The sequence below is a fragment of the Phyllostomus hastatus genome, unplaced genomic scaffold, assembly GCF_019186645.2.
Source record: "Phyllostomus hastatus isolate PE091 unplaced genomic scaffold, TTU_PhHast_1.1 phas_contig_40, whole genome shotgun sequence".
Classification (NCBI taxonomy): domain Eukaryota; kingdom Metazoa; phylum Chordata; class Mammalia; order Chiroptera; family Phyllostomidae; genus Phyllostomus; species Phyllostomus hastatus.
This window is the reverse complement of record NW_025333872.1, coordinates 54058657-54119604: the sequence shown is the minus strand read 5'-3', so window position 1 is coordinate 54119604 and position 60948 is coordinate 54058657. Positions and strand designations below refer to the sequence as shown.

The 60948-nt window shown below is 40.1% G+C and overlaps 1 pseudogene; it reads right to left on the bottom strand.

The window, feature by feature from the left end:
* Positions 1 to 4761: 4761 nt before the first annotated feature.
* LOC123821834 lies at positions 4762 to 45975 on the bottom strand (annotated as a pseudogene).
* Between the last annotated feature and the right edge of the window lie 14973 nt (positions 45976 to 60948).

Here is a 60948-nt window from a genome sequence, read left to right as displayed (position 1 = left end):
TATTTTTCTATGTGTTCATCTTTTACAATTTAGGACTTTCTGAATTTGAAGATTTAAATCATTTAACCTAGAAAATTCAACCATTATTTCTTTGAATATTGTCTTTCCAAATTTTCCCTATTTCGTCCTTAGGAATTCCAACTTGATTTTTTTAGATATTTCCAGTTTACAATCTCTTCCATATTTTCCTTAATCTTGTGTCTTTGTTCTGCATTATGCAAAATACTCTGATATACTTTCTAGTTTATTCTTTCTTATGCTGTATCTTCTGTTTTATCATCTTTTAAATTTTAAATTAAAATTACTTTTTTTTCTTCCTAGAAGTTCTAGGAAGTTCTTGGTTCCTTTGTCCAAATATTTCTTTTCATGTTTTAATCTTTTATTCCTTATTTATATTTTAAATTCCCTGGCAAGCAGCTTACTGTGGGAACTGGACCCAGTGAACAGGAGTGGAAGATTGCAGAAAGTAGAATAAGGAAAGAGGGAGGGACAACGCAAGGGTGCCCTATGGGTGGATCTCCACTGTGGGCAACTGGGACTCAGTTCCATCAGGAACTTTAAAAGAGGTGGTATCTCAGAACTGTCCACCAAAAGAGAGAAAGATGAGGGCATTTATTATTACACTATCAGTCAAAGGTGTAGTTGCCCCAGGGATGGCAACTTCTCTGTACTTCCAGGTACGCATGCTGAGTGCCTACTTGGTTTCTGAAGGCATCCTGACATCAGAGAAGCCCTGGTCCAGAGAGCAAGAAATAAGTGGTACAGCTGAAGAAAACACTACCAGATTACACCCGTCACTCTCTATTGCATAATTGCACTGTCTGGTGTCTGATTCTTATGATTCTGGTCTGATTCTTATGACTGTAGTTTCTACTGGTTCTATATTCTATACTGAAGCACAAATGGTGATTTGCTTACGTGTTTTGTTACATTTTACACAGAGCTTTTATTCCTTGGTAGTTTATCTGTGGGAATTCTTGGAGAATTGATTTTAAGCTTTTAGCCCCTGTAGGGTGGGGTTGCTTCTGATTCTGCCAGGCATCTAAGCGTACTACCAATGCGGAATCATTTACCATGTTCTTAACCTAAAGTTTCTTTGGTACCATCCTAGTGCTGTGAATTTGTACTAGAAACTCAAATGAAGGTCTCTTTTGTGGTTTTGAATTCTTAGGTGAGATTGTTTTTCTTCTCCACTAACACTAGGGATTGAGAAATTAGTTTTTCTTATTTCTGATGTACAAAGTGGGTCTATGGGTCATGAGGTCTCCCGTTAGACTCTCAGCTCGGTCAAGCCCTCGACTTTGGGTCCACTTTTTCATGTAATTTTAAGTACATCAGCTTTCCTTTCCTACTTGTCAGCTTATTAGCCTGTTTTAAAAAGGTTTCTTCCATTTAATTTTAGGCATCAATTTGGGGAGTTTTCAATGGGAGGGTCAATCAGACTATCTAGGCTGCAATACTGCTTGGAATGGACATATTTGTTGTTTTTAAGTCAGAAAGAGCTAATAAAATTCCTAGTAATTCAGGAGGTCTCCAAATTTATCATCACTGCCACCCAGTAGTCAGAGCACATCAGTTTGCCGAGGTTGGAATCTGGGCTCTATATTCATTAGCTCTAAGGTCACAGGTGAGCTCATCAAACCTCCTGTTGCCTCAGTTCTCTCATCAGAACAACGGTACCTGTTTCCAGGGTTGTGATGAGACTTTCATAAATGAATACACATAAAGCACTTAGAATGGTGGAAATATTAAGTGCTTAATATACATTAGCTATCATTATTACTGTTATTATTGTTTTTTCACACTTACCTTCTCCTTACAATCTACTCTTTCCATTGCCCATTGATGGAATTGTGTGTGTTATTATTTCTCTTCCAGCGGTTAATAGGAGGAAGTCTTTCTCAAAGAACACTTGTTCCATCACTTAGGGAGAATTTTCAGCCCTGCATTCCACCATACCCTGCCCATTGTTGCTGACTTCCTATGTGATCTCTGTTTCCTTACCTAAAGGGTTGAAGTGTGGCAGGGATTCTCTGACGGTGCTGCCTCACTCAGGGGCAGGACTCTCAACACTGCTATCACATGCTACTGCACTAACCCGTGGAATCTTAAGACAAGGCTATAAGCTCCAATAACAAGATTTACAGTATTGGGAAGACCTGAAAATCTGAAACCCTGAAATCTAGTGTTGAGTCTCAGTTCTGGGATTTACTGTAAATGACCTCTCAGTGTTGTTGTGGCAATAATTAAACAAGATAAGGGACTTAAAGATCTTGCTAACTAGAGAGCCCCACACTGGCATTATTAAGAGTTTGAGAACCCTTGTTTGAAAGACAGGATGTGATTAAAAAACAACACCAAACCCTTATTTACATTTGGAGGACTCAAGTACACTTGATTTGTTGAGAAATGCTTGTGAGGGCAGCGGGTTACATGACATGAAGCCCAGTTGATGTAACATCAATTAAACATGGATTGACACCACCACACGCAACAGTGTGCTGCTTCCACCAGACCAAATGCAGTGATCATTAACTTAAGCACAAGAGGCTAGAGTTTGTGTGTTGACACAGAGTTCAGCTGTATGTACTTATTCCTCTAAGTACTTGTGACGCGCTATGTCAAGAGTTCAGCAGCTGAGTTTCATATAGGGCAGTGTGGTTCATTGGGATTATTAGGATCCTCCTGGAGTGACTTCCCTGAGCTGATTGCCTTTGACAGATCGGTTTGCTTAGATTAAAAAGCAATTGCTGCTGTCTAGTCAAATTTAAACACTTTGGCTAGAAGAAGCTGAACTCTAACTCTGTCCAGTCTATAGAAACACCTTGATGTGAAAATTACATGGAATGTAGTGAAGAGAAAACTGAGTTTTGCAATACTCCGGGGCATGGCTTTGTAATAACATGAAACAATGTAACAAACAAAAGTGACCCCAGGCATGTGTGAGGGAGGAACAAGTACATTGCTTTTTTTTTTTTTAAGATTTTATTTGTTTGTTTTTAGAGAGAGGGGAAGGGAGGGAGAAAGAGAAGGAGAGAAACATCAATGTGCCAGAGAAACATCGATCAGTTGCCTCTTGCACACCCCCAACCAGGGACCTCAACCAAAGCGGAGGCATATGTTCTGACTGGAAACTTAAGCGGTGACCTCTCAGTTTGTGAGAAGACACTCGTCCCCGTGAGCCACACCAGTCAGGGCAACAGTACACTGCTTTTAATGGCAACTTCATCTGTGCCCAAAGTATTGCTAAGTTGGTAACCATGTTTGAGGTACTACTCTGCTCCACGCTCATAAACACCGACCACCATTAGAACTGGAGTAGAAAGGATTTGTCTTCTGAGCTGAACAATGGAAAGTGTTTTGGAATGCAGGTATCTCCTTCTTCCTCCCTTTGGAATGGGCCCAGGAATTTAATAGAAGAAGCAATAGCATCAAGGGGACTGAAATAGAAGTATGCTAAAGTTTAAATAATCTTTTAAAGAAATGAATATCTGATTTAAGTGAAATTTAAGCCTAATGCCTGAAACTGTCTTTCCAGCCCGCCTGAGCTGTAGATAAAATGAAGGTTGAGATGATATTAAGCTGACCTGTCTCTGATAGATCAGCAAACAGAGTATTGAAAGTAGTACGAGTAGGAGGGATGTCTCATACACACCCTCCCTTTCACCACAGCTGCCTTTGAGAGTTAGTCTCCTTGATCTCTTTGAACCTGGGGACTGCCTGGGATGTTCAAAGTGGAGGAGATGAGATGCCAGGCTTAATGGGCCTCACTCTTCTTTCTTAGGAGTATAAGCCCTCTGAGAGGATAATCCTTTCTTGGACAGACTACAGAAGGCATTGGTTATACAGTTTTAATTTTAGAGAATTTGTAGCACTTTTTTTCAGAAAAGCATTGCTACCATGTCCATCTCTTAGTGTATTTGTTAAGTTGTGCAACCATCCCAATGTTCTAAATTTAGACCGTTTTATCACCCAAAAGAAACCCAAGTATTTATTGGTAGTCTGTCCAGCAGAACACCGAGGGCCAGGAAGCAGTGCCAGGGGAAGACTCCAAACACATAGATGACAGCAAAGATGGCCACAAGGCCAGCCACCTGGACAGAACACCTCTCTGCCCACTGCATGGTCACATCAGAGCCACCCAGGACAACAAGGCAGCCTGGCACTGGATGGAGCAGTGCTCTCACTCCCGTAGAGAAGAGGCAGAGCAAGGTTTGCTCTAACAGTAGTCGGTCACTCATGGCTAGTGGGGGCCCCAGGCAGCCGACAGGGCGACTAGCCTACTCACATTCCCCCTCTGCCACAGCAGAAGGACCTCAACCCCTTGCCGGTGGAGTCTGAAATACTGAAAGCTGGGGAAGCACCTGAAGGCCACTGGGCTCAGGGACCATCTCCGGGCTGCTGCTGCTAAGGGTATGACAGCGGGTGCCCACCTGACTCCTTGGTCTCAGCCCACTGGAGGCTGTGCTCAGCGCCTGTTGGGCCTGGGCGGGACCTAGCATCACAGCCTCGCTTCGCTGAGGGTCCAGCACCCTCTGCTCCGGTGCCCCTCCCACCCTGAGAAGATCTCGAGGGGCGAGGCAGCGATCGGCACAACGTCTGCCCCTTGGGAGGGATTGCGCAGGCTCAGCACTTGCTGTGGCGCAGGGCTCTGATCAGAACCCCTTGGTTCTCCCAGCCCTTCGCTGGTCCACTTCCTGGTTCAGCCTGGCTCATGCCACCACTGCGGCCTTGGCACCATCTGCGTGTTGCGCACCCATGCTATATGGTATGCCATGCCATCTGGAAGGCTCTCACTGTGGACGTCCTGGGGTCCTCAGGCTGGACTTCCACCTCCGCATCACTGTTGGACTCGAATGGGAGATCTCCCCTGGAGTGGATGACTGTGGTGTGGTGCAGCCAGGGCCACCACCACAGTCTCTGTGGCGGGAGGAGCCCCTTGGACTTCTGGGCCCTGGCTCCTGGCTGGGGTCCAAGGGTTGTTGGAGGCCCTGCCTGTGCTGCTCCGGTTTGGCACAGATAAGCTCCATCTGTCTTTTCAGCTGGACTGCGACCTCTCTGTTTTTCTGGAGGAGGTGGATGCCTTTGAGGTTGACACCGTTGTATAGAGCCAAGTGCCTGACGGCCTGAAGGTTAGAGGCCTGGAGTTTGGCTCCGATGTGCAGGAAGTCACAGCTGAGGAAGACAGGTTGTAGCAGCAGGAACAGGAAGCAGATGCTGTCGGGGAGGATGTTGGCTCCTCATTCAGCAGCAGGCAGTCCTGGTCCTGGCCTAGAATCTCCTTGAGGTCATAGCAGCCTTTGACTGTGCACACGAGGCTGAAAAACTGGATGGCTCACTAGAAGTTGCTCTGTATTTATTCTATGAAGATGTAGGACAGGAGCAGGAACATGTTTTTAAAGATGATGATGGCGATGTTGTAGAGAATGCAGCAGCCCCACTGTGTGAGGTGGGTACACGTGTGCTTCTGCAGCAGGGTTGTGCCAAAGAGCAGCAGGTAGAAGCAGGCCAGCAAGAAGCCCAGCTGAAGATGCTGATATGGGTGGCTCCTTTGACGAATACCACCACTGGCACCTTTTAGAAGAGGTAGAGAATGATGTCCACCTTCAGCATTTCAAGGTAGGATCTGCACTGATGAAGCTGGGCATAGGGTTGGGCTCCCCCACTCCCCATACTCCAGGCAACTGGTGTTGATGACAGCCACACGGTGCCTCCCTTCAGTATGTGTGGCAGAGAACACCTGCCACCACTGAAAGGCTCAGAGGAGTGGAGGAAGTCACTGATGAGGTTGGTGGAGTTGGGGGCCCTGAAGAAGTCAGGCAGGTACAACCACTTGATGAATATGGAGTTCCTGAGGATGGTTTGGTTCTGGTGCCAAGGGCAGTCCATGCACAGGGCAGGGCTGATGCCCAGGCTCAGCAGGTACTGGTACAGCAGGAAGAGCACTAGAGGAGGCAGTAGATGGGCCAGAGGTAAGGGATGGCCCACAACATTAGTGGGTGAGGATGGCCACCAGCCAGCAGCTGTGTAGGATGATTAAGTTCATGTGCTGCCTAGTCATATTCCTAACTATCAGGAAGAAGATCTCTAGCCCAAATTGTGGAAGAACTTGAAACAGCTGAGCAGCTCTTGTTCCAACTGCAGGCAGTGTTGTCAGTACTGGTCTGGGCGGGCAGTGGGGCCAGCAGGTGCTGTTTGGGCAGTGGTACTCTTGGCAATGGTACACCATGGCCATGAACACCAGCAGCAGCAGGATCTGTAGGTGGTTCTGGATGTAACCCAGGTTCAAGAAGCTCTTCTTTACCCTAAACCAGTTGATGGGACTCTAATACAGCAAGGACTGGTGTATCTCCATCTTCTGCTGGTTGGTGTTGTTAGGAAGGGCTCATTGAGTGGCTGGAGTACTCTGAGGCTGATGATCTTGAGCTGGTAGAGCATCTTGCACACAATGATGCAGGTCCACAGGGTGGATAGACAAGAGGCCATGGGGGGAATGTGGAGGGAAGGTTCACAGCAGGGCCAGCAGGTGGTTCACCACCCACACCCTGTTTGAGGGCACCCAGATAGTATACATGACATCCATTCTGAAGATGTGTGGCTCCAACAGATGCTGCATGAACCGCTGCGTATGAAAGGAAGGGTGTCCCAGAAGCCAGCAGCCAGGTCTAGCAGCCTCTCTGCCACTAGGCCCCACTTGTTGACTGTGGCTTCTGGGACCTGTGTGGCCTGGCATGGGCCAGCTGTGCTCAGCCCATCATCTCTGGGGCCCTCTTTCTCCTCCTGCTGCCATAGCAGTGGGGTTTTACTCCCCACAGTACTGCCGGTGAGCCCAGAGTGGGAAGTGAGTGGCACTGGGCAGGGGCAGGGATGGGGTGCGTGCCCCAGGTTGGTGAGGCATGAAGAGCTGGCAGAAGTAGTGCAACTGCAGGATGCAGGTGAGCAGGAAGTGCCCAGAATGAAGATGCTGGGCAAGAGCTCAGACACTCCGAACTGCTCCAGGCCCAGGGCCCCCAGCTCTCATCAGTGTAGCGCATCAGAATGTGCGAGTAAGTGGGAATGTGCTGGACCTGGAAGGTATAGGTGGCACTGAGCCCCGGCATGGTGTAGGCCATCACCGGCCACCAGAACACCTTGAACAGCTTCCTCCACAGGCTGCAGTAGATCTGGAAGCGGGTGAGGCAGAGCAGCAAGAGGAACATCTCGATAGTCTTGTACAGGATGAGGCTGCCAGTGAAGCTGACTGCCAGGGACATGTCAGCACACACATAGATCTAGTACCTGGCGTGTACACCTGTGACTGGCTCCCTCAGTCTCCAGAGCAGTGTCTGCGTCTGTGTGGGTTGTGTGTCTGCCACCATGACCTCTATCAGTGCAGCGGGGACCTTTGCCTTCTTCAGCAGCTTCTCCTTAACAAATTGGTGTAGCAGCAGCCAGAAGGTCAAAGTGTATAGAAACATGGCACTGAGGTCCAGGCAGGCTAGAGGGTGTGCTGCCTGCCACCCCAGGTGGTGCCGGCTGGTGGAACCCAGAGTGGTGGGCAGCTGGGGATGCAGGTCCATAGCCCACATATAGTGCAGGCCACATAACACCAGCCTGTAGAGCAGGATGAAAGGTGAGCAGAGTGTGGCCAGCTGGTGGCTGCTGCACAGAGAGAGGAAGAAGAGAATGAAAGTTGGTGAGCTGTGGTAGGCAATGCTCCCTGCCGTCATGGTAATCAGGAGGGCACACACACGCTACAGTCTGTGATGATGTAGCCCAGGCTGTGCAGTGATGTCTGCCTAGGCTTAGCCAGCCTGGGGGGCGGGGGCCACTGCTGGACAGGACTGTGGTCAGTCAGGTCGTGTGTTCATTGGCTTCTGGGTCAGGCACTGTGTGTATAGGCTTCATGTGCTGGGCAGCCCCTTCCTCTTCGGAACCACAGACCTGGACAGCTCGGGGGCCACTGGTCAACCTTGGTCAGCACTTCCCACTCCTTGCTCCACTTCTAGCCCCCTCTTCCCTCTGTTCCAAGGGGTGGTATGTGGGGAGCTTTAGGAGTGAGGTTCAGAAACTTGACTGTAAGACCTGTATAGTCCTGGAAAAGGTCTTCCAGAGGCTGTAGTTCAAGGTCATGTATCTGGAGCAGATGAACCTGGAGGGAGTTGGTGCCTCATCCCTCTTTGATGTGATGGAGTGTCACTAAGAGTCACCACCCCTTTCTACCACCCCTCCTTCCGAAAGCACATGGGCACTGCAGGTCAACAGGCTGCTGCCCAGGACTGGGAGGGCACATCTGTCAAATGATAGTGCAGGGGTCCTAAAATGAGCTCAGGAAGGACAGAAACATTCCATGAAGCAGAAGGGCTTGCTTGCTTGGTCTTCATTTCTAGTGTGTGGATACAGACCGATCCTTCTGACCTTTTGGGTTTTAAGTGGGAGGTGTCAGAAAAGTTACCATAGGGATAACTGGCTGTGGTGGCCACGTGTTCATAGGGAGTTTGCTTTATTATCCTTTTATGTCGGTTCTTACTATCATTGTGAAGCAGAATTCACCAAGCATTGGACCATTCACCCACTGATAGGGAATATGAGTTGGGATCAGATCCTGATTGAGACAGGCTAGTTTTACCCTACTGACGATATGTTGTTGCCAAGGTAATCCTCCTCGGAACAAGAGGAAACAACCTGTCATTTTCAATAATCACAATTCTGGACTTTGCTTTAACTTCAGAGAAGTGTTCTGAGCGTCACAGTTAGGAATTTGATTTTGTTAGTTCTATTTGAATGAAAAGTTTAAAATCAAATTTACTACAATATTCTTGAGATACTCAGAATTTTGTTCCTGGAAGGATTTTCTAGATTATCCAGCCCAGGGATTAAGCAGCAGCTACTCAGTGCCAATCAGTTACTGCCAGACTGGAATGAGGGCTCAGTGATGTTGGAACTTCCAACTTAAAAAAAAAAGCTGGAAATTTGGATATTTATGGAATACATCTGTAATTTTAAATGGCAACAATGAATGCAAAACTCTTTTTTAAAAGATTGTATTTATTTATTTTTAGAGAGAGGGGAAGGGAAGGAGAAAGAGGGGGAGAGAAACATCAGTGTGTGGTTGTCTCTCATGCACCCTCTACTGGAGACCTGGCCCACAACCCAGGCATGTGCCTTGACTGGGAATCAAACTGGTGACCCTTTGGTACACAGTCTGGTGCTCAATCCAGTGAGCTACACAAGCCCAGGATGAATGCAAAACTCTTAAAACTCTGTTAAGGTTGGAGTCCCTGCTCTTTTAGTTTGCTTTCATCCTGCTCTGTCTTCAGGATGCTGTACATTGGTGATGTTGTTCAAGAGCTTAGTTAAAGGAATTATAGGAGATTGTAGGTCTTACTAGCTCTTAAGACTGACACAGACAAGAAAAATGTTATTAGCCTCAGCCTTTTAATATAAATATTGGCTATTGGGAACCAGATAGATATTAAGAAGTCATGTCACTGAACTTTCTTCCCTCCTTAAGCTTTCACACTCGATTAACTAGCCATTTATAAAGTTGGATCTTCAAAGACACTTTATGTTAGCTCTGGGAGTTTTCCCTTATATTCAGTTAGAACTTGATGAAATGCTTTAAAATCAAGCCTCTGTGTCCTATCCAGCTCAAGTGTTAAGGATTGGTATCTTTTGAAAGTGGGGCTCTCATAAAGAAGCGTCCTGGGCAATTTGACACTCAAGGAGAATGGCCTGGGAAACTTGCCCATAGAGAATCCAGCACTATCACTCAAAACAAAGCTCTCAATGTATTTAAAGCCATACGGGGAAGGGACCTGAGATACTCACATTTTAAAAATGTAGAATGGGTGCCATTTTCTGGGGCAATAGAGATAGACTGTTTCTTGTGATCTTTTTCTCCTTGGCTGATTTGGGGATTTTACTTCTATATTAAAAAAAAGAGCTGGTTGTATATTCTGTTCCCTGAAATACTTCAGCCTCTTTCCAGATGATTTCCAGAGTCCTTAGTTTCCTTCCTGTGAAACTGTCTCATGGTGGAAGAATGAAACCTGTGGTTGGTTACATCCTGATTTTCTGGTGTGTGGTGGATCAGTCTGTTTCAGATCTCAGGAAAAGGCAAGGGGAAGTAGGTTCCTAACCTTTCCCTTTTCTACCTATAAACATTTAGAATTAGAAGCCTTTGAACCAACACAACTGGATGTCTAAATATGTTTTGCCAAGTAAGATGATCCTCTTAAAATGGGACCATTTAATAGCAAAGGTGAAAATCTTGAATTTTCAGCATGGGAGAATGCCTGATATTCGAGAGCTCTAATAAATGCGGTATAGGCATCTCTCTTCTGAAAGATCCAGGTGCTTTTGTACCCTTTGTGACTTCTGCATTTTTCTTTCGTTTAGGCAATATAGATTTTTTCTCCTTAATGAATAGCAGTTGAAGTATATATTTTATATACCAGTAGGTGGCTATGAGATGCTTCTGAAAATTAGCCACTAGAATGTACATCTCATGTGTGAGGCAACATTTTGACAGACGGACTTAGCTTAAAATTGAGACTGTCCTAAACTAGCTTTCAGGATCACAAATTAATTCCATGTGGAGCCCCACCAAATGGCATTAAATGGAGCATGGTGTAAATGCTTGAAATGTACATCACACTTGCTGAGATGGCTTTTCTGATAAAAAGTGGGTCCAGAGGCTAAACATATGGTGATGTTGTTTATGCAAAATTCATTGTCAAACTGCAGTGTATAGGAAAATAATGACTGTTGTTTTCTTTTGCTGCCATTCCTGCCAGGAGCAGATTATTGTCTGTTCTCTTGTCAAAATTATGTTAAATGATGATAATAACAAAAGAAATAAGCTTCATAGTTTCCCAAATGTTCCATCCCCAGTTGGTTACTCTCAAAGAATTTAGCGTATGACCCCTACTTTGGGATGCTGCAGTTTCTCTTGCTTATAGTTAAGATCTGTTCCAAGGGTAAAGTAGGAGATTGTATGCTTTTCAAATGCTGACTTCCCACTTACTACTTGCTTTTATTTATAAAAAAAGAGGATGCTGTATTTCTTTCTCCTCTGAAAGTAATTTATTCAATTTCAACTTGCTTTCTAGTTTTGAGTAATATTTGTTATTTTAAAGGTATTCATAGTTATCATATTCTTAGTTTTACTTTTATAAATTTGAAGGTATATGACTTTAAATTATTCTTCTTCTAATCATTATAAATATCTTTTATGTGTTTAATCAATTGATGCTTCAAAATACTTAAATTGATGAAGTCAGTATATGTAACAGTGGTTTAAGTGCCATGATCATTCTGTTTGAAATACTCTGAATGTGAAGTTGAAGGGGTAATAGTGATTTGATCCACATGTCTCATCTATTCAGGCTAAGAGCTATCGGTTAGAGTAGCAGGAGTTCTGGTATTCATTCATTTCCTTGCTATCTGGAAAACTTCCCCTACCATTTCTTTGCACAATTGTCAGATCCTGTTTATCTTTCAAACATCTTGATACAGAAAGAATGAGTTATGTGTTCTACAAGCTTCTTACCTTGATGCATGGTGTAAAGCTTCTTGCATGCAATGTTTCTTTAAATATAGGAAGCTTGTAATGGACCACCTTGGGACCACGCTTTCAATAACATGTTGAAGAGATTTTTCCCAAATTGCTACTCTCAGAGAACCCAGACCTGCATTAATGGAGGTGTAACAGAGCAACTTATGTCAATGGAAAAAAATCTAAATTTTACATTGTTCAGTGACAAAAAAAGGCGATGGGTAATTTTGAAGGCCCTTTCAGGTGCTGAACTGACTTTTGGCTGAAATGTCTTGGTTTACTGTGAGTGGATCTCTGTCCATAGAATGAAATCTTGTTGTTGCTTATAGGTATAAGTTCTTGTTCTTGCATAGTAAATCTAGCCCAAAGACATTTCTTTCCTGTAAATTTGTTTCCACTGAAGTGCTCGTAAACAATATCTGCTTCCATTACCAGTGGTAGACCAAGTTTAAGCATCTTGTAGAGTAAGCATATGCACTAAGAATCAATATGTGTTTTATTAGCACAAAGAGACTCATTGGATTGATTTTTTTTCTTTTTGCCTTTATGGGCACTTGCTATAAAAAGGTAAATTAAAAAGTTAACCATCTGCTACCTTACTTTTCATTTAAAATCTTTTATTTGATTACTCTTTTCAGGTTAATCAATGCTTTCTATTTTGCTATTATGCTGGCTAGAGAATGAAGGTAGTTTTAATTTATAGCTTTTATTTATCTAACAGTATTGTCAGAGTCACAATCTTTATGCATCCTATTAGTAGTCTGGAAAATATTTCTTACTACATCGAAAAAGAACAAAATTCAATTTAGAAATATAATTTCCTGCCATGGAGACACTTGATAACGGGTGTGTGGTGGCGGTGGTGGTGGTGGTGGAGATTAATGGAACCCAGTGACAGAAACTTGATTTAAAGCAGGAGATTAATACTGCTTTATCAGCCAACACTGCAAGAGAATTGGCTCTGAAGGGGAAAAAAAAAAAACAAACTCTGTTTGAAGTTGCTGAGTTGTCGGCTTGTTGGTTGGAAAAAGGTCTCTGGACATTTATTTTGTTATTGCTGAGTATTTGCTGCATGCTTGTCTACTTGACAACACAGGAGCAAACCTGCACACAACCCAGACTTGCTTATTTTACAGTAGTAACATGTTTCTTATTATTCCTTTTGATCCCTCAGGAAGCTTGAATGCTGTTGAGGTCAGCTTCTGACTTAAGGGGATTACACTCAGTAAATCATGTCAAAATTAACGAATAGAATTGCGCTGACACTCCAGTTTGGTTGGATTTAAGTAGAATGTTTAAATGGTATTTTTTAATTGCAAAGCGCCTGCCCCTAAATCCTAATATAAATACTTTTTTCTATCCTTTACAGAAGTTATTAATTTCCTTTCCCAACTATAAAAGTATGAATCTTCCAGTAGAATTTAAAGCAAATCTGAAGATTACCTCGGTGGGTTGAAATGCCCACTAGATCCATTCTGAAACAAAATATGGAGCTTGGTGAACTGTTAGAATGAGAACCAATGGAAGTGGTTCCCAATTTTGATTTTTAAGCATTTTTTTATTCTGAGTAAATTAAAGTATTTGAATTGCTGGAGTCAATTTTTTTTGAACTGGTGCTTGAGCTATTTGAATTTTTGAACTTGTATTTGTCTAATAAGTCCTCCTGGGAAATAAAAAAGAAGTAGGATAAGTTCCTCACCCAGTAGCTTCACAGAAATGGCTTGAATTTTTTACAAAAGCTTGAATTTTCAAATTAATAGCTTACAGATGAATTACTGATTACTGAGGGAGATTTTAACAACTTTTACTTGTTTTTACTAACTTTAAAGCCTTGTAGAAGTAATTGAAAAAATTTGCATTAATTTTATTAAGTTCTGTAATAGATAGAGTATAATGCTAGGAGTCAGAATATCTGGGCTTTAGTTTAAGTCCATTTAACAGCTTTCTGTGTTTCTCTGGACATCTTCAAACCATTTTCTGTTTCCAAAAGAAGTGAATAGTGATACTAATATCCACCTTACTACATCACAGGGTTATTGAGATTATCAAGTGAGAGAATTTATGCAAAATGCCTAGGTATATAAAGGACTATAGGAGTATAAGCAATTTTACTTAACACAAGATTAGTATGTATTGACTACTTTGAATATATTGTACTTATGCTTTCATTGGAGGAAGATCTGTCATTTCACATCTACCTTTATTTTATGTTGAGGTAACTGAAACTATCATTATTTCTTAGATAGATCCATGAATGCTTTTTAAATGTTTTTAAATATATGGAAGAGTAATGACCTATAGTGCACTTCTCTTTGGAACAAAGCACATGGAATAAAGGAAGTGAAAAAATTTAGGGCCAATTTTATTTGCTCGCAGTGGGCTCTCACTACATTAAATAAAAGAATGATAATGAATGAATGATAGTAAAAATGATCAGCCTAGTGGATGTGAGTTCCAAGGACTCGGAGCCAGGTGCTTTGCGTGGCTTTTGTCACCTATGTGGTCTCTTTTGGCTTCATTAGTTTATGGACTCTCTTTGTTTGGTGCTTGAAAAAATTACATATGCCTGCAAGGGATATTAAACCATCTTAAAACTCTTTTTCTAGCTGAAGGCACATACCAAACTCCCATCTTAAAGTGGCTATACATTCACACAGAGGGAAAGAGTTGCTTTCAGGAATTTAAAACCGCTTTCAAGCGATAAGAATTTAGCAGAGAGGACAACCTAAAAGAATTTTTAATTTCAGTGAACATGCATATGCTTTTATTCCCTCTTGTTTCACTGATCCAGTGGGACCTTCAGTGAATATGCCTCTTTGACCTTTTCCTAGTCATCAAATTACCCTCATCCTGCTTTTTCTCTTTTGTACTTCCTTTCCCAAATGGCCTTTCTCTAGTGCTGCAGTTTAAATTGTGCAGTGCCTGCTTCAGACATTGTTACTTGGATTAATTTTAATCCCGTCCATTCTGATCTTGCTGGCCCAAGGGTTCTGACCTCTTGGGAGCCAGTTTGGGTTTTGCCTGGGGTTCATAGCATTCCCAAATTTACAAACAATTTCTTTTCCATCCTTGGGAACAAAGTATTGGAGATTTTCCTTTTCTCTCTCCCCCCTACCCGCCCTCTCTTTTTTAAACTCTCTCTTCTCTGTGCTAAGAGTGACATTTGGGAGCAGCAAGGTCAGGTATGAAGATTACTGACTTAGCCTAGCTGCTGTTATGAGTCTAAGTTGGCAAGTCAGACTTGGAGACAGATGGGCTTAAATCAGATACTACTCTTATTGAGCTTTCTAGAAGAAAACACGGAGGGAGACAGCAAGGAGATACAGCATCATCAACTGGTGAGGAGGCCCAGCAGCTACCCTAGTCCAGCATTTTTCTGACCACTCCCTCCTGCATGTCGAGGTGTGAGAGCCACAGTGTGCAGGTAACCTTGTCACAGAGGGGCCGCAGTCCCCTTCCTCTGCCAGTCCCCTATATGGTTTTCATCAAGCCTGCAGTCTGCATGCCAACTCACAGATCCCCCAAAGCAGGTTTTTGTTTCACACAATACAGAGAGAAAGACAACTATTCCCTATTTATCTTAACTCTACTGTTTCCAAGGAAACAGGGCAGTGGGAGCCTAGGTCATTCTCAGGCAGGCCTGCCTCAGCCAGGCCTGATATTAACTCTGTATTCACACTCACAGATGCTGCTGTAGGAATGGGAGCATCACTATGTGCAGAGCAAATGCTAAGCTTCATTGTGCTACTAGAATGTAGAGTGTCTTTAATTTCAACATTCACCACTGCATGTTTCCTAGGGCAATAATTAGAAAGAGAAAGTTATTAGATATTCATCCATCCATCCAATGCCCACATTTGTTGAGTGTATGTTGCAGGCCTCACCTGATTTCAGGTACTAAGCATGCAAAAACAGACAGGGCACAGATCTGGCCACTGAACACTTTAGAATCTGGGGTGGGGTCATTTGCACTTGGAGTACTACAACACAGATTTCTAGGTTCCCTGCAGAACAGAGTGCTGTGGAAGCACAGAAAAGAGATCAAGTCAATTTTTCCAATGTTTTGTGTCTTATACCCTTATTCACCCTTTCCTTATAAGCAGGTCTAAATAGAATTATAACTGGTGTTCATAATGGCTTCTCTGAGATGTTGTAAGATCATAAAGTGCCCTCTGAATCACTGAAAAAAAGACTTTGGAGTAATCTATATTTTATTATACAAGGTCTGGCACAAATAATACCCCCCTTTTTTAAAGATTTCATTTATTTATTTTTAGAGAGGGGAAAGGAGGGAGACAGAGAGGAAGAGATACATCACTGTGTGGTTGCCTCTCAAGTAACCCCTACTGGGGGCCGGGCCCACAACCCAGCATGTGCTCCAAGTGGGAATCAAACTGGCGACCCTGTGGTTTGCAGTTCATGTCACTGAGTCACATCAGCCAGGGCAGGACCCTATATTTTAGACCACAAATATTAGGAAGTTGTTAGTATTCCTCCCAGCACATTAAGACAGTATGGTGTGTCTATGAAGTGAATGATAAAAGTTTGTTGAAGTAAGTTTAAATAATACCACTAGGGGCGTTTCATGATATTCAAGACATTAAGTAATGGAAAAATAAACCAGAGTACTTCAAATCCAAACTTTTGGAGCTTATGCCTTCCAAGAGTCCATACACACTACAAAAAAAGAGAGAGAATTACTCAAAACATACTAGATAGTTCATTAACTGAGGTTCTGTAATAGGCTATGGGAAGGTAGCAAGTTAACATATGTTGTATTCTACCCCTGAAACAGATGTCTTGCACAACATGGTCTGGATGTCACCATCAGATATAATTCTAAGCAGGGGAGCTAGGGTCCTGACCTAGGCAATTTGATTTCATCTAAGATGTTTGTAACATCTACATATTTTTTCTCATTATCTGAGTTAGAAAACTAATTCATGAGTCTATTGCCTGTTTGGGGGAGAATCCAAGCTGAATGTTATCTGAGAATATATTCAATATTCAGATTTACTTTCAACAATTTCTGTTTATCCACTATATGCCAGGCACTTCCACATGAATTATCTATTTGATTCTCACTATAAGTTTTTAATGATTTTTCACTTTTCTTTTTCTTTTTATTTATTTATTTTTTAAATTTGTTTTATTGTTGTTCAATTACAGTTGTCTGCATTTACCCCCTACCACTCCTGTCCCCTGCCACCAAACCCACCTCCCTCCCTTGCTTCCACCTTCCCCCTTGGTTTTGTCCATGTGTCCTTTATAGTTGTTCCTGCAAACCCTTCCCCCCATTATCTCCTCCCACCTCCCCTCCAGTTACTGTTAGATTGTTCTTAATTTCAATGTCTCTGCTTATATTTCGCTTGCTTTTTTCTTTTGTTGATTAGGTTCCAGTTAAAGGTGAGATCATGTGGTATTTGTCTCTCACTGCCTGGCTTATTTCACTTAGCATAATGCTCTCCAGTTCCATCCATGCTGTCACAAAGGGTAGGAGCCCCTTTCTCTCTGCTGTGTAGTATTCCATTGTGTAAATGTACCATAGATTTTTGAGCCACTCATTTACTGATGGCCACTTAGGTTGCTTCCAGCATTGGGCTATTGTAAATTGTGCTGCTATGAACATTGGGGTGCATAGGTTCTTTTGGATTGGTGTTTCAGGGTTTTTAGGATATAACCCTAGCAGTGGAATTGCTGGGTCAATAATTTTTCACTTTTCAACTGATAAAAATTAAGTTCTGAGAAGTTAAATAATGGTCTCATAGCTGGAAAATAGCAGAGTTGGAAATTTGAACCCTGTCTTTTGAGTCAAAGTGTAATGTTCTATTCATGATAATACTATAAGTGGAGAAGGAAAAACAAGAAAAAATTTATGAAACTATTTAGAATTCAGAGGGTAAGAAGATATAAAGATAAGAAGCCATAAAGTCATAGTAGTCTTTTTAGTTCCTCAAACAAGACAAGTTTAGCATATGTGCCTTGCATTTACCTCTTTATTTTCTATTCCAGTATAATGTTTGTCTTCTTTATTTCATATTTCTTAAATTTTAATTTATGTTTACCTCTTAATCTGTTTATTATCAGCTTCTGCTTTTGGCTATGAGGTTGATGAAACCATTGTCTCTCCAATGTCTATCACAATGACTCCATGTAATGAACACATAATAGATGCTTATAGAATGAATAAATGACCAAAGAAAGACTAAAACCAGATGCCTGTCACTTTTGATCCCAATTGAAAGTCAGCACTGGTGAAACAGGAATTGTTTAAAATGGCTGAACACACATATTTAATCACCACACCCCTGCTAAATTCCTCCCTACTAAAATAAGAATGAAAGGTTTCTTTAACAATGAATAAATCTTCAAGGAAAAGGAGATAAGGCGAAGACATCAGCCATGAACCCCTGGAAGCTGGAGAGCAGATGGATTGGTTGCAAGGTAGCAAAGCAGATTTGAGAAATCTGAACCCTGACCCAGAGCTGGCAAAGTAAAGGAGTGATTTGATTAGCAGTGAAAAACCCCAAGAAAGCCACAGAATTGGTGTCGCAGGTTCTTCTAAAAGGGGAAGTAGTGGAGGGGCCAAGAACAGGAGGACTGCTTAAAAATCTGTCTGAGAAGCTGTGGCAGAGAGAGCTACTACTCCCAAGTCCAGTCTCCCTTTCTTCCTTTTGGAACAGAACCCCCTCATCACTGAGTTTTAGCTGAGCATGTGCTGCCCTGCTGGCAGTTGTATTTCTGTCTGTCTTGTGGGGAGATAGGGCTACACAAGTAAGTCTCGCTAATGTGATGTGCTAGATGGGGTCCTTAGAAAGAAAGCTAATTGCCCTTCAATTTCTCTCTCCTCTCTTCCTGTGGGTTGGGGTGTAGATATCGTGTGATGAGTTAGCCTTAACCATGGAAATGAAGAGGATCTCCTGGGAGAAGGAGGCAACAAATAGAATACACTTAGATCTTTGGATTATCTCACCAAGCAAAGTGTCTACATCCAGGACCATCTGTCTACTTCTGAACTTTTTTTTTTGAGAGAGAGAAATAAACTATCTCTTCCTAATTAACATACAAACAGATCTTAAGATCTTCTCTCCCACTCTCCACAACCTTGGCAAAACACTGGAGGTTTATTTGTGAGGCATTATTTATACTAAAAATGGGGAGATAAGTGAATGTTCACACACTCACAGTCGTGACTCCACTCACCTCCATGTCTTCTCCTACTGGTCCCAGAGTGTGGAGTCAGGCTGAACCTACCGTATTTTGCTGTGTATAATGCACACTTGTTTTGCCCAAATTTTTGATGGAGAAATAAAGATGCTCATTATACATGATACTAATTCCTTATCTATATAAATGTTTTTAGTTCTTTCATTTATGCTTAGATGTTAAAAGTGTAACTCTAGAAAGCAATAACGATATCCACATACAAAATAATACCTTGGAATATGATAAATGGTTTTGTTTGTAAGTATAAATAAATAAAAAATTGAATTAAACAATTAAAAGATTTTTTTTCCTGAAAATTTGGGCCAAAAATGTGGGTGTGCATTATGCACAGCAAAATGTGGAGTATTTGCAGGAAATTGAAAGAGTCTTCTCTGAAAAATTTGACCAGCCCAGGAGAAAAGACCTTTATCTTTTGATATTGAATGTTTGCCAATGAAACAGCCTAGACTGATGATTACACAAAAGAACAACGCCGCCAGACCTCACCGTTGCACACAGAGCTTCTAGTAAATTTCTCAGTGCAACACTTTTAAATAGAGGCAGATAACAAGGGGTCTTCAGACATTTGAAAAAAGTATCCGATAAGGCAGACAGACACAGAAACAGCCTTAAAAAAGCACCTTGGAGGGAATAGGCAGTAGGAAGGCAATCAGAAGAAGAAAATATGACCAAAGAAAGTTATTAATATAGTCAGAGGGCTGAAAGAAGATATTGCAGCCATAGACAAAAATAGTGGCTATACAAAAGTAACGTTCAGAAAACAATAAGAGAACTAGGAAAATAAAATACGGAGAGAAGAAATAAAAATTCAGTGGAAAGTCAGGAATATGAAGTTGAAGATACAAGGAAGGATGTAGACCAAAGCATAATTTAAAAATTTTTCCAGGACAAGAGTTTCCAAAATCAAAGAGCCCATGAACTTGTGGGAGTGTAAACAGATCCAGCCAATTTGGGGAACAGTTTAGTGTTGCTTGTTGAGTAGAACAAAATTGAAACAGACTCATAGACACAGATAGCAGACTGGCAGTTGCCAGAGGGTGTGGGGCTGGGGGCCCAGGAGAAAGCCCTATGAAGTACAAATTGGTAGTTGTGAAATAGTCACTGAGATGTAAAGTACAGTGTAAAGAATGTAGTCAATACCTGGCTGGCGTAGCTCAGTGGATTGAGCTCGGACTGGGAACCAAAGTGTCCCAGGTTCCATTCCCAGCCAGGGTACATTCCTGGGTTGCAGGCCATAACCCCCAGCAACCGCACATTGATGTTTCTCTCTCTCTCTGGCTCTCTCTCTCTCTCTTCCCTCCCTAAAAATAAATAAATAAAATCTTTAAAAAAAAAGAATATAGTCAATAATATTGTAAAAACTATGGTGCCATTTGAGTACTGGAAGTATCGGGGGAAACACTTTGTAAGGTAGACATAGTGATTGTCTAATCACTATGCTGTACACCTGAAGCCAGTACAAAATAATATTGAAAGTAAACTATAATTGAAATTAAAATTAAAAAGAAATACATTTCATTAAAAAAATTATGCATACCCAAGGGGTAGTGTTTTTGTAACAAGACTGATGGCCCCACCTGACCATTAAAAAATATGCATGTTTACACATGCATATTTGTTAAAAATAAAACTAACATTTTAAAGAAAGGTGTTATGCCGGTTTCTTTTCATAACAGTAACAGCAACTGCATACTGAGGACTTTCTATTTGTTAAGCATGAAAGTAAGATTTTTCTCAGACATTATTTCTAATTGTAACATGAACCCTGCAACTGAGCTATTATTATCACCGTGTACAGAGAAGAAAACTACCCTTCAAGAAAAATTAAGCGACTTTGCCAGCACCACATCTCTGTCTCCAAGGTCCGCCTTTGTGTCCCAGACCTGCCTATGCTTCTCTGAGGCAGATAGTTCCCCAGGACCGACCTGGGGATGAGCGTATTCCTGACTTGATGGCAGTCCTGGGAACTGAAGCACACGTGGCTTCGCTGTGTGACCACATTCGAGATGGTGGCAGCAGTAACGGGAAGTTCTGAGTTTGACCTCAAGAAACGACAACTCTGTTCTGTTCCAGCAACTGGAGGCCTTTAGAGGGCTTGTCTGTTGGCCGTTGAAGGAGGCAGAGCCCTCGGATGCCAGGGGTCTTTCCACCAGAAACGTGCTGAGTAGAATTGGATGGCAAATGTCAACATGTGAATGAAATAAGGCTTTTGAATCTCTTTTTCTCTGAGCTACTTTTAGACTGCTAGGTTCTGTAGAGGCAACTTCTAAATAAACTAGAACTGACAGATAATAAACAATAGCTAGGGCTGTAGCAACAGAAATCAATGCATTTCATGTTCCACATAAGAGAAAATAGTCAAGATGTTTCAAGTCCTTTTAGAGTGATAAATGCAATTTACACAATGAGCAAGAAGCCATGATTGGGAATAGATGGTGTAAGACCTCATCGAGAACATGGAGAAGAGGGTTTGATGGGGTGATGTCGCTAACCGTAGGAACTGACAGCATAATCAGTTCCGAGACTTATAAAAAACTTGAGACTCTAAGCCTAAGAGACAGGAGATGCTTAGGTCCTGTGTTGATCCACATTGCCCTTGTAGTGGCGACAGGGACCAGCCTGCACAGTATAGCTGATTGCTTTTGTTTGAAGAGGTGCTGCCTTGCTCGTCTGAGAGAAGTAGAACCAAACAGTGCTCAGGTCTGTGGACGCACGAAGCCATTTCATGCATGTAGAGGCAGGAGGTGCCTGTGTGTTTCCAGAGAGTTTTCCCCAGGCCACTGTTAAATCTTATGCTATCTGCTACAGTTAGTCTGAAGAGCACACTCCATGCCGGGGGCCCTTGAGGGGCACAAAATGAACCCACTGAAGTTTTATGATATCTGTTTTCAAATAAGCTTCATGAATCTCCTGACCTGTAATGCCCCCACATTTCAATAATTTTATAAGAGGGCCAGGGGGTTTGAGGGAGGTGTGTCCCCTGCCCCCCTCCAAAGACCATACCCGTGATGTCAAGGTCACTGCCTCCCTCCCCTAAAGAAGGAGCTTCACAAAGAGGCAACAGGTGCTATGTGGCCAAGGCTGGCCTTTGGAGCTGCCATGGCAGAGGCTCTGAGCAGAGTGCTAAATCAGCTCCTCTGCACCCTCAAGGCCTCTCTGTGACCCTAGCAAGTTTCCAGAGCTCTCTGAAACAAGGTGCCTGTGCTGTAAAACAGTGATGACGTTCTTCCCTCCTCTAGAGCGTGGCATGAGCATTTAGTGGGGTGATGCATGTGGGGCACGCAGCAGAGCCCGCATATGCTCAGCACTCAGTAGACGCCACTTTTATAAAGTTGCTTCCTTACTCTGTGCTTCCTTTCCCAACTGCTGCAGTGGGGCAGTCAAACCCTCCCCCTGGAGTTGTTTGTGGAATCAGAACTAGTACAAGTTGAGAGTCTGGCTCAGGATGAACAGTGGTCTTTGTCCCTTAGCCCTGCAGACCCCGTCAGAGAGGCTGGAGCTGCAGAGAGTTTCAGCAGTGTGAGGGCCCATCTCAGGAGACACACAACCCTTTTAGGATCCAGGCTCAGAAGCAGGACTAGCTACATAATGTGTGGGGCCCAGTGCAAAATGAAAGTGTGGGACCCTTGTTCAAAGATTATTAAGAATTTGAAGATTGAGACAGAGGAGCATGGAATCTTTCCGAGCATGGGGCCCTCTATGACTTCATAGGTCCTGTGACTATGAAAGTCACATAGTGTCGCTGTCACCATAAGCTGCTGATGAACCAGTCACTGAGATCAACCCAGATTCAAGGGGAGGAAGCCTACAACTCACCTTTTAGTGACAGGAGTGTCAGACAGTTCGAAAACATGTGTTAAAATTCTCACATGCAGATTCCTCTGATTCCTTCTTTTGGCACTCTGCCCATCATTCTTTTCATTCTTGTTTCATGCACATTAATTATCTTTTACTTATATTAGGGTCCTTAGTATTATCTGCACATTTTTCTAATTTTTATTTGTGGTTAGTCAAATTTAATTTTTAAATAATGTCTTTAACAATTCTATGGAAATAAGACTTTTAAGTTTACTTGACAAAATGCTTCTGGCCCACCTGTATGGCACGTGAGTTCTCTGCATTCAGTGAGCTCTGCTCTGTGGCAGCTGCCTCTGGTTTGTATCTCTGTGTGCTCAGCATCTGCCAGGGCAGATGCATTCTTTGATGAGGAAGAATAACTTCTTGGTTGGGGTTCAAATTAAAAAGAAAAAATACATCGTTTCCACCGCCACCCCAATACACACACACACACACCACTCCCCTCCACCTTCACCACTCTTTGGACAAAAGGTGTGAACAACTCCCTCTAATTGAGTACATTGAACATCTATTCAATCCTCATTGTCATGTGGTCTCATCAACATTTTCCAGAGTATTGTCTTCTTCGCAGGCCACTGTGTTTCCTAAGTCTTAAAAATTAATTGTATATTAACTAGCTTGTTTATGTCACTTTTAGTTTATATGGCACTAAATTCTCAGATATTATTTATTTTCAAGCTTTATTGAAAAACAATCGACATCTAGCACTACTAAGCTAAAGGCATGCAGCACAATAGTTTGATTTACACAGTTTGTGAAATGATTGCTACAAGAGGTTCAGTTAACATCCATCTTCTCATGTAGATATAATAAAAAAAGGAAAATATTAAGATACTTATTCATTAGATATTAACTAGCACATTTATGTCACTTTAAGCTTACCTGTCACTTTCAGGTTTTTTTATCTGCAATTGGACCCTCATAAGACACACCCATAGTATTTGTCCCTACTGATAGTAGAGAAAATGAATTCAAACTGTAGGTGCCTTTTTCCACATCCTGCACCTTTTAAGACATAGAGCTCGAAACTGAACCCGGGTCTTTTAAGTCCATATGCTTTTGCATTGCATCATGCTCTCTCCTATTGAATTTTAGACTTCACTGAATTCAGTGCTCAGTAAACAATAAGAGACTATATACAGTCAGTTCTTCATTATCTATGTCAGCAACAAAGCTCAGTGGTGCCCACAACAGTAAATCACATAATTGCCCAAATGTTTCAAGTCCTTGCTTGAACATTGTTTTCTTAATTTCTTGAATAGATAATATATGAACATGTTATAACGATTCAAGTTTTCATCCATCCTTGATTCTATAATGTACATAGGTAACTATTCATATATCCCTTAAAACACTCACATGGTGGTGGCATGCCATATTTCACTCCTTTTAACACCTGCAGGGTATTTCATGGTTGTGTGGTATCCCTTAACTGATCCTCAGTTGAAGGGTATTTGATTTTTATTTCATTGTTTTCTAATACAAAAAGTTACATTTTAATTTCACTTTGCATATTTTCATACTTCATTTACATATGAGGGTATTTGTATAGGATGTATTAAGATTAGAATATGTATGTGTATATCTTCATAGGTATTTAATTTTGATTTAAGTATAATTTATGTGTTAAAAATGTGTGTTTATATTTTTGATACTCCCAAATTTCTTTAAAAAGGGGTTGTTTTACTTACATTCCCACCAACACTGTATGAAAGTAATTGTTTCATCTCTCCAATGTAATATATAATCAAATTTTGGTTTTTCTCTAATCTGGCAGTTAAAAACTGGGATCACAGTGTTATTGGAGATTCACTTATTTTAAGTAAGGTTGAGTATCTTCTAACATTTTGGAAAGTCATTTGTGTTACCTTTTCTTTGATTTACTGTTTTTGCCCATTTTTTGCTTTTGAGTTGTTGATTTTTTTTATTGATTTGTTGGAATCCTTATATGTATTGCAAATATTTTGTCCTATTTGTTATTTGCAAGCAAGGGAAAGAACATTTTCAGGCAGAAGGAATACCAAATGAAGATACCCTTAGAGGTACAAGAAGAACAGAAAGAACAGTGTGCTATTTTCTCCACTTTGTTATTTCTTTTCAAGCAGAAATTAAAAGTCGTTATATAGTAAAATTCCTTATTTTTATATTAAAGTTTTAAAGTACTATTAAGACCATTGTAATGTAAGATTGTACATTTCTCTCATGTTTTCTTTGAGCAATTATAAGTTTCATTTTCTGTGTCAAAATCCCTTACCCATCCATAATTTACTTTTGTGAAAGGTACAAAATAAATATATATTTTTCCACAGGTGGCTACTCAATTGTTTTGACAACATCCTTGGACAGTTCATCTTTTACCTACAGATTTAGAAGGACAATTTTATCATATCTTAAATTCTTGTTTGTGTTTGAGTCCATTTTTGGACTCTTTGTTCTGCTCTGTTGTTCCATCCTTTCGGGCATAATACCTTACTGCTTTAACTGTACACATTTATAAAATCCCTTCTACTCTGGTTGGGCTTACCTTCACATTGGTCTCCTTTCTCAGAATATTCTTGACTATTATTGCAAGTTTGTTTTTATGTATTAACTTTAGAATTAACTTGTTTCATTCCAAATGTCCCTGTTGTGTTTTTAGGATAGCATGACATGGATATCTTTAATACTGAGTCTTACTAACTATTCATCTGAATTTTAAGGTGAGTTTTTTTGAAGTCAACAACTGTATGAGGGCCAGTATTAATAATATTCTCACTTTATACAGCAAGTGGAGATCTGAGAGGTTCCAAACATCCTTAGTCATCAAAGTTGAATATGGCAAGTCTTGAAAAGGGCCGAGACTGGATGTTCTCCTTTACATTCTTGATCTTTATGTCGTACGACATGCAGTGTATCTATCCCTTTGTGACAGGGAGAGGCAGATTCTGGAGCCCAAGGGTGCACCAGTGGTGGCATGCAGTCTTTCTAAAACATGGTGCAGTAGAAGTAGCTTTGGGGCGAGGAAGACTCCAGTTCTCTCCGGACTTGCTCTTCTTATCTGTGAGATCTCAGGAAAATTATTCAACTTTTGTAGAAATGCAGCTTCTTCAATAAATGGTGGATGATACTTAATTTGAAGAGGATTAGAGAGAATATACCTTATCCTATTTGGCACTTTGGAGGCACTCAATAAATGGTGTTTTTCCTTCTCCTTCAGAAATGTGAAATACTTTCCCATTGTGACACTTGATTTTGAGGATCACTTTATAGAGTGAAGTTTATCACACTAATGAAAATTTTCCCCTACCGCTGAAGTTTCAGTCTGTAAGAAGCAGAAAGTCTTTAACCCACATAGGAGACGGGCTCTGACTCAGGTGGCCACCACCTCACGCTTCTCAGCTTTTCCTGCTCAGCGGCTTCATGGCCTCAGACCTCTTGCCTGCACTTTGGAGCTCCTTCCGTCTCCATGGGAGGTTTCTCTCACTCCTGCCTTTTCTCTAAGGCTAACTTTTACTAGCTATTTAAAATGAATCTACTTAGAATAGGGACCAAAACTTTATAGTGAGTAATGAAAAAAGGTTTAAATTGTTTATTTTCCTTGAAAAATAAAACTAAAAACTATGAAAATAAGTCTTACTGAAATAAAATGAACATAATTACAATGATAAAAGGTTGAATGAGACATTAATTAAGATTGATTCATTTTGGTAAAAAAATTTTCTCAAGACAGTTTTATCATTATATATAATATCATTTATTTCACATTTTAATCATAGCAAAAATTTGAGGGCTTCATCAGTTTTTCTAAGATTCTCTCTTAAACAGGTGGTATTTAAATAATTTATTTTCTTTGCTGTAGCCAGCTATTATCCATGCTGATTTTCTGTGTCCTCAATTGTAAGTAGTTCTGTCTCTGCTGAGTCATCATTTGTCAATTGTTTTGCTCATAATCCTCGCAGTTCTCACCTATAACTTTTATTGACTTCATGAATTCATTCATCTTTTGCAAGCCTGGCAATTTCACTTTGCAGTTGTCTTACATTGAAATTTGTACTGATTTTATTAAGTTTGTGGTATCTTGATATTGTGAATAATGCCCCCAACCCACCTCATGACATTCACATCCTAATCCATGGAATTTGTGAATACTACCTCCTGTGGCAAAAGGGACTCTGCTGATATAATTAAGGTAAGGCTCTCACGATCTTATCCTGGATTATTTGGGTGGGTATAAAGTAATCACAAAGGTCTTTGTAAGAGGAAGGCAGGAGGTCAGCATGAGTAGTAGAGGTGATGACGGAAGGAGGAGATTGCAGAGATGCAGCCACCAGCCAAGAAAAACCTGCTGCCTCTAGAAGTTAGAAGAAGCAAGGAATGGACACCATTTTGAAACCTGCAGAAGAAACAAGCCTTATCCCTCAAGGCTCATTTCAGACTCTCACTTCTAGAACTGTAAGAGAGTAAACTCATGGTGTTTGAATGCACTCGGGGTGTAGTAATCTGAAATGAATACAGCCAGATGCTAACTCAAATGCTGACCTCTGAGAGCACAGGATTGGATAGAGGAGTTTGTGAGGGGTGTAGGGTAAACAAAATCAGTTCATTGGTGAACATTTTAATGACTTTAGCTTCTCCATGTAGCCTGTAAGTGTGCTATGTAAGTTCTATACCAGTGTGTGTGTGGACAGTGAGAAACAAATATTCCAAAGGCAATTTATATGAACCTTTTCCCCTTCTGTCTTGTCAGCAGCTGGGATTCTTCTTTGCAGAACTACCAGATCTAGTTGGGAAAAATAGTTGGAATAAAAAACTAGAGAAGCCCCAGAGGATTGATGACCAATCATAAGAAAGAGCCTGAAACTCTGAGTAATAAAGGAAAGATGCTGACAGGTTAGTGAGATGTAGAGCTTACTGATGCTGAAATATTTTAAGAGACAGAGAAAGAGAACAGGAGCAGTGGTGCCAAGAAGTAGGACATGGGGACAGAGGTGAATGAAGAGGATTTTTAGAAAGTGTTACTGTGTGTTGTGTATTGTGATTTGTACCTCTTGCCCCCAACTAGCCTCCTTAATGACAATCTTCAGTAATGATCCAGTTAAGCTTTTGTTTGTTTGTTTTACAAAATAGATCTCCAGTGATGCTTGTTCTGAAGCAGAAGGAGGCACAAGTTTATTCGGATTGCATGTTCTCAAAATATATTACCATTACTTTTTACCAGAAGTTTTTAAACCAGGTCTCTCTGACCTATGATGTTCTAAGCTAGGACCAAGATGTCTGCAGCTTTCTGATCTTTAACATTTGGGGTAAAGGCCTCTGTTGATTATCTTCTCAGAGGTGCCTTTAAGGCAACTTGTGCTTTCTGAGCAGCTGCCGTTGTGGTCTAGGCCTTCAGGAAAGAAGCCTTTCTAACCTCAGCTTCATGCTTCTGTTTCTCATTTTCTTTGCTTTTCTGAACTTAACAACAGTCAAACATCTGTCACGTTGGCATTCCTTTCTCTGGCTGCAGTCTCTTTGGCCTATCTTGTAACTGTTTTGGATGGATATTCATCTCTGGGACAGCTCCTATACCATTTTGATGAGCACAGTGTGGGAATTTGAGAGTAAAGTCAGTGAACTGTGTACATGTGCACACAAGAACCCACATCCTCATACCAGTTCATACATCATCAGCCAGAGTCCGGTTCTGATCATTAACAACCGTGATTACAACCAGATTCCTAGGATGTGGCCCAGAGGAAATGCAGACTACCCAGACAATTTCCAAATCGTGCTCTGTGACTTTCAGCCTGAAGCATTTGGAGGCTCCTGGGCAGTTTCAACTAGATGTCTCCTTTACTGTGTCCTCTGCCCCAGCCCGAGAGAGAAGCAAAGGCAGCTTTTAACTTTGAAATACCCTACCTACATTATTTGGCTTATGGGTGCTGCATGAAATTCTCCTAGAAGGTGCTATGGGATTTAAGGGTTTTAGTTTAAGTTTAGCAGAACAATTAACAGTTGGTCAGAGAGGTCATTCACGGGCACAGCTTCCTGGGAATGACACTGCGGAGCCACATGTTCCTGCTCACCATTCTCAGCAATGACTCCCTCATGAGAAAGGGGGACTCTGTCCAAGTATTTATGACCTGAACTGATGAAGTCAGGGAGAAAATAATAGGATTTATTTTCCTTTAGGCTCTGAAAGTCCTGTGTTACTGTGCCCATATGGTCCGTCTCGTCTTGCCAGTGCGTCATGAAACATGGCTGTCCAAAGAGTTGGGGCCTCCAATGGGCCCATGTAACCGACGGCTGTGTGACGGATGCAGCTGTGCCTAGGAAACGTGTGTCTTCTGGTGCTGGGCTTATAATTAAGTCCTGAGTGATTACTGAGGAGAGCTAATAGCTCTCCTAACGGCAAAATAGGAAAGGAGTTCTTAGTACAAATGAGAAGGAAGTGCTTGTGTCAGCAAATTTTTGACTAAGGTGAAACAAATGGACAAGGCTGAGTTATGTTTTTTTTTTTTTTAATTTTTTATGTGGATTTGGTGAGCAGAAGGAACCTGTTACAGACAGAATCATTTACTAAACAAAGATGAACATTCTTAGATAAAATCTATGTTTTGCCTGGTGGCTGGTGCACTTGGATTATTTTTGACAGAAAATAAATAGCAAGGTGATATGTGAGATGTGAGAGGAAAAAATTTGGATCAACCCATGTGTTATTCCATGAAAAGATCCAATCAATTTACTCCCATTGCCAGAGGAAAAAGCTATGTAGCCATGTTGGGTAGGGCTCACTTATTGCCCTCCAATCAAGAAGTAAATAATATCTAAACCCTACAAATTGAATTTTTATTAAGAAATTCATCTCTGGTTACCCTAGGGTTTATGAAATATTTTAGAGCTTGTGGAGGAAGGCAATATATCTCAATGCACAGTACCAGATTGATTGAGGTGAGAAATTTTAATTTTTAGAGTCAGAAATATACCTTACCTTTTAGAACATGCTTAATGAGAAAGGGACAGATGTTGCTTTAAAAGGCATTCTCATTCTTCTTGTATTGTTATTAATCTATGCCACCACTTCGTTGCTAGTTTCATGTACTTTACAAATTGGCATTAATTGCCTTTTTTTTTTTTGCATAAAAGTTTCAAGGTTACAACAAGGTCACAAATTTGTAAATTGAGTAAATAAATTCATCTCTATCATGACTTGCTGTGTACTTAAAACCTATATATTCATTATTTCGTGCATTCATAAGATGCCAGTACTGGTATTAATAAAATTTATATTTCCTGTACAGGGATTGCTTAACTAGAAAATATAAGTGGCAGTGCTTAATGTGAAATTTTAAAAGATGAACAAGTGGAAATGTTTAGTCTGCTCTTGCACTGCCCATTTTCTGACTCTTTTCTATAAGAACAAGCAACAATAATGGCAGCTATTACTAATCCATATTGAAAATTTGCTCTATGAGAGGTGTTTTGCATGTAGGTTCTCATTTAAGAAACATTATTATCCTCCTTTTATGGCAGAGGAAACTGAGGCTGAAAGAATTTAAGAATTTATCAGTGTAATCAAGGGTTTTAAGTGTGAGGTTCAGATTTTGAGCCTGGACTGTCTCAGTGTTGAAAGCCTAGCGTTTTCTAGTTTCCTACTATTTTTTGAGAACTAAATGCTTCTGTGTTTTTGCTGGGCAACCCCTTCTCTGACTTCATCCAGGGTCCTAGGGTGTTGAGAGGCAAAGTTTTCTGATATGGCATCAGGATAGTCTGTTTTTTACTGTGTTGTAAATAACCCCAAAATCTCAGTGGCTTAAAACAGCAAAGATTTATTTTCCATCAGTCCTGTGTACCATGTGTCCATTTTTGCCTCATTTGAATCATGATTTCCCCACTCAACCCAGGCTACATAGAGGGACACTGCATTTGGGCAAGGGACTGTACCATCAGATGCTGGGTCTTATATAGTCTTCTGCCAGGAATTGATGTGTGCATTCCCTCTTGCATTTCATTGGTCAAAGTGGTATACTTGGCTCCACCTAATTTCATAGAGAAGGGAAAGTATGTTCTCACCATGTTTCTGGAAGGTGGGCAACAAACAGTGTCAGTAAATAGCGTAATACCACATGTATTCAAAAGAAAACTATTGGTTTTAAATATACCTTACTTTTAAGAAATTCTAATACATATGTGCTGTGATTAAAATGGTCCCTGGTCCTGTTCTAAGGTTCAGAAAAGACATGCTTGTTTTGGAGACTGTTCTAATTCAGTCACCTACATTAATAACTTCCTTATAGGAGAATTCAGTAGTGATTCTTTTGTTTCCATACAAAAGCACTATTTATAGTGATTTCTTTGTTAGCTGGGTTTTAAGGAAGAGAAGGAGAGGTTTATAGAAGGAGATGTAAAAGTAATCAGCGTGGATATGTTGAGAAAATAATTTAATTGCTAGAAAAAATTTCCTAGTTCATCTCCCCCTTGAGGGTTCCCATTTATATAATCCATAGCAGAATTTATACTCTTAATTCAAATGGGATAGATCATTTGGTACCTTCATCAGCAATTGTTTTTGTAAAAAAAAAAAAAGGTGTAAATTAACTCTCCAGTGTCAATTTAAACAAGCCCGTGAGGCAAATGACAGGAAGGTTAGTTAGAGAAATTTCTCCAGCAGAGAGGACAATATTCATTGGGACTTGGAGGCAAGAGAAACCTTAGCTGTCCTAAAATGAAAAATTCTGTGCAGTGATTGCAATTAATAGCCTGTCACATAAAAATAGAATGAAATCATCTGGAACTCTGTCTTGTAGTTTAGTTCAGAATTTGTGATTTTAACTTTGGCATTTAAATTTTGTGCTTCTTTCAACATTAGCTAAGCATAGCAATCCCCTAAAAGCATACCATAACGACTGGATCCCTCAGCTTCTGCTTTGCAGTGCCCCAGTAGTGCTCCTGTGTGCTCTGTGAAAGGTGCAGTCACACAATCAAAGTAATATTTTCCCCGAGGTTTCCTGGGGCAGACTGGTTCTGCAATTTTCCAGTGATTGTTTAGGAGAGAAAGCCCTCAGTTTGGTCTTTCTCTTAAATCTTTTCCCCTTAATTTTCTGCACTGTGGCTCCTGGCTTCTCCTTTGCCAGCCTCACTGAAGTACCTAGGATTGAGGGGAAGTGGTCTGTGCCATAAATTGCTAAGTGGGATTTGTTGCCTCCCCGAGGGGACTCCCACTCTAGAAATCCCCTCTATCTCTGCAGGCCAGTGCCCAAAATATCTTTCTACAACTGTGACAAAGTTAAAGAATTCTCAGGCATCGAAACCTGTGGAATGAAAAGTTGAGGTGGCCTTTTGGGGCTACCACACTTCTTTTGTTTTGCATCCACAAACTGGGAAATAGCTAATGTTGGTGCATGTAGAGTTTTTCCTTTTATGTATTGGCCCCACAATAAGCCTGTGAATTTGGTGAGCCACAGGTGATTGTTATTAATTTTATTATTTTTCTCTCCATTCCACTGATAGGAACATGGAGGCTCTGGGCTGTTGACAAGTCTAACTAACAGCTAGAAAATGCTAGAATCCAGTTTTCAGACTCCAAATCCTGTGCTCTTCCCTTATACAATGCTGACAATTCCTTATTAGTAGTCCAGCCATGAGGAATAACTACATGGAAGCAATACTAATAGTCCAGAACGCTCCCTTCAGAGTCCCCATAGTTACCAGTAATTACAGATCTGGACTTGCTGCTTGTCAACAGGTCCCTCTGGTCATGTGGTCTGCTGCCCTATGCTGGCATAGTAACCCACCTTTCTTGTTCCTTGGTTTTCTCTGGATTTAATCTTGAGCTTCCTTGTACAACATCTTTCAGCAGAGAGTGCCACTCTTATATGAAGGTGAGAGACCATTTTGGTTGGCACTTCACTTACAGAAAAGATCAGGAAAAATTAAAGAAGGTAGGACTTGATATTTCTTCCACAGTATACTTCTATGTGTGAAAACTACTTTTCTCCTGCCATGGATTGAGGGGGCCCTTTTATACCCAATTCCCAGTGTGGCCCTTGCCTTACCTCTGGTCTGGAGTTCTTCTAGTTCCCTTTAAAAGAGAGTAAACATCTTTCTCCAAATCATGCTCCTGGAGGCAGCCAAGAGGCCCCATGTCAGAGATTTCTCACACACCTAGAAGCCTGGGAGCCCTGCAAGGAGTTGTGCTGCCCATCCTCGGGTCCTCAGGGCGCTGAGATGGAGAGGACCCGTGACTAGAGATGGGAAAGGCAGGCTGGGTTTGGCTGGGTGCTGAGGGGCGTGGGTTCCCCGCGGGTCCAAGTTTAAGAGATGGGCTAAAATGGCAAGACAGGCAATCCAAAACTGAGTGAAAGTACTTAGGGGGAGGACGGATGAGCAAGCTGCCTAGTTCAGATTTGTTTGACAAGTGAAAGGCCAGAGTTCTCATGGGTTAACTGGAGATTTTTGTTTCATGCCCCTTTTTGGGAAAGGAGTTGACAGTTTGTATTATTTCTAATATACCATCTAGGGGTTGTTAATTCAGATTCTCACTTTGATGAGCCTTGGAACAAGGAACAATTTACATAGATTATAGCACCTGACACAACATTATCAGAAACAAACACTGGGAGAAAGGGAACAGATGACCTGGTGTTAGTTCTCAAAGTGTTTCCTGGGCTAGCAGCATCAACTGGTGAACCATTAGAAATGTGAGTTCTCCAGCCTCCTCCCAGACCCACTAACTCGGAAACTCTGGGGGTTTGAGGGGCCCAGCAATCTGTGTTTTAACAAGTTGTCTGGTTTGCTATGGTGCATACTCAAGTCTGAGCTGCACTGCCTTAGATTGTAAGTATAAATGACTAACATCATATTATGTTCACTTGAGATAAAACATTGGTGGGGGAGTGAAAGGATGCAGAAAGGTGAGGCAATGATTTGAAAGACACATTTCTCTGCTGTGTTCAGAAGGGCTAAGATTGCTTGAAGTTTGACCACTGGATAAATTGGGGTAATAATAATACTATGCAGCCTAAAGGTGGATTGCCAAGGTCACAAAAGGGCAAGGTGGACAGTCCAAAGGAAATGACAACAGCTCGGATTGGTCCGGCCCTCTGCATGATTGCTTTGAAGCATTGCCCGTGTTCTGACTCTGTGACCTGCTTTGGTGCAGACACAGTGAAATTACATCTTCCCGAAAAGGGCAAGAGCGAAATTATTTAATAGAAATTAATTTTCTTGGGGGAATAAAAGGAATTGGCAATGTCATCCAAGATTTTATTAAAAATATTTATTCAATTTGGGGAATAATAAGTGATAAAGCATCAAAAAGCTTCTTTTTAGCCCTTTATTAAAACTATGATTCATGAGTCTTCAACTTAAAAAAAAGCCTACAAAAGGACAATAAGCATCATTCTAGTCTAGTTATTTCTTTCTTGAAAAACCAGCACTTAAAAAAAAGCCACAGTGTTATATGATAACGTGCTTCTGGAGAATTTAGTCCTTATGGCTGGAATTCTGAAACCTGCAAATGAGTCACTGATTGTCATCTTGTGCCAGGGAGATGAAGGGAAACCTGTTCTCAATTACTGGGCAGCTGGTGTGTTTTAATTGTTTGCTTTTTATAAGCAGTAAAATAGGAGTATTTCTTAAGTATCCTTATCCCTATTAATGGTAGTGCTTTCCACACTTGTCGTGTATCACAATCCCCAGGGAACTTGTTAAAAATGCAGATTGCCCTCCCCTTGAGGTTCTGATTTAGTAGGCATATGATTTTTAACAAGCATCCAAATGATTTTGGTGCAGGTAGTTTGAAGACCATACGTTTCAAAACCCTGCCCAGGGCCTACTCATAATTTATGTGCTCATTATTTGAGCATATCTAAAAGTGACTGACAATTCATAAAAAGTCAGTTTAGTGTAGATAAAAACTTGACTGTGAGCAACACATGCTTATTCAAATAGAGCTTGGTTATTTGGCATTTGGGGAAAAAGAGCCTTACATACACACACACACACACACACACACACACACACACACACAAATTAAAAAAATTAATAGACTTTTTAAAAGTGGTTTAAGTTTACAGAAAATTGGGCAGATAGTACAGAGTTTCCATACACTCCTCTCCCCTGCTCACAGTTTCCCTTCTTATTGACATTTTGTATTAGTGTGGTATACTTGTTATAGGTGAGCCAATAGTGATACTGTATGGTTCACTGAGGTCCATACCCTAGTTGGTACATTATTGTTCACTGAAGTCCATAGCTTACATTAAGGGTAGCTTGTGGTGTTCCACAGTCCTATGGGTTTTGACAAATGCTTTGTATCCATCACTATCGTATCCTACAGAATAGTTTCACTGCCTTAAAAATCCTGTGTTCCACTTATTTATCCCTGTCTCACTCCTTTTTGTGAGCTCTTGGCAGCTACTGGTCTTTTTTTTTTTTTATCACTATAGTTTTGGCTTTTCCAGAGTGTCATATAATCACATAGTTATAATCATATAGTATGTGGCCTTTTCAGATGGTTTCCTTTTACTAAGCAATATGTATTTAAGTTTCTTTTATGTCTTTTATATTCTTGTTATGGCTTGCTAGCTCATTTCTTTTTATTGCTGAATAATATTCCATTGTATGGATGTTCCATCTTATTCATTCACTTTTTCAAGGATGTCTTCTTTGCTTCCAGTTTTGGAAAAATATGAATAAAACTGCTATCAACAGTTGTGGGTTGGTTTTTGTGTGGATGTAAGTTTTTTAAAACTAATGTTGGCAAATACCTAGGAGTGTGATTATTGGATTATATGATAAAACTATGTTTAGTTTTGTGAGAAACTGCCAAATTGTCTTCTAATGTGGCTGTACTATTTGCATTCTCACCAGCAATGAATGAGAGTTTCTGTTGTTCTCCATCCATGCCAGCATGTGATACTGTTTTCTTGTATTTTTGCCTTTTTAATAAGTAGGTAACAGTATCCCATTGATGCTTAATTTGCAGTTCTCTAATAATATATGACATCGGACATCTTTTTATATGCTTATTTGCCATCTGTATATTTTCTTTAGTTAGGTATCTAGTTTGATCACTTGACCATTTTATAACTGGGTTGTTTTGTTATTTTGAGTTTTAAGAATTCTTTGTGTATTTTGGGTATAAGTCCTGCATCAGACATGTTTTCCAAGTATTTTATTCCAGTCTGTGGCTTTTTTTTTTCTTGTAACATTATTTTTTTGCAGAGTAGAAGTATTTTATTCCTTAAAGTCAATGTATCACTTTTTCCTTTTTGGATTATACTTTAGATGTTCAGTGTAAAAACTCATCACCAAATCCCAGGCACATAGAGTTTCTCCTATGTTATCTTCTAGAAGTTTCATGTTTTGAATTTTACATTTAGTCTTTGCTTGAGTTAGTTTTTGTAAACGATGTAAGGCCAGTGTTTAGATATTTTTTTTTACATGTGGATGTCCATTTGTTACAACGCTATTTATTTAAAAGACTACCCTTTCCCCGTTGAATTTGCCTTTGTTCCTTGTAAAAGATTCATTGACTGTATTTGTGTGGGTCTGTTTTCGGAGTCCCTATTCTGTTTCATGAATCCCTTTGTCTACTCTTTTACCAGTGCCACACTGTCTTGATAATTATTGTAGCTTTACAGTGTGTCTTAAAGCCAGCTGGTGTCAGTCTTCAGACTTTATTTTTCTTCACTATTGTGTTGGTAGTTCTGGGTCTTCTGTCTTTTCATATGAACTTTATATGTTTGTTGACATGCAAAATAACTTGCTGGGATTTTGATTGGAATTGCATTGTGAATCTGTATATCAACTTGGGAAGAACTGACCTGAGAATATAGAGTCTTCCTATTCAGGGAAATACATGTTTTTAATACATAAAAACATTTCTCTGTAAGCTTTAAACATTTAGGTAATAAAATAATTCTATAATAATGTTTATAAAATATGGTGTTTTCTCTAACTTTCTAAATGTATATGAAGTAAATTTTGACCTTTTTCTTATGACTTGGGATTATGATTGTGAGTTTCATTGCTCACTGGTTGTTAATACAGTGGTATCTACTTCTTAGTATTTTTTCTCTGTATTAGTTACCTCCATTACCATTATGACTACTTGTCTGCATGTTTCTGTCGCCAGTTGGATCATGGGGCTCCTTCAGGGCTAGGATCTTGTTTGTCTTAGCCATTGATGTCTCCTGAGTCTGGTAGATGCTTTATAAATGTTTGTCATATGGGTCTTGAATGTCTCTAATATCCATTTCTCTGTTTCAACTTTCTGCTTCTAATCTGTTGTACTCTAGAAAAACAGAAAAATCAACTTTGTTAAGAACTATCTGCTTGAAAAGAGTCAGTAAATGTCTAAGCAAATACCTGAATACAATCTTTCTAAGAGCCATGTGGGTTTGGGTTTTAGAAATTCCATGCTCTTTTTCCAGGCTGGTTAAGATTGTTCTGTCACATCCTCATAGCTGCTTCTAAAAGTTGTAACCCCATCTCCAATGTTTTTCCTTATAAGGCACTAGAAAGCAACTAAAAGTATAAGTTGCCTTTGATTTAAACTTAAGGCTTTGTTCTGGAGAAGTCCACTTAGAACACTGCACTTGACTCTATGACAAGACTGGCTGCAAACTTTAGAAATGAATGTTGGCATTTTAACTCTATCTCAGAATTTTAAAAATTGTTAGGGCCCAGACGTGCTTAAGAGATTATGGCCTTTACATTTCCTTTTAAGAGCTAAAAAGTCCCGAGAATAATTTACATTCAAACTGCTTATTTCTGTTACTTTTAAGATGAATATGTAATTTTTAAATACTGCTGGGTACTGCTTCTTTCCCCCCATGTCCACATCTGTAGTAGACACATTATTTATTGTATCTTTCATATATAAGCATTTAGTTTTGTAAAAATGTGTTCTAAAGGAACTTAGCATACTCCCCAAATATTTAAAACCTAATTGTAATTAACCTTGACTTGTGCTATGATTTGTAATTAACATGGGCCTTTCAACTGCTCTGATTGATTTTATGAATTCTGATGCTTATTTTGATAAAACTCACATAGAGAGACATTTGGAGGTAGAATTGATGGAAAAAATGGCTTAAAATTCAGGAATTTGAGGAGGAAGTTATTTAAATTCAATGTGGATTTGTATTTTATTTTTATGTATACAATTTAATCATTTCAAAATTTAATCGAACATTCCTTATATGAAGTTCACCATTATGTTTATCTTCCTTGGGGGATTAGTGAGATTAAAGGAATAATATTAACTCAAAGCTAAGAAATTAAGCTGTGAAAGCCAAACAGTCAGGGTCCAAGAAGTTGCTGTAATAAAAGTCTATGAAAAAATTTTTCTTCAAATAAGAATTAGAACACTTCCACATATAACTCATTTTTTTTTTCTTTTCTTTCTTCTTACTTTCTGTTTAAGAGGGGAAAGGTGCCTTTGGTCAGAATGGGTTTGTTGGACTAACAAAAACTGCTGTGGTCTCCTGCTGCCAGTTCTGTGACCTCAGGGGTGTAACGATTGCCCTTGGCTGTGCTAACCAGATACCTTTGATAAGGTTCAGTTTCTTCAAGTAGATTGCCAAGGTAAAGTATAAAAGATGAGGATAAATGTAAATTTATTACTGAAGAAGGGTAAAGTCTACCTATGTAATAATGTTAAAACCAAGTAAATTATATGCAAAATATTTAAAATGTTGGCTGGGTGGAGGAAGAAAGGGAGATAACAGAACTTATCCATTATGTACCAGTTTGGATGTGTGTTTCTGCTAAGTAAGAGGAAACCTCAATGCAAAGTGCTTTGAACAACAGGGAACATTTATTATTTCACCTAAAGGGAAGTCCAAATGTGGAGCCTCTCTAGAGTGGTTGATTCATTGCTCAATAAGAGCAAGAACTTTTAAGTTCTTTGCATCTTTCTGTTCTGCTCTCCTGAATCTGTTGACTTAGTTCCCTGCCTCCCCTCACCAGCCCCCATTGCAATACAGCTCCCACAGCCCTGGGAATCATTGTAGACACAGTGACATCCGGCAGCCCAGCAAGCTTACCCCCAGCTATCATTTTTTACTGTTAGTAAGAAAAGCCTTTCCAAGATTTCCTACACATCACTGTGCCCAGAATTATACCACATGCCCAAGTCCAGACTAATCCCTGGCAACAGAAACAGAAAACCAGGACATTTGGAGTGCCCCGCCCCTCCCCACCACCTTTCCAGAGCACCAGCGTATGAAGAGGAGATGAGACACCCCTGTAACACAGTCACCCTTTTAGCAAAGGGGAGGAGTGGGCTGGATTTTGGTGTCTTATATGGGTAACAATGTTTTTGCACCTCTAGCCAAAATTCAATATTTAGTATGGAGGGATTGGGAGGAATTATCAAATGAATTTTCCATATGTGGGTTCATGTGTTTATAAACCAATGTGCCAAAAGGAACTCAACTTAGACACTTTGAGGAAAAGAAAAAAAAGGAAAAAAACTCAAGTCAGTGATTAAAAGTTTAGCTGTGGTTTTAAGGCTCAAGCACATTTGTGCTGTGACCCACAAAAGAGAGGTTAACCTTCTTTCTCTCAAATCTTTCTTTAACTATCTCTAAAAGAGAATTTCTATTTTAAGTTGAGTAGCCTTCTGCAAAATATCTGAACACAGAGTTTATCAAAAGGATTCAGATAAAAGGATGCATTTGGTGTTATCTTAATAACAGGATATGTACTATCCTGAGGCTTGTTTGAAGTTGGTAAACAGAAACATACTTCCAAAAGAGATTTTGGTATGCGGTATATGCCTATATGAGAAATGTGAAAATGTTAAATACTTTCAAAATGTAGAAATAAAATTCATAACTTATTAAAGTACATTAAAGACTGGAATGTCATTGATTACTTTTTTAAAATTTTATTTTAATCATTGTTCAAGTACAGCTTTGTGTCCTTTACTCCCATCCCAGCCCACCTCCGTCCCATTTCCACCCCCCCTAGTTTTTGTCCAGTTGTCCTTTATATTTGTTCCTGTAAACCCTTCCCCCTTTCCCCAGAAATTCCCCTGAAATTCCATCCCCTCTCCCCTCTGGTCACTGTTAGCCTGTTCTCTATTTCAGTGTCTTTGGTTATATTTTGCTTGTTTGTTTGTTTTGTTGTTTAGGATCCTGTTAAAGGTGAGATCATATGGTATTTCTCTTTCACTGTCTGGCTTATTTCACTTAGCATAATGGTCTCCAGTTCCATCCATACTGTTGCAAAGGGTAGGAGCTCCTTCTTTCTTTCTGCTTCATAGAATTCCATTGTGTAAATGTACCATAGTTTTTTGATCCATTCATTTACTGATGGGCACCTAGGTTGCTTCCAGCACTTGGCTATTGTAAATTGTGCTGCTATGAACATTGGGGTGCATAGGTTCTTTTGGATTGGTGTTTCAGGGTTCTTAGGATATAATCCCAGAAGTGGAATTGCTGGGTCAAAAGGCAGATCCATTTTTAGTTTTCTTAGAAAATTCCATACTTTTTTCCATAGTGGTTGTACCAGTCTGCAATCCCACCAACAGCGCCCTAGGGTTCCCTTTTCTCCATAACTTCTCCAACACCTGTTGTTTGTTACTTTGTTTATGATGGCCATTCTGATTGGTGTAAAGTGGTATCTCATTGTGGTTTTAATTTGCATCTCTCTGCTAGCGATATCGAGCATCTTTTCATGTGTCTCTGGATCCTCTGTGTGTCCTCTTTGGAGAAGTGTCTGTTCAAGTCCTTTGCCCATTTTTTAATTGGGTTGCTTGTCTTCTTAGAGTGGAGTTGTGTAGTTCTTTATATATTTTTGAGATTAAACCCTTGTCTGAGGTATCATTGGCAAATATGTTTTCCCATACAGTTGCTTCTCTTTTTATTTTAATAGTGTTTTCCTTAGCCGTGCAGAAGCTTTTTATTTTGGTGAGATCCCATTTGTTTATTCTTTCCTTTATGTCCCTTGCTGTACGGGACATATCAGTAAAAATGTTGCAGCGTGAAATATCTGAGATTTTCCTGCCTATGTTCTCCTCTAGGACTTCAATGGTGTCACAGTTTATTTAAATCTTTTATCCACCTTGAATTTATTTTTGTGTATGGTTTAAGTTGGTGCTCAAGTTTCATTTTTTTGCACATAGCTGTCCAGTTCTCCCAACACCATTTGTTGAAGAAGCTATTTGTACTCCATTTTATGTTGCTGCCCCCTTTGTCAAACATTAATTGACCATAGAGACTTGGGTTTATTTCTGAGCTCTCTGTTCTGTTCCATTCATCCATTTGCCTGTTTTTATGCCAGTACCAGGCTGTTTTGATTACAGTGGCCTTGTAATACAGGTTAGTATCAAGTATTGTGATCCCTCCTACTTTTCTCTTTCTCAAAACTTCAGCAGCTATTTGGGGTCATTTATGGTTCCATATAAATTTTTGAAGTGTTTGTTCTATGTCTGTGAAATAAGCCATTGGTACTTTAATAGGTATTTCATTGAATCTGTAAATTGCTTTGGGTAATATGGACATTTTAATGATGTTAATTCTTCTGATCCATGAACATGGTATATATTTCCATTTGTTTGTGTCTTTCCTGATTTCTTTCTTCAGTGTTCTGTTTTCTGAATAGAGATCTTTTACCTCCTTGGTTAAGTTTATTCCTAGGTATTTTATTTTCCTTTTTGCTATGTCAAGTGAGTTTTTTTTTTCTTGATTTCTACTTCTGCTGTTTCATTGTTGGTGTACAAAAATGCCTTTGATTTCTGGATATTGACTTTGTATCCCGCTGTTTTGCCAAATTTATTTATTAGGTCAAGCAGTTTTTTGGCTGAGTCTATAAGATTTTCTATGTACAGTATCATGTCATCTGCAAACAGTGACAGTTTTGTTTCCTCCTTTCCAATTTGGATGCCTTTTATTTCCTTTTCTTGTCTGATTGCTGTGGCTAAAATTTCCAATACTATATTGAATAGAAGTGGTGAAAGTGGACAACCTTGTCTTGTTCCTGATCTTAGTGGAAAAGATTTTAGTTTTTGCCCATTGAGTATGTTGTTGGCTGTAGGTCTCTCATATATGGCCTTTCTTATGTTGAGGAATGCTTCTTCTATTCCCACTTTGCTGACTGTTTTTATCATAAATGGGTGCTGTACCTTATCAAATGCTTTTTCTGCATCTATTGATATGATTATGTGATTTTTGTCTTTGCTTTTGTTTATGTGATGTGTTACATTTACAGATTTGAGAATATTAAACCATCCTTGCATCCCTGGGATGAATCCCACTCGGTCATGGTGTACAATCTTTTTAATGTATTGTTGGATGCAATTTGTGAACATTTTATTGAGGATTTTAGCGTCTATGTTCATCAGTGATATTGGCCTGAAGTTTTCTTTCTTTGTTGTGTCTTTATCTGGTTTTCGGATTAGGATGATGATGGCTGCATAAAAAGAGTTTGGGAGTCTTCCATCATTTTGGATTTTTGGAATAGTCTGTGAAGGATAGGGGTTAGCTCTTCCTTAAATGCTTTGTAGAATTCTCCTGTGAAACCATCTGGTCCAGGGCTTTTGTGTGTTGGGAGTTTTTTGATTACTACTTCAATTTCATCTGCTGTTATTGGTCTGTTCAGGCTTTTTGCTTCTTCTTCATTGAGTTTTGGAAGATTATGTTTTTCTAGAAATTTGTCCATTTCACCTAGGTTTTCAAATTTCTTGGCATGCAGTTCTTTGTAGTAATTTCTTACAATCCTTTGTATTTCTGTGGTATCAGTTGTAATCTCTCCTCTTTCATTTCTGATTGTGTTTATTTTGGTCTTTTTTCTTTTTTTTTTCTTGATGAGTCTGCTTAAAGGCTTGTCGATTTTGTTTGTCTTTTCAAAGAACCAGCTTCTGGATTCATTGATCCTTAGAATTGTGCTTTTAGTTTCTATGTCATTTAATTCTGCTCTGACCTTGGTAATTTCCTTCCTTCTACTTGCTCTGGGCTGTCTTTGTTGTTCCTCGAGTTCTTATAGATGTAGGGCTAGGTTGTTTGTTTGAAATGTTTCTATCTTTTTTAGGTAGGCCTGTATCACTATGAACTTCCCTCTCAGGACTGCCTTTGCGGTGTCCCATAAGTTTTGGGTTGTTGTGAGTTCATTTTCATTTGTTTCCAGAAACTTTTTGATTTCTTCCCTAATATCATTCTTGACCCATTTATTGTTTAATAGCATGCTATTCAATCTCTATGATTTTAAGTGTTTTGGTTTTTTTTCTTGGAGTTGGTTTCTAGTTTCAGTCCCTTGTGATCCAAGAAAATGCTTGGTATGATTTCAATTTTCTTGAATTTGTTGAGGCTTGTTTTGTGTCCTATCATGTGGTCTATCTTTGAAAATGTTCCATGTTCATTTGAAAAGAATGTGTATTTAGCTTCTTTGGGATGGAGGGCTCTATATATATCAGTTAAGTTCATTTCATCTAGGGCATTGTTCAATGCCACAATATCTTTGTTGATATTTTGTTTGGAAGATCTGTCCATTTTTGACAGTGGCGTGTTAAAATCCCCTACTATAATTGTGTTGCTGTCAATGTCTTTCTTGAAGTCCTCTAAGATGTTCTTTATGTATTTGGGTGCTCTTATGTTGGGTGCATATATATTTACAATGTTTATGTCTTCTTGGTGGATTCTTCCCTTGAGTATTATGAAGTGACCTACTGGGTCTCTCTTTATGGCCCTTTTTTTGAAGTGTATTTTGTCTGATATGAGTATTGCTACCCCAGCTTTTTTTTTTTTCTGTCCATTTGCTTGGAAAAATTGTTTCCAGCTCTTCCTTTCAGTCTGTGTAGATCTTTTATGCTGAGGTGGGTCTCTTGTAGGCAGCATATGTGTGGGTCATGCTTTCTTATCCATTCAGCTATTCTATGTCTTTTGATTGGAGCATTTAATCCATTTACATTTAAGGTTATTATTGATAGGTACTTATTCATTGTCTTTTATGTACATGTGTTCCTTTCTCTCTCTCTCTCTTTTTTTCTTCCTTTCCTTAAAGCAGTCCCTTTAGCATCTCTTGCAGAGCTGGTTTGGTGGAGATGTATTCTTTTAGGCTTCTTTTGTCTGGGAAGCTTCTTATTTGACCTTCTATCTTGATTGAGAGCCTTGCTGGGTAAAGTAGCCTTGGTTGCAGGCCTCTGGGTCTCAGTACTTGGAATATTTCTTGCCATTCTCTTCTGGCTTGGAGTGTTTCCATTGAGAAGTCAGCTGCTAACTTTATCGGGGCTCCCTTGTATGTTACTTCCTATTTCTGCCTTGCTGCTTTTAAGATTCTCTTTTTGTCTTGGTATTTTGTCATTTTAATTATATGTCTTGAAGTGGGCCTCTTTGGGTTCCTCTCGATTGGGACTCTGTGTTTCCTGGATTTGTGTGACTTTTTCTCTCATCAAATTAGGGAAGTTTTCCATCATTACTTTTTCAAATAGGTTTCTATCCCTTGCTCTTCTTCTCCTTCTGGTATCCCTATTATACAGATATTATTATGTTTTATATTGTCTTGCATTTCTCTTAATCCCTCTTCATTCTTTCTGAGCCTCTTTTCATTTTCTTGCTCTTTCTAGGTATTTTTTTGTGTCCTCTAGCTTGCTGATCTGATCTTCTACTTTATCGATCCTGCTTTTGATTCCTTCTACTGTGTTCTTCCATTCAGATATTGTATTCTTCATTTCCTCTTGGCCCTTGTTGATAGTTTCTATTTCCTTTTTCATGTTGATATAGTTTGCAGTGAGTTCATTGTAGTTTCCCTGTAGTTTCTGGTAGCTCATTGTGAGCTCATTAAGCTTCCTGATAATCATTGCTTTGAACTCAATATCTGATAGTTGAGTTGCCTCTATTTCATTTAGTATTCTTTATGAGGTTTCCTCCTTTCCCTTCATTTGGGGATTGTTACTTTGTCTTCCCATTGTTTGTGAGACTCTTCTTGTTAGCCTTAGCTTCTTAAATTGATCTGTCCTGGCTCCCTAGGTTTATGGTGTGAACATCTGTGGTAGAATACCTGTGAGATTCAGTGGTGCAGTCTCTTTCGGGTATCCTGGTGTTCTCAGCTTCCATCTACTCTTTTTTGTGATTAGCTGGAGGGGTAAGGCAAAATGGTTTAAGACAGCAAGTGACTATTCTATGATATTTACAGTAGCAGCCAGAAGAGAAGAGATAGGAGATCCTTTGGCTATGTATAGTGTCAACTGTGATATTCCACCCAGCTGGCCACTTGTTAGAAAGGATGGAAAGAAGATAAGACTCTTGTTAGGGAGGGAAGGATTGTGAGTTGGATCTAGAAAGCAGTGAGATTGTGGGAGGTCAGATTCTGAGGTAAGATGAGAGGAAAGGATAGTAAATAGGTGTAGTGTGTGAGAGAATAGAGTTAACCACTACAGTAATAGAGTTCAGGAAACCATGAAGTGGGCTAAGATCTGGGACGGGTGTTGTGAAGTATTTACAATTGTATGGAACAGCTATTATTTACAATAATATTAGAGCAACAGTCATTTGACAGAATCTATGAGATCTAGATAACAAGAATAGGGAGTATAGAACCTTGAATAGTGTACTAAAGGAACACAAATGAGGTGAAGGACAGTAAATTAGCAATACAGTATGAATGAGATAACGGGGGACCTGTCAAACAATACAATATAACCAGGCAAGCAAAGAAGACTATACAGAAAGAGGAGGAATACAAAATTACTATTTAAAGATGTAAGAATAATGAAAAAAAATAATAATACAAATATACAATAACTTGCAGGTTCTCTGTAATAGTAAAGTGAAATGTGTCCCGCTGTCTCAGCTGTTGGTATGCCCCCTGTTTGGGTTCAGCTCTGGTCTTTTCACAGTTTCAGGTTTTTTTGTGTCACTTGTGGGTATTTAGAAAGAAAAAAGAAAAAGGAAAAGAGAAGAAAAAGAAAAGAAAAAACAGAAGGAGGAAGGAAGAAGAGATAAAATTGGAAAGGAAAAAGGAATAAAACTAGAAAGAAGGAAAGAGAAGCAAAAGGAATTGGGAGATATAAAAATAATAAAAATTAAAAAGTAAAAAATTACTTTAACCGCCCCCCCCAAAAAAATCAAACAAACAAACAAACAATAAAATACCTCTTGTTGGTTTGAAACTGGCCAAACCAGGTTTTCTGGTCTTGCTAGCTGCAGCAGGCTGAGCTGCGATTGGTTTTGCTTTTCTCCCTTCTGGTACAGAACCTCAGCCAGCCGAGTGTACTCTCCCCAGAGCCAGCCCCGTGCCTCTGCAGGGCTCTGGATGTGGGATCCGCGCCCTTCCAAGCACGCTCTCCCCAGGTTAACGGGTGCGAGCTCCTGGTCTCCTGCTGAGTGTGTGCCTTCTCTGGGTCCAGGGATGTGAGCTCCAGGGCTCCTGAGGAGCACGCTCATCCTCCCCAGGTTTATGGGTGTGGGCTCCGGTCTTCCAGAAAGCACACTGCCCCAGGGTTGGGGGCGTGGGCACCTGGCCAGGCCACCCTTGGTCGTCCGGGCTCAGGCGTGCACTCTTCCCTGGGCTAAGCGTGGGTGCTCACAGTCCCTGTGTATTTGCCACTCAGTCCTCACTCCCCTCTTTGCGCCTTCAAGCAACCAGGCCTCTCCCCTGCTGCTCAATCCTTGTTTGGCTGGGGAGGGAGCGGGTGACCCAGCTCTCTCCCAATAGCTGTGTGTCAGATCCGGTGAGCGCCAGGCCCAGGGCCGCAGCCTCCCTGGTCCCTGCACTGATCCCTGGGCCCTTATTGTCCTGAAGCACTCTCCTTACCATCTGGTTTTTCAATGTCCACTGCAATTTTTGATCTCCTGTTTTCATATATGCTGAGGTACTGTTGGCTGTTTGCTCTGTTCCTCGGTAAATTCGCTAGGTTTTTCTTCCATTGTAGGGGAAAGTGGAATCTGCTCCCTCCTACCACACTGCCACCTTCCCTCTCGATTATTTTTTAAACACTTTGACTGAATTGCATATATTTATTTTTTGGTTTTATTGAGATATAATTGACATAAAAGATGCTGTAAGTTTAAGGTACATGACATGATGATTTGATATAAACATATATGGTGAAATGATCAAAAAGGTTAGTTAACATTTCTATCACCTCACATAATTACCTTTTTTTGTGGCAAGAACATTTATGATCTGTGATTGACTATTCTTATTCTTTACACTGTAACTGTGTTGCATGGCTTGGCCCATAACTCCTTATCCCTCCACTTAAAATGAGAAAATCTTATAAATAATAAAAAACTTAGACCCCTTTACTTTATCACCCATGTGTGTATAATGAATTATGTAAATTGGGTTAATTGCTTGTCAGTCCCAAGAGACTCTAAGCAGTAATGATGGTTTCTGAATGTTTATATAGGATGGGATTGGGGCAGCAGTCTCTTTGAAGGGGAGGAATGTGTGGAAAGCTTGAAGTTCTGTTTTTTCTAGTACTAAAATAATCATGAAAAATGGGAAGAATGGTAGTGAGGGCAGACCTGGTGGCTGGCTGAGATGAGGGAGCCTTAAGCACCCCTCTGGCTTAAAAATCATGCTTCTTTTTATTTAGACCACATTCTTTTCTATATTTATTTTTTTCTCCTGACACTTCTGATTGCTTTTTTCTTTTTTCTTTTTATATAAAACATCATATCTTATGGTTGTCCAGCTGCTTAATCATAATATTTCTTTAATATGAATTAATCCTACTAGGTACAAGGGTACCATGATGGGCATAAGGGAAATAAACTTTCTTAGGTTTTTTTTTTTTCTTTTTTGATGTCTGAAAGTATATATCTTACTTTCACATTTAATAGGATTCCTGGGTATTGAATTTAAGGTTCCAAATTATTTCCTTTCAATTTGAGGCTGTTATTTGTCTACCTTCTTGCATGTAGTATAACGTGATAAATCTGATGCTATTCTGTTTCCATTTTTATGTAAGAAACTTGTTTTAGCTGTCATCCTGCTCTCTATCTATGAGTCTGTCTCAATTTTGTTGGTTCAATTTGTTCATTAGATTCCACATATGAGTGAAATCATATGCTATTTCTCCTTCTCTGACTGGCTTATTTCACTTAGGGGAGCATAGTGGGTGGAGGGATTGAGCAAAAAGGAAAAAGCATTCATGGACGTGGACAATAGTGTGGTGAGTGTGAGGGCTGGGGAGGGGAGTATTAGGGTACTAAATGGCAATGGGAAAAAAATAAAAACATTGAAAAAATGCTATGAGCCAGGCACAGTGGGGAAAAAAAAGAAAAAAAGAGAAAGAAATTTTTATTGTTGTTGTTGTGGTTTTATTTTGGGGGTTCTTACATTTCATAGGGATTTGTTCCTGTCTTTGCTTGGCTCTCACTGGGGCTCTCAGTGTGAAGATTCTTTCTTCAGCTCTGCAAAATTTTCCTCATTTATTTGATTATTTTATCTCTAGGGTTTTTAAAAAATTTTTACTTTCTGGAACTTTTATATGCTAAATCTGTGTTTTTGAGGATTCATCTTCTGTGTATCAATTTTTCTTTCATATTTTCTCATCTTGTTTTGATTGTATGACATATGTGATTTTAAAATATGTATTGATCATGCCTTTTAGTTTCCAGGAACAGTTTGTATTCCATTTCCCTTTGGGGGGTGGGGAAGCTGCAATAGCATCTCAGATGTCTCTGAGAATACCATAGCTGTTTTTCATATCGGGTCGGCTATTCTCTTTGTTCATTTTGGTTCTTCTCTTTTGCTTGATTGTCTGCTTAGATTTATGAATAAATAACAAGGTTGATTAATACAGATAGCTGATGTAGGTGTTTTTGTGTGTCATTGTGGTGATGCACTGATTATTTTAAAACCTTTTTTTACTTGAAAAAATTAATGCATACAAAGACTGAAAATTAAAAACAAAGAAGGATATACACCCCAAACCATCAGTCTCTCAGAAAACTCTACCAGCTCTGAACCACTGGTACCAGTTTCCTTGTTGTTCTTTTAGAAAGTCTTAAAGTGTATGCAGGAATATCTATATCTGTCTGTGTGTTTATCTGTATCTCTATATTTACATATTCTCTACCTTTTACAAAAAGTGGTAACAAACTATACATGTTGGTCTTCACTTTGCTATCTTAAAAAACCTGTTTTGCAGATTATTTACGTGTGGATGTATTATTTTTTACACGGCTGCAGAATTCACAACTAATAGATGTTCTGGCATTGATTGTGCCGTTCTCCCATTGACGGGGCCGTAGATTGCATGGAATCTTCTGTGTCACAAACATTCTGCACCAAATATTCTTGTACAGACTTTTTGATGTTTATTTGTAAAAACTTTTAAAAGAGAAATTTCTGTTTTATAGGGTATGTGTATTTGAAGTATGATTTTATTTTTTTTAATTTTTTTTAAAGATTTTATTTATTCATTTCTAGAGAGGGAAGGGAGGGAGAAGGAAAGAGAGAGAGAAACATCAATGTGCGGTTGCTGGGGGTCATGGCCTGCAACCCAGGTATGTACCCTGACTGGGAATTGAACCTGTGACACTTTGGTTCGCAGCCCGCGCTCAATCCACTGAGCTACGCCAGCCAGTGCTTGAAGTATGATTTTAAAAAGTCATGTTAGATCAGTTAATCCTTTCAGAGGTAATAGATGTTCTTTGGACAAAAGTCCAAAGGCACATACAGATACAGTACAACTTAAATTTCCTTCAGCCCCTCCTGTCTTCCCTCAGCCACCCACCTCAGTTTCAACTACAACACTGTCATCACACACGAGTGAGTGAATTTGTGTGTATATGCACACGTGAGGATGTCTTCTTAGGTTATTCCTAGAAGTGAGATAGTTGAGTAGAAGAGTTGCAAGACATTTCTTTTTAAAAGTGAGTAAAATTTTAATTCCTGAAAAATATTCTTATCTGGCTACTTATAAGTTGAGCCACTTGGGCTGCCCCAGCAGTGTGCCATGAGACAGGCCCTGGGAGCTCACCTCCGCCTCCGTCAGCCGCCTCAGCTGTTCCCAGCCCCATGTACCATCTGGCTGCTAACAGTTTTTCCAGGACCACACATTTATCTTCACCAGTATTAGAACAGAGTAGATTCTTCTAGTTTTATACAATCTCAATCCTTTCTACTGTTGGAATCCTGGCAAATGACAATGAAGAAATGATGCTTTGCTCCTTTGAGCTCTGCAGCACTATAGCAGGTAAACGGTGCAGTTAGATTATTTGCATAACAACATAAAGAGGCCCATGTTCGATGACAGACAGCTTTCTGTGCAGAAGTGTAATTGCTGAAATGTTGTTTATCTTTCTACCTTTTCATTACTATCAGTTTTGTTTTATGTTGGCGCCTTTGTAAAGCTTTCATTTCTCCATCTGTGGACAATTTTGGTTGGTTTCTAATGTCACTCATCTATAGAGAGGCATATAGTCTTTATTACTGATCTTAAAGAGTCAGAACAGTATCAAGAAAGCATAGCTTTTGCATTGAAATTCTCAAGTATAGGTAATTTACTATATCAGTTTTTATTGTCTGTGAGTTTTGGTGAATAACATAGAGATTTACATTAGTAAATAAAGCAAGACTGGGTAGTAGAATATTAATGGGATTTTAAAATCAGGAGATGTGGGTTTGGAAACTGTCTGTGCCTCCTATAAATAGTGACCTTGGAAAATCAAAACAATATCTGTATGTGTTTTCTCATTTGTAAACCTTCACAGGATTGTTGTATGGATTAGAGAGATAACATAGCCCTGGCTGGTGTGGCTCAGTGGATTGAGTGTCAGACTGTGAAGCAAAGGGTTGCCTATTTGATTCCCAGTCAGGGCATAAGCCTGGGTTGCAGGCTGGGTCCCCAGTAGGAGGCATGCGTGTGGCAACCACACATTGGTGTTTCCCTCCCTCTCTTTCTCTCTCCCTTCCCCTCTCTCTAAAAAAGTAGGTAGACTATTTTTAAAAAGAGAGCGATAACATAAGCAAAGCAAGTTGTCAAACACTATTGTGTTTTATAAAATTATAGTCATAATGTTAAAGTGAGAAATGGCAGAACTTATTAAAATCAACAAGAATAACATATTATTATTTCCAACATTGCATATTATGGTAGAGTTTTAGCTTCAGAAATGTTGGGATTTTATAGTTCAATAAGTGGAAAATATGAAAGGCCATACCTTTTTTTGGATAGGACACTTCAGTAATTCAGATTCTTTTGGGCCTCAGTGAATGTTGCAAACAGCCCTTTAGGACCAGAGTCCAGGAGAGGAATATGGGTGTAGTGGGAGACAAGGCCGAGAGGACTAATGAAGCGAGATTGGGAAGAGCTTGGAATGGTAGCCTCAAGGAGGCTGGATCCTAGTTTTTGAACTGGAGCTCTGTGGGGCCGTCACGTTGTGAGCATGAGGTGGAATATAAAAAGATACAGATAGACGCAGCAAGAGAGTAAAAACTTCTTCAGTGGCAAAAGATCTGGAAACATACCTGTTTGCAAGGAACTACTAAAGGAGGAGACTGATTAACATCTTCCCAAGTGGAGGCATGAGTCTCCTATAGTTCCTATAGTGAGCAATGTTGCTGCTGAATCTGCTTCTGTGGGTGGGAATTTGGCCAGGAGCGAGACTCCCCTTTGTGTTCTTGGGGGACTTTATAGCTTCCTGGCCACCTACTTCACTGTGTAGTAGACTTTGGCTTGACTCTGCCTGTTCTCCAAGTGTAAGAGACTGTTCTACCCCAAGCTCAGCACACCTTTGAGTCTTTCTTTACAGCTCAGCAGACCCAGGTTGTAGGCCTGTCTAAGCCTGTTCCTGCAAGGTGCTACAAGGGTTTGTGAGAAGGAGGAAACACCATTGTAGAGTACAATGGACTGGTGGAGGAGGAAGAGGCTGGGAGCAGTGAGGGCACCGAGGACCATTGCCACAGGCCAGGCATGAAGTAGCGGTGTCTTACGTTGGCAGTGGGAATGGGGAGGCACAGCCAGATGGCAGAACAGTGTGAGAGAAGAGTCAATATTAGACGTAAAGGAGAAGCTGGAGGGAGGAGTCAAGGATTCTGTCAAGATTTCACACTCCAATGGGCAGGAGAATGGAAACACAATAATGAGAAATAGGGAGGAGGAGGAGAAAAGTGTCGATGTCCACCAGGCAGGTGGAATGCCGAAGTACAGGTTATAAGGGAATGCGGAATTAGAGAGATAGCAGACTTGGAAGTTTTCCATACCTAAGCCAAAGGAAAAGTCTTGGTGTAACAGAAGTTTCTACAAACTATATTCCAGTGAAACAAACACTCTTACTTTCATAGAAAACTTTGCTCAGATTGTGTAAGACCCGAGCTGAGAGAGGATGTGCAGCAACCTGTGCTGGCTCAGCCCGTTCCATTGCCTTCCTTTAGGCCCATGGTGCAGGGCACACCTTAGCACTCAGATAGTTTTGTTGAATGCATATGCGAAGCCATACTGGTTCAGGGTTGGCAGACCCTGAACACAGCAATTTGCCCTCAGTGAGACTCACCAATTTTGAGAAGCCCCGTTACTTAGTCATCAGGTAGTAATTCAACTTTGCCGCACATTAGAATCACTTGGGGATCTTTTAAAACAATTCTAAGGCCAGGTTACAACCCAGACCAATTAAATCCCCCCACTCCCAGTTGATTTTAATGTACGTCCGAAGATCTGACACACCGCCAAACATCCCCATTTGTGTGGGAAACACAGTTGATGCTTCCCTTAAGTGATATTGTCCTTCAGAAAACTGACCTTGGGCAGTTTGTCTAGGTGTTCTCCAATAGGAACCTTCCCACACTGTCCTCTTAGAAAGATGCAGGAGGCGCAGAGGAAGAAGAGGGTCTGGAGAAGGAACAGTTAGTCAGGGAAGAAGAGAACCAGGAAAACCCCATGTCATGGACACAAAAGAGGGGACTTCCAGGAGCATGAATTGGTCATCAGTATCAGTCACCGGTGCCAAATGCTGTGACAACTTAGGGGTGGATGGCAAGGACTGAGGAGAAGCCAGAGAGTTTTTCACTCTGTTTTGGTATAGTGGTGTGGTAGGAACCAGGCTGCAAAGCAAGTGAAGAACATGATACTGAGGACACAGAGGTGGCGAGTGTGGGTGGAAGCAGCAGGCTGGCTGTGCATGTGTCTCACAAATGTGCTCGACTTTTACATTGTGTCTTTCGTAGCATTTAAAGATTAACAAATAATTTTTAACATTTAAAAATAGGGAGGTTTTATATGAAACGTAAGTTTGGTTTCTCATGAAGAAACTGGAAGATCTGACAACACCTGGGCTTCACTCCTCTTGGTAACAATTGGTTGTCTGTTGGGAACTGCCCTGCCTGGTTTCAGAAGCTGTAACCCCCATGGCTAAGGAGAGTGAGAGACCTTGGACCTTAAGCCACTAGGAAAAAAGCTTATTTCCCTGGCAGGGGCGCTGCCTCTGCCCCCTTGACTGCACCCTGCTTGGCCCTGGGCCTGGCCAGTTAACCAGTGACAGGTAAGATTCCTCAAGGGAGGGACGGCCTAAGACAGGCATGGTCATGAAGGGGTCCCCAGGAAAGGACTTGGGGCACTATAGAAAAAGGGGGTGATGGACCCTCATCCCTTGGCTTTGACATAGCCTGAGTCCTCATTTTGTCTTGAAGAAGTCTCCTAATCTCTTGACTGCCTTACTTCCCCTATCTGACTTAAGCCTGAAATAATGACAGAGGGTGATGCAGCCCTGTGCTGGAAAGGGCAGGTTCCCTGGCGTGAGCAGGCCTAAGAAAGAATACATAAAATCCTGTGAAACCTGCCTTGCTAAGAATGCTATTGATTTTCTAATAAGGGTCCAAGCAGGAAATGCATTTGTTTCCCAAAGTTTTATAGCCCTTTAGCTAACTGATCCTGAGTCAGAATAAGCCTTTGTAGTTCTTTGTATGTTATCTATTTTTTGATCCTTACTGCCTCACAATGATTGATGAGCTTTACCTGTATTCCTGTGCAAATGAACCCAATAAAAGCCCATTGAGGAACAGGTTCCTGGACCTTCTCCTTTGAGAGATCGTCCACCTTTCCTCCCCAAGCAGATCATGTCTTGGTAGACTTATTCTCATCCATGGTGGCCAGGGGGTCCTGTGGGCAGAACCCCCCCACAGTTGTCCACCTTAGAAATAATATGCTTTCCCCAGATTTACCCCTCAGTCCACATTTCAATGGTTATCCTTTCTACCCAGCTCATTTCTCCCATTTGCATGACGTTCCTGGACTCTCTAGGCAAGTGAATTTGGGGCTTGGATTTGATCCAAACATCTGTTGGGTGGTTTTCCAGAGAAAGGAAAGGAGCAGCCCTGAGCACCATTGTAGGAGGGCAGGGAGAAGCCTGTGTTGATGCTGTCATGGGGGGACGGGGCATCAGGGAATAAGAGCAGGTAGTGGGGAGGTGGAGTAAAGGAAGGGCTTCTTAGGATTGGTCTGGAATAGGAAGAACCCAAAAGTGGGGAGGGAAAGGAGGATGTGTGTGATGCGGACCCTGGCTCGTGGGGTGCACGTCATTATGGGTTAAATATGAGACAAATTCACACGGACTACCGAGTCCTGTGGAGGAAAAGGGATGGCATGTCTTTTCTCTCCAGGGGAGCAAAAACCTTGGCCCTCACTCCAATGAGCTTTTATTGTCTTACTGGGCACATTACAAGAAGATCCTCATTAACTATGCACAGGCCCTCTTTAGGTAGTTACCTTATACAGAAAACAAAGGAGAGGATGCTGGTAATCACATCACAGAAGAGGGGTATTTGCAAATGAAAAGGCAAAAGTAGTTGGACCAGTTACACTCATCCTTGAAAGGTTTAGCATGGATTTTAGGAAGTTGCTCTTCAGTAAATGTCCTTAATTCAGGGTGAGGGAGTTTTAGCAAAAAGCAAGACTCATAGCGGCCTAGGTACATTGCAGGCCTGATTCCCCACAGGAAAACCTATCCATGGGCGTGGGTACTGTGCATCTCCCAGTGAGAGCTGGGCCCACACCACGCAAAGCGGCTTTCCACAGTGTGACAATAGAAATTTGGGGGAGGAGACAAGGGAAGATGAGAGACTATTTGTCTTGGTATCACAAGCTCCTCACTGTGAGTTAGGAGGAGGACACTGAAATATGGAGATTTGGAACAATCATAATAGGAATTAATGAAATGAAACTTGAACTGGGGGTGGGGTTGGGAAATTGGCCCTAAAATGTACTGTTGAGTATATAAGGATTTTTGATGATTTATTTAGAAATAGCTTTTCCTCATTTATTGGGAAACAACAGTTTTTATTTTATGGAAAATCGTGTTTTGTAGGATTTGCAGTCATCTTATGTTACTTTAAAACCCATCCTTGAAATATATATAATTTCAAGAGCATTGAGGTATAAGTCCCATATAAATTTTTGGCAGTATGATAAAACTGGTTTTATAATGTTTACATTTTATGGAACCTCAATTGTATGTTGAAAAATTTTCTGTTCTGTTATTTTCTAGTGGTAGCGCCATTTTTTAAATCATGTAAAGAAATGGTTTAAAAGCCCTTCTGCCAAAATATTCAAATGTTGTGGTTTAACACCAATATTTCCGTTTGACTGAACCCTTTTGGATAACATAAAAGCAATTTGCTTTTATCGAATGGAACAAATGTTTGTTTGTTTCTTAGGGATTTTTTGTTGTTGTTATTCAGGTCTGCTTATTTTTAGAGATGGAGCATTATATAAGTTGAAATGGTGTTGCATCAAAATGATCTTTCATCAATTTGTTTTACACCACTTATTTTTAATTGATGCTGGCAGCTTCTAGGCTGCTCATGGGTAAATTTGTTTTGCTGATTTGAGTATTTGGAGATTGTTGCATGGAGTCTGGGAAGCATTACAAATTCTGAGTCTGTATTCGAGGGAGGCTATGGCTTATAGCAAAACAAGAGGGCAAAACATTATATTGTTTTATTGAAGACTTTATGAGTGAGAGAGTAAATTATTTTCATAGTAGGAGTTTATGTATCTTTTTCCTACTCTGCAGAATTGTGTTATATACTGTTGTACCATTTAATTTTCTTCATAAGGAGCGAAGATGTCTATGATTTACAAAGCAGTCTCATAAATAGTTAACTAAATTATATAATTTAAAGGGTGTAGGGTGTTGGGGTTTAAAGGAGCAAGTTGGTTGGTGCCATTTCCCCTCTGAGTTCTGAACTTGAGGAACAGACATAGAAAATGGACACTGAGAATAAAACAGAAAAGATGTAGGGAATTTATTTATGGATAAAATTTGAGAGTATGGCTTAGAGGTGGAGCCAAAATAGACTTCCTACTTCCTTGCCCTACAAGTTTAGCTAGTGTGACCTTCATGGGGGATGAGTTGGGCCTGCAGAGAGGTACATTTCCCCTGCCATCTTCTTGAAGGAGTGTGGTACAACTCACACCCACTGGGCTCAGAGACCCTGAGTGAGAGAGGCCACTCATGTACAGTGGCCTGGAACTCAATGATCCACCTAACAGTGAAAAGTGGACCAATGAACATCAGGCTCTCAGCACAAAAAACGTAGAAAAATCGCTCCTCTTACTAGAAGCCCATGAGTAAGATCCATATAGCTACAGTGTTTGTACAGCAAGAGCAGAAGCTCTTGTTTTGTGAGCCATCAGGAATGTGAGGCCGTAAAAGGAAGGTTCCCCTTACACCAGGAAACTCAATTCCTGCTTACTTCCAATTAAGTACCATTCTGTGCAAAGTTTTACAATTAGGGATTATTTTCCTGGGCTATTTCTTCTTTTCTTCCTCTGATTCATTTAAAATAAATTTGATAGAGGGAGAAGACGGTCTTATGAAAAGCCATGAGAAGCATTGTGCTGTGTATACAGACTTTTTACATTTTGGGAGAGGATAACATAGCCTGAAACATGGAATGTTTGTCCCTTTCTTCCCTTCCTGCCTCCTGTCACTGGTGAGGTAGAAGTCCCAGTACCCTTTGTGCCCCTAGCCTAAGACCAAAGCTCATTTCTGTGCTTGAATAACTGGGTCAGGGCATAGCGAGGGTTTTACTCTTGCTCTGTTTGAATGGTTGACCATGACAAAAAAAAGGGGCAGGGAAGCAAATTCATTTGCCTACTTACATGTGAAAAAATGTAATTTTATAAATTTATCTGTACTCATGAATGATGATCAGCCGAGCTCAGACTTGTGCTGTCTCCTGGCCTTCAGAACAGCCTCCTTCAGTTCCTCTTCTACGGTTCACCAGAAGAAGCTACCAAATCGTATGAAAGACCAAGAGAAGGTTAACAACAAGGTTCATAGTGGCTAGGGATGGTCAGAGGTGGAATTGGGGAAGTTCTTATAGTGCCATCAAAGGCACTGATATTTTTAAATTGGGTGGCAAATACATGCATATTCATTTTCATTAGTATTTTTCTACCTTTTACAGATATTATGTATACCTTTCATAAATGTTTCATCATTTGAAATGATAAAACTAATTTAAAAAATAATCCAGATCACCTTTCTTCTTGGCACTCTGAAGCCTTTGTTTATCAACTTCGAGGCATATGAATTTAAGAATTATATGTTTAGCATACAAGGCTATATTAGTCCATACTCCAATTATCGAAGGCCTCTCACTCCCAAAATAGCAAAAGGATTTGTAGACTTACATAACATGTGTTAGGTGTGTCCTGGACTTTGGGTCTGGCTGTGTCCAGGTGCTCAAAGGACGGTGTGTGTCCTTTCTTTTCTGTTTCTCTCTCAGCTTTGTTAATCTGCTTTCTGGCTTCAATTCTCTTGCTACAGTGATTTCATCTTCCTGACAAGGGAAGATAGTCACATGCAGTCCAGCTAACATTGTCCTTCTAACTCAGGATCCTAGAAGAAATGCACATCTTTCCTGATAACCAGGCTGGCTGTGCAATTTGTGGAACTTCTTGTTCAAAAACCAGGAGAGAGTGTTCATTAAAGGTGCTAAAATTTAAAGTGCTTTCCTTTCTTCTGTATTCTCTTGCCATGGTGTTTTTTTTTAATTTCTTAATTAATATCTTTCTAAGTAAAGAAAAACTAAGACTTTAAGTTATGAGCAGTAATCTTATGGTTTATATTGTGCATTGCCAGTTTTCAATGCAAATATATGATCACAGAACTCATATATGGAAGCTCTGAAATTGCACACTTTACATTTCATACATGCATTTGTATTTTGTTCTTAGGAGAACCCTGGAAATGGACAAAACAAACTCAACTTGTTTTTAATTTCACCTCTTGTAATACTCACATTCTACCAATGCTCTTCAGCTTACGGATTAAAAGGAAAAGAAACTGTGGGTTGCCCTATCTTGCCTTTCCTTCTATGTCACCAATTTCAGTGAGTTTGCTAATAAAGGAAGTAACGCAAGTAAGAAAAGATAGGATGAAGTTATTTGGTCCTGTTTCTTAAAATTCCATCGACTTCTTTTTGTATTGGGAGCAAGTTCTGGTTCAGATGGGCAGCATAGCCTCTTGGAGCTGTCAGCACCTCCATTTATTCCGTCTTAGGTGTAACATGCTTACCTTGTACTCTGAGTCTCCTGGAACTGCCTCACACACGATGTGGGTCCACTGGAATGCTGTGCTCATAAGTATCATAAGTGCTGCATCGCAAGTGGATTGTGCATTTCCTCAGCTGTGTGCATGCCTTATTGTCTCATTGGACTTATGAAATACAAGCTCAAAGATAAAATTAAGAATTTCAGAATGGCAACAGCAGAGCATTTAAACCAAGTCTTTCTGAGCATAGGAGCTTTGTGACTGGGTAAGTCACACACACAAGACTGGACCTGCTAATAGTTCTGAGGAGCATTCTGATTGTACCTGTTGCTTGCTGGGTCAAGGATTTTGATGGGCCCAGCTTGGGTTGTTCATCTACCTACGAACCTGCTGTTGGATCCAGTGTATGAAGTACTTTGATTGGCCAGGCCTGGCTCATTTGTCCACAGCCTCCCCCAACCAGGAGTACTCCCTCAAAAGGCCCAATAATAGGTAGAGAACTTATGTTTACTACAAGGAGCTTCACCTCTGTTTGCTCCACTTTCATCTCCTGCCACTGTTTTAATCCTCAGTCCGCCCCCCCCCGCCCGCCACTATTGTCTCAGGGACCTTTTTATATTCCTAGTATATGCCAGATTCCTGCATGTTGGTGCTTTTGCATACACTCTTCCTTCTTTTGGGGACAGATTTCCTCTTCTCCTGGAAACTGTTACTAATTCTTTAACACTTAGTTTGAATTCACTTCCTCTCTGGGATCTGCCCTGACTTCCATAGGCAGAATAATTGCTTAGACATTAAACATTAACAGTTTTTCATTAGTTTATAAACCATGGCACTGCTGCTTCTATTCCAAAGTACTTGCTTCCTTTGTCTACTTCTTCCACTAGACTCTAGGTTCCTTGAGAGCAGGGGCTGTGTCTTATCTTTTGGTCTTACCTTTCTTTTTCAGATCCTGCATGAAAAGCTGATATCATAAAACAGTGTTTTCAAGCTGCCTTCTCTAATGTTATAGAAGGGTGCTTTTATAAATGACTCCCATATTCAGGATATCATTGGGGCTATCAGAGAATTTTCAGATTCTTCTTTCTCCAGCACTGGGCTGTTTTCTGAGTAAACTGGAGCATCTCTTAGTTAAAACTCTCAGAGAAAAGCAATGAAATGCAAAACTATGAGAAGTAATATTGTGAATTTAGGGAAGTTTCCAATAGTATATTTCCGAAGGTCAGGTGCAGTGTCCATGGGTGAGTCCTTGGGCATCGTCTGCAGACAGGCAGCAGACACCATTTCCCAGCCTGCCTACTGGGCGGATCAGCCTGGACTCTGGGAACTCAGGAGCCACATGTATCATGAATAGGAGATCGGTCCTGTATCACCTTTCACCGTGATGCTTGTTTTTCACGTGGTTATGCTCATCTGTAGCAGTCCAGGTGTGCAGGAAAACAAATGATATGATCCTATACTTACCTTTAGGTTCTCTGTCCAGCTCTGCTTGTGTAGAAGATCCACTCCTGTACAATACAAGATGAAAGGACTACTGCTCAGAATTCTGTTGTTGGAAAATATGCTCCAGAGAAGGAGCAGCCACTGCCCCAATGTATGCAATTTCCACATTGGAAATAGGGGTAAGCTTAGAGTCTGGAAGCCCCCCTGAAACTAAACATACATGATTCCTGGGTCCCAAGAAGAGAAAGATTAAAAAAATGGAACTAAAGTATACAAGATGACAGGGGCAACAAAATTACATAAATTTTAATCAGTTATCCATAAGCTAATGATATAAATGTGTGAATGAGGCTGAAGAGTAAAAAACAACAAAAAGAAATATGATGATTCAAAATTGTGAGAGGAAACCTTATTGTCACAATATCTCTGCTCTACTTAGCAAAATTGTAACCCATTTTTTTCCTGCTGTACTCTAGGTTTAATCTTTAAATCTTAACTGTTTGTTTTCCAAGGGACCAAAACATACACAGATCATTTTGTACAGTCCTACTTAAAATATTGTTTTCTTTGGCTAAATCACATACTAGTTACCATTTGCAGTTGGACATCCCATTCAAGTACAGATGTAGCTCCATGTCTTAAACATGTTTTCTGTTGCTCCACATGATAAAAACAAGGAGGTAAAAGAAACTCTTAAAAGTAAACTAAAATAAAATTATAATTAAGAGACTTTTGAAATTTTAAAACCATATAAAAGTTGAGCAGGTCATATGTCTTCTCCTGTTTTTTTTTTTTTAGTTCTAAATACTTTTTTTTTGCCAGTTTATTGATCCATAAAACATTCACTATCCATCATACCTATAAGAGAACTAAAAACTATGATTAATGTACCTTGTAAATATTATATTTGATTGGTCATGATGTGTCATCATAGAAAAATTAATCACTTAAATCAATATGGGATTGAGATGTATGGTTAGGATATTTAAAACTCCTCTTTCTCTAATCATTATTTGGTGATTTTTTTTTTTTTAGCCCTGAAAGAAGATGAATGTTGTATCAGTTAATGACATTTGATTCAGGGCATCTTGTAACTAACAGTTCCCAAGTGGAGAAAGTTCACGAACGGAGATTGTTATGGAAAGTAAAGGAAAGAATATGACAAAAAAATTAGAGATGCCAGAAAAAATAGGCTGTAAATTGATAGTAATGAATGTGAAGTTTTCCTCATACATGGCAACAATAATCCATCACTTCTCACACCCTGCTGAGATGAAAAACTCTAATTGGCCTTGGAGATAACATTTGCTAAATGTAGTGTCAGACTAACAGGTAGTTAGAAGTGTGTTAAGTAGCACATTAATTAAATTGATACTCACACATTTTCAAAACTTTAAAACTTCCTGTTAAATGATTGCATATATTTGAAAAAATGTATAGCATTTAAACAATTTTTTATATATG